This window comes from Pieris napi, chromosome 18 (assembly GCF_905475465.1).
Source record: "Pieris napi chromosome 18, ilPieNapi1.2, whole genome shotgun sequence".
NCBI classification, from domain to species: domain Eukaryota; kingdom Metazoa; phylum Arthropoda; class Insecta; order Lepidoptera; family Pieridae; genus Pieris; species Pieris napi.
The window spans coordinates 4,679,632-4,733,310 of NC_062251.1; the positions used below are offsets into that span (position 1 = coordinate 4,679,632).

Here is a 53,679-nt window from a genome sequence, read left to right on the forward strand (position 1 = left end):
CAAATAAAAAAAACCGCAAAAGAGATGGACTGAAAATTTATTTGGGTCAAACATTGCAAGATACTGGCTAGAAGAATATATATATTTCTGTATTGTGCGTCTGTCTATCTATTGTTGAAATTTTCACAGATCATTTCTGCGGAAAACGATGCCAGGAAACTAAATATATTACTACAAATATCCCAAACAATCAGATGTTCCAGGTACCGTCGCCTGTCGAGACCTGTATCGATGCATTTACAAAATCTTTAAAACCATTATCTGTTCATAAAGCAAAACAGCTAGATGAGCAGATTGTCAAATTTATTGTCAAAGGATTTCACGCATTTTCCATTGTAGAATACGAATTTAAAATAATACTGCCAACTTATTCAATACCCACTCTCAAAACTACCGCCCGTTGCCTTATAACTTTTGTAACATGTTTTTTTTTTGTATTTTTGTTATGTGTATGTTTGTGTATAAGGTAATAAAGCATAAGTAAATAATTAAATAAAATTAAATCCAATAGTCTAATACCAAAATTCTATCAAACAACAAAACGTTTTACTCCAATTATCATCTGCCGAAGCTATCTGCTTAGCAACGAACGGCTGGACATCAATGAGTAATGTGAGTTTCATGTCACTTACAGCACATTTCAACGATGAAAGAACTTAAATCCCTTTGATTGGGATGTACCGAATTCCATGAGCGGAAAACAAAAGAAAACCTACTGAATTTTCTAAGAAGTGTTGAAATGGGGGCTTAGTAATAAAATTACTGCTGTCATTACAGACAATGCAGCTAATATACTAGCAGTCGTACTGTTACAACTCCTCAATGCATTCTATATTGGTGACATACCCTGTGTTATATCCTTGTCATCATTTCTTCCCATGCATCAACAACCTCACATCCAGTCAGTCGATCTCCTAACTCTTATCCGAGCAGACGTGCTCATATTTTATACTACTTTCTTTGTATTCTAAGTCAATATACCTATATAGAAATCATTAAATCTTTTTTTTTAAAAGATCCCATTATTGTTCCACGTAACAGTACGCTCAACGACGAGGCGTCACTTTGTGTTTTACCCACGATATTCTGGTAATTTTTCATAGTCTGGCCACCATTCAGGACGAGTTAGGAAAAAGTTGTACAGTACTTCAAACATAGCTCATACGCTGATCATAAACTGAAAGCAACGAAAGCCCAATTGGAACTTCCCCCTAAAATTAAAACAAAGTGCAGTCACAAGATGGAACGACCTACGATGCTCGAACGCATTTTAAATATTAATGACGCCGTTGTGAGTACACTAGCATTAGAACAACTAAAGCTAAATACAACGAAGACTGGAAAATGCTAGGGGAAACTTGCAACATTTTAAAAGTGAATGATATTACCACCGAACTAAACACTGAACAGATAGTGTTCACGCCATCCAGATTAATCCTCTCTGGTCACATTTTCTGTCCTTACCGCACCCATTAACTTAACACCACTCTGTCTCTTTTGCTGTATTCAAGTTTAGGAGGAGGGGACCTTTCTACATGCTCCCGCGCTTCAGAAAAGGCTTAACCGCCGACGCGAGGTCACGCGTGTGCTTACGCTTGCGCTTCGTGTGCTTACGCTTCTTCGCTTCTTGTGCGTTCAGTTTTATTCTTCTCCCACGGACACAGGTGAAGAGACGGAGAACTATAGGTGAGTGGTGTTTCCATATTGTTACGCCGCATTCCACTTGCCCCTCGGCCTACTTTTCTTTGCCTTTGCCGCTACAGATAGTATCTATATCAAACCCTATTATTTTTGTTAGATTAATGATAAACCACGTAATAAATTCCCTTACTTATGAATCCCGCATGCTGACAATTTTTATTAGAAACACTCAGCTCAACGAAAGCTTAATCTAACGTATTAAGCTTTGAAGCTTCAATCCTGGGCACACTTAAAAAACATGCATTTTCTAACAAGGAACGTTATGAAGTTTGTTTGCATTTGATAAATACTAAACTTCGTAATTTGATCTCGCATGAGCAAACCCAGCTACAACAACCAGTCCAAGCGCAGAAACGACCAAATCTAGCATTTGGGCAGAATTTAACAGACAAGTGGAAGAAGATATAGTAAAAAATCTGACAGCTGCCTCCATAGTGGAGCTGGATAAATACGGACAGCCGTTATTACAACGATGAGACGATCAGCTAAAGGTGGGAACTGACCAAAATTACGAGATGTAATGTAGCATTCGCATCGAGCGTATTACGCATCGAGCTGTGTTTTAAAATCGGCGTAACATGCTCGTCAAAACTCTGTACTCCGCTTTCGCCGCCAGTGTTCACGAGATGGCCGACAGCAAGGATGCGTTGGTATCTTTGATTCTACTTAATTATTGTTTCATCCAAATTAAGAAGAAGAAAAAACGTTACTGGACATCAAACTTATTTAATAACAGAGGCGTATGTGATGGTTTGTCATTGATAGCAATTTAAAAAAATTGGATCGTATATATGCCGACGACCTTTCAACAAGACGGAGCAACGGCTCACACATCTCACCAAACAATCGCCTTATTACACGAGAAATTTCCAGACCGCATAATTTCAAGGAATTCCGATGTGAATTGCCCCCGTGATCGTGCGTTTTAACACCTCTTAACTATTTTCTTTAGGGATTTTTGACTGGAAAAGTGTATGTGAATGCTGCAACGGACAATTCTAGACCTTAAGCGCAATATTCGGACTGAAATTGCGGCTGCCGTTGATTCTGGAAAATGTCATTGAAAATTTTGATGTTCGGATGTTGACCTATAAACGAAGCCGCGGTGTTCACATAAGCGATGTTTTTGTTTTTCAAACATAAATGGCATAAACTTTAATTTATCAATAAAAACATTCGATTTTACCTCATAAAAAGCGTGTTGATTTTTCAAATAGAAAAAAGTAATAGATGGCACATGAATTGGGTATTCCTTTGATTATGAAGACAATGTCGCTAAATTATTTTTAAAAAATCTGCATTCATACATATCAACGATAACACCACGCATCAGGTAATCCAGAGCAAGATCGCTTGCATAAAATCTGGCCTATATTTAAAACATTAAAAAAATGTCAAAGCGTGTCTAAAAGAAAGCACTATTAAATCTAGCAAATCTTTTACGACAATACTTTCCTAATAAGTCATACAAATGGGGCTAAATGGGGGATCGAGTCTTACTTAGCTCTCTCTCAAAAATCCTAGTACGCTTAGCAAAGTAAATCACAAATAACAAATAATTATTCTAGTTAATTATACGACGCCAAAGCTGAAAGCTCTTTTAGCCAAAGCGGAAAACTAGACGCTGGGAACGGTAAGGTCGTTTAGAAAAAGGCCTCAAAATACCTTCCATAAAAGACTTAAAGGTACAGAGAGGTTATTCAGAGTGTTAGATATTTTGTAGACCAAGTTGGCAACACTGAGCAGCTGTCTTTCAATAAACGTTTTGCGAAGTACACCATCTTTAATTTATCAGTGGCGAACGTGGAAAAAATTCACATAAATGTAAATATTAATAAAACAGTGTTGAGAAAAATTATAATGATTGTACAAATTAGTGCATTCGACGTTAAAAACGGCAATTGGTCGGCGTATATTGAACGGGTTGAGATGTATATTATGGCGAATAAAATAGAAGATGGCGTCGTGATAATACAGATATTGTTAACGTTATGCGGTACGATAACAAACCAGACGTTTTATCTTCGTCTATTGTGGGTCAAGAGCCAATAGAAACAGCAAGAAGATATCAAGAAGATCATTCGTTCCTAGGGAAATATAAAATAAAAATTAGGACCAGAAAATGGTATTTGAGGCTATTCTATCATCTCCTTGATGTAGAGTAATGGCGATGAGAGTGAAATTTTACGATGCGCGCGCACCTGAGACACAAAGTTGTCAGTGTGATTATAGCGTGCGCGAGCGAGATGGGAATAAGACAATCTACAAGTAAAAAGAAATAGAATATGCGTGAAGTTAGCAGCTATGCCAAGAATTTTGAATGACCATAATGACATTTACCTTTTAAACAAATAAATGAGTTTTAATTATTTTTTCAAAGAAATTAAGCAATGCTTTTTCACAACGACATATTGTTTCTAAGTTAAAAGGTTATAAACATACCTAGTTATTAAATTGAATGAATAATATAATAAAATTATTATTATTATTAATATTAATTACTAATTGAATAATTATAATTAATATTAATTCAAAATGATGATATTGAATGCGTAAAAAATGGAAATAAACAAAAACAAAAAAAAATAAAATTACGTAAAGTCTAAGAAACGGACAATTTAATAGTGGTCAGACAAAATTTGCTTATGCCTAAACCTGAACCCTTTTTTCTCAGTGCTCTTGCTTGTGCTCTTTATGCTTTTGCTTGTGCTCCTGCTTCTTCTTGTGTTGTGCTCCTGCTGATGCCTGTGTGTTTATTTTATTTTCATATTTTATTTTCATCCTGTGACGAAACGACGAGTTACCAAAACCAGCAGCCTTCATTTTTATTTTTGATCTTGTCCTATTTTTTGTTATGTGTCCTTTTTAAGTTATTTTTTGTGTTTTTAAATTTGTTTTAAGTTATTGTTTTTTTTTTTATGTTAGTTTATTAACTGTTGTGAATGCAGGCCGTGACCCTATCTTGTGATGGCACGTCGATCGCGTCCCATACATTTACATTTTGTACTTGCTGGTTATTGTACAGAAGAGTCGAAGAGCAGCAGCTTTTGCCAAGTCCAATGAAACAGAAGGACTTCGAATTTCAAGTAGAAGTTTATGCTTGTTTGGGCTATTGATAAACAAAGAGAGGTAGACCAAGTTTATCTGATGAAGTTGAAAAAAAGGCTGAAGCCAAATACATCAATCCTACCGCCCTGTGATTTCAGACATGATGGGTTTGAGCATTTTCCTGTTTGGGGTAAAAAATGACAACGATGCAAATTTCCTGGTTGCAAAGGAAAGACATTCCTATCTTGCCGTCAAATTTCGCGTAGAACTTTGCCTAAATAAATATGTCGGCGCATTCCTAGCGCCATCTGTTAAGAAATACTGGAATTATTGGAACGAGATTTGACTATTGTCAGTCTGGCGGAGCGTCGTGTCGATAGTCAGCGCGGCAATGTTGAATTTCGTTTAGTTTTCGAACGTCAACGGCGAGCGCACCACGTCTGCGACGAATCGCTTTTGTTCCAAATAATCTTGTGTCTTTTTGTTACAAAACTAATTAAAAGTGATTAAGTGATTCCCTAATTACTAGTGAATAGATTTTAGTGAATTGCTGTAAGGGAGATACTTTTTGTGATTCTTTTGTTCCTACCCACATTACAACTTATTGAAGACATGGCTGATTCTTATGATAAAGGGGCATCCGCCCATAAATATAACAATTGCTTTAGATCCTTTCATCAATATAAATAACAAATTTCTTATATTAGTTATATAATGTTGGTTAATATAAATTGCAATATGTAATAAATAGTAATTTGAAGAGTTGGATGAAGATTTTGAAGAAGATTTATTTCCGATTTTGGGGAAATATTTTGTACAAAAACAGTTAAATAAAAAAAGACGTCGACGACGAAGACGATACTGGGTTCATGAAATAAATCAAGACAGAGCTATGCATGGTGAATATCATACCCTTTACAAAAAATTGCTGAAAGATAGTGATAGATATCATTTATATTTTCGGATGAATGAAACTCAATTTGAAGTTTTACATGACTATAAGCACAAAAGAAAGACTGGCAGTGGCTCTCAGGTTTAATTAATTTAATTAATTATTTATAATTAATATAATATTCTCTCAAACTTGTTTCGTCACTTTCGTTTTACACTTCTTCACGGCGCTACGGGAAATGAGGTTATTTAAAAAAAATATCAATATACTAACCTGAACTAGATAATCTATCTACAAAAAAATCGATGGATCATATTGGAAAGTTTACCCACCAGATTTTTGGAATTATAAAAGTGAAAATTCAATAGTGCTGCTGGCATTAGTGGATCCTAAATACAAGTTCTTGGTCATGTAGGCTCATATGGAAAAAACAGTGGCGGTGGAATATTCAATAAATCTGCACTTGGAGAGTCGTTAGAACAAGGCAAATTAAAAATGCCGGCTGATAAACACTTAGCTTCCAAATTGGAACCATTACCACGTGTAGTAGTGGCATATGAAGCTTTCACTTCAAGGTCATATTCATGCGGCCGTATAGTAAAAATGATGTTCGCCATAATAAGCCTAATAAAATATACACCTACCGGCTAGGCGTATCATTGAAAATTCTTTCGCCATTATAAGAGCAAGATGGCGCGTTTTCGCCAAACCTATGGAAGTACAATCTGATATGGTTGAAATTGAAATTCGTCCCGAAAAAGACGAAAGAACAAAATTCGACACCCCCAGACTCCATATGACCGAATCGATCAAAATTCTGGGACTAACCATAGATAAAAAACTCACATTCAACGCGCATGTAACAAACAACAAAAAAGACCATAGACCTATTTAAAAGAATAGACAAAGCCGCAAACGTGAGCTGGGGTATACACCCGGAAATAACGAGAACTGTATACATGGCAGTAGTTGAGCCGATAGTGCTCTACGCATCGGCGGCTTGGGCACCAGCCACAAAGAAATGCGTGCAACGTCAACTAAAAAACATCCAACGTAAGTTTGCCCAAAAAATAGTAGGAGGATACAAAACGGTATCATACGAAGCTGCATTGACGGTAACAGGCATACTACCACTCGATCTCAGGGTTCTTTACTTAAAAATATGAACTTACAAATTATTTGATAAAATAATTACTTATTTTAAATTATGGAAATATAAATTATATTTTTGTTCTGTTTCGCTGCAGATGTTGATAATTCGAAGTTGTTTGGATATCCTTATTTCCATTTTCTTAAGGATAAAAATGCAACTGGTGACACTCAGTAAACGATGCTGAATGTAAGAATTTTAACCTATGCATAATGATTTTGAAATGGTATTTATGTAATGGTAGTTATAAAATGTTCTGCCAAGTGCAACCGTATTTCTTCTGCGTTATTAGAACTACGCCTTGGAAAAGCTGCAATTGGTGCGAATGTAACTTCATTTATTTCATTTCTCTATGGGCCAGGAATCAGTGCGCCATCAAGTTCTCTGTCAAACAATTCCGGTGAAATAAGATTAGTTGAAGTATTTTTTCGGATGTAGTTGTACAAATATACAGCTGCTAAGACGACCTTTGTTGCTTTATTTGGCTCTAGTAAGATAGGTTTTCTTAAAACGCGAAATATGGCACTTAATATACCAAATGCATTCTCAACGAAACGTCGAGCTCGGCTAAGGCGATAATTAAATATTCCGAGATCAGGAGACACCGGAAATGTTAATCAACCCTCGAATTGGCAATATTTTTCTCAATTGAGGTTTTTGCAAGATGAAGTTGTACCAAATATTACTGAGGGTAATTTAAGCAGTACTGAAGTAAGTAATGATTCTTTTGATATAGAAGACATCTCTGGAGAAAACTCTCAAGAAAATACAACCGGTCATGATGAAGAATCTTCTATTTATCCACAACAAATTTCCACATCCTCACAAGAGGCTCCTGTTTTCACTCAAGAAGCTTCAGAACTGAATTTTTAGAATTGGAAAGGAAAAGGATAAGACTGCTGGAAAATGATTTATCAAATCAGAGTAGAAACGAGGCTGTTAGACATGAGAATAAGTCAAAACTACTACTTTTTTATGAGTTTGCTTCCACAAATGGAAAAATTCACGCCAGTACAAAAGTTTAGAGTAAGACAAAAATTAATCAAGCTCTTCTAGATGAGTCAAGTGTAAAGAAAAGCATTTACCCTTCTAATGAACCATATATGTATGGGTATAGTACTCAACACTAGGTATATCAATCATATAATGAAAATTCTGTCAATAAATAACAAAACTGTGATTCAAATAACACAGCTGTATAATAAACTCTACCCACAGTTATAAAAAATATTACTTCTATCAATTCATTCAAATCGAATCTATGTGAATATGTTAAACAAAATCACTTTTAAATTAATTTCTTATAATTACTTTTAATTCATATTTCTTTGGTTACTTTTATTTTTAAGATTATTGCATGTACGGCTATCTTTTATTGTGATTATTTTAAGGGGTTAAATATAATGATCACCATAAAATGCTTTGATACCCTTAGTTCTTTTACCAAAAATATATACTTAACACCAGATAAATAACGTCTAAAATTACAATAGTACTAGCTATTTTAGTCACGACTGCACTTCAAATTGTATTCGAACACCAAATGTAGTAAATGATCACCAAATCTTAGCGAGCAAATTAATGCGCTATTTCTGCCTAAATAAACCACTATGATTGACATAATACTGAGAGACGGTTCGCTCAACTGCCGACAGTATCTTTAAAGATGTGGACAGAAAGTTACCAATGGGCAAAACTGTCGAAGCAGGTGCCATTAAAGAATAGTACTGAGCTAGTTTGCTCATACAGAATTCCAGCTGGGTCGGATTTAGATTGCAAAAATTATGAAAAGCCATGGGAGACCTTTGACGAATACAAAGAGCAACATTTTAGAGAGTGGGAAGTTATAATGCCCCGAGAAAAGGAAAATTGGTTACACGGCACATGCAATTGCCCAAAGTTTCTCAAAGATTACATTTGCAAGCATCTCGTTGGATTGGCGATTCGGCTTAAGCACGTCCAGCCACCTTCAGAGGCCAGAGCTATTCCGATTGGCATGAAGCGCAAAAGAGGACGACCAGCCAAAGCTAAGAAAGCATTAATTGTGCAGTGAATTAATACAGAAGACTGATTCTTCTTAAGATTTTTTAAATGCTTATTATTAGTTTAGTTTTAAGATCTTTGAACTGTTTATTATTAGTTTTAAGAGGACTATCTTTTTAATGATTGTTTCAATAATTAAAAAAGGGATTATTGAAATTGTAAGAGTTTTATTTTTTATTTTAGGTATAGCATTTGGTTGTAAACGAAACGCTCAAGATAATTTTTTTTTGTAGTGGTTAATCAATTTGGAGACAAAAAGGTTAGGAGTAAATTTACTTTACTGTGTTTGGCAAAATATTTTTTTTGCCGAGGGTAATTTACTTTAATCGGATAACGAGATTTTATTTTTTTGCATTTCATTTTAAATTAAAATATGGTTAATAATTTGGTTTTCATTAACTATTTTTGGGCTAACAATGAGTTTTTTGGAGCCAGTTTGCTTAAATAGGATAGCAAGATGTAAAAACTTTGGTTATAATTTTACATTAAAATGCTGTTTTAATTTTGGCGATCATTTACTACTTTTGGGTTAACAATGATTTATTTGGAGTCATTTTGCTTAAATAGGATAGCGAGATGTTAAAACTTAGGTTGTAATTTTACATTAAAATGCGGGTTTAATTTTGGTAATCATTTACTATTTTTGTCTGTTATATGTTACTATACCTGGTGGTAAGTTAAACATAAGCCTTATTTTAAGAACGACTACAATGTTATGTTAATCTAGAGTATTGTTCTCATGTAAGTGACATTTTTTGTCTTTTTGAGAAATAAAGTCTTTAAACCTAAATAACTAATGAATCATATATAATCATTCAGGAGCCTAAGTAAGGGCGCTCAACCACGCCAGTCTATTGGTGCATGTTCACGCTGCCGGACGTATTGCCTGTTTTCTGTTGATTGAGTGCCGTCTACCTGCGTTCTCTTAAAATGGGTGATATTGACATGCAATTGTTAATAGGTTTGGTTGAAAATAGGCCTGTACTGTGGGACAAAACCCAAGAGTGCTATAAAAATGAAACAGTCGAGTTTTTCTGCTTGGAGAGAAATTTGTCTTGCGTTAAATGAAGGTCAGGAAGGAAACGATGTCCGAGAAAGAAAAAAATAGAAGAGAATAAAAGTCCAGAAATCAACATCCTCCAGGCCATGAGATTTGCAAGAAAAGCTTGGTTTTCTGTGAGCAAAACCACAATTAGTAATTGCTTCAAAAAAGCTGGATTCAAAGTGGCCAATGTATCTGAACCTGAGACGTTTCCAGAATGGGATAGAATATTTACCACATGTAGGAATAACTGAAATGAGCAGCAGGTGACTTTTCAGGATTTCGTTTCTATGGATGATAATGTTTCCATTTTAGAGGAGATCAATGATGATGACATAGTTGCTATGTATTCTTCTTTGGACACAGAAGAAGAAGAAGACTGTCTTTTATTGACATAACTTTCACACATTTGATAATATAACAATTTTTTACCGGATTGAAGTACCAGTCGATACCAACTCCGGGGAAACAAATACAGATAATGCAACTTTTTCTACAGCTGTGATCCTTTTTTGACATTCAACTCCTTTTGTCTTCAGACACCGTGACGACGCACGCTGTAAAGCACGCGAAACGTCGGTTAAATTTAAAATTATGAAAAATAATTGTAAACACAAACTTCAATCCAATGTTATGGCCGGTTCCCATTCGTGTGGTGTACTTGGTACCTGTAATAAAATAATTATGAAATTTTCAGGACAATACAGAATCTTAATCTAGAGAGCAGGCTCCGATCCCTCTGCTTCTGCACTCCAACCTCTTACACCAGAACCGGGACCACCAAAGAAGGATTCTAGATTAACAGTTATCTTCAACTGTCAAAAACATGAAGGAGATCAAAAATGACTTCTCTAAATCAGAAAGAGAAGAAGATGAATTTGATGCCTTTGGAAAATACATTGCAACACAATTACGAAAACTTTCCACAGGGCTATCCTGGGCCAAAAAGAAATACACAAAGTTGTGACAAAATGTAGACTGACCGATTTGAGATATAGATATACGAATGTTTTATTAAAAGTACACTTTGTAAACAAGCATATTACAAATTAGATGATTATATTCAAGATAAGAATGCTTGGAAACATGCTGGTCCTGCTCCATAGGACAATCATAGAGCCTGGACAAAATCAAATTGGTTGCTGATTTTTTGCTTTAACATATTGTTATTATTTTTTATTTTATTTTTAATTTATAATGCTACAAATGTATTTTTTTTTTTGTATCTCACACACTGTTTTGTTGTGTTTTTTTTAATATTTTTATTACTCTTTAATGTTAATATTCTACGGTTTCGATATTTGTAAATATGTGAGAAACATGTATACTAACTTTTTTAGTATAGTAGTTTATTCTAAGAGTACATTGTCTTCACATATAATTATTTAACAAATGTAACAAAATATTGTAAAAGAGTAAGTGTGGAGTTTCTTGCCCATTCTTCTCCACACGAAACTACCTTTTGGAAGGGGCAACTAAGGAAAGAGTGATTTCTAGTTTTATTTTTGCAGGTATGGCATCTCTGAATAATGTATCGCTACGTTGAAATTAATGATAACAACTAACCAAAAAATTTGTGGATGATGTTGACGAAGACCTAGAAGGAATACAAAAACCACCAAAACATTAAACAGTAAAACTAAGGTTTGTGAATCTTTTTAAAGTACGAAAATTCAATATGTAACTATTTTTATTTCCACTGATTTTGAGATATTGTGTACTCTGTCTTTCCTTGCAAGTGGTTCATACCAAAGAACAATGGCTGCTAATATTTTTACTTCTGTCTCCCAACCTACAATGTCTCGGTCTATTCATGATGTGGTAGATGCTTTGTCTCATCCAGACATTGTAAGAAAATTTAAAAGATTCCCTCAAAATTCTCAAGAAAGGTAATTGCTCAAAGAAAGGTACGTTTTATATACGTAATTTAGTTTGAGAATTTGGGGAAAAACTGTTAGGAAAATTCGATCTTTTGAGATATTGTGTACTCTGTCCTTTCTTGCAAGTGGTTCATACCAAAGAACAATGGCTGCTAATATTTTTACTTTTGTCTCCCAACCTACAATGTCTCGGTCTATTCATGATGTGGTAGATGCTTTGTCTCATCCAGACATTGTAAGAAAATTTAAAGATTCCCTCAAACTTCTCAAGAAAGGCAATTGCTCAAAGAAAGGTACGTTTTATTAAATACGTAATTTAGTTTGAGAATTTGGGGAAAATGGAAATGTTAGGCTGGGTTCCCACTATGCCGGACCGGCAGATATCCCGGTCCAGTAAAATTGCCGGAAGCCCTAGTGGCTGTACAAATTGTATGAAGCTATTCACATTATCCCGAGTCCGGCTTTTTCGCCGAGCCCGGAATTTTTACCGAGCGTTTTGTCACTACAAAATGCCGGTAAAATCACCGGACCGGAGTAATGTGAACCAGTTTCGGCGCGTGTTCCCTGCCCAGCCCGTGCTCGGTGCTACCCGCACTTTATTCGACTCGCATTTTCTGAGTACAGTAGACGTTTAGCATGATGAACGACATTCAAATAGAAACATTAATTAAATAATTGAAGAACTTTGCTCCATCACTTCTAAGTTCACCCATCAATGTTTCAAATGTCTCAAGTGAAAATCTTTCCCGTAAAATAGGATGTACCCAATAATTTCTTCTTTTATTTTGCCTTCTGTACCACCACCACCACAACACAACAATTTCGTCGTCCATTGTGGGCACTGGTCCAAATTCAACTGAGTTGCTTGTCCGATTTTCTTGTGGGGTCCGGTGTAATGTGAACACTCTGTCCGGTGTCCGGTTTCCGGCAGATCTGCCGGTCCGGCATAGTGGGAACCCGGCCTGAGAGCCCTTGTAGACGTCCGTTTTTTTCACCGGATAACGGACCGTGTTTTTTGCCGGATTCGCGGTGGTGTATGAATTATAATGAATGTGTGTAAATGCACCGGACATCGGTCCGGCGAACAATTTACGCCGGATGCACCACCGCTTCCCCTTGGCGCGACGGACACCGGTCCGGTGTTAGAAAGGGCGGTCATCCACGCCAGTGTATTGGTGCGTGTTGATGCTGCCGGACGTATTGCCTGATTTCTGCTAATTGAGTGCCGTCTACGTGCGTTCTTTTAAAAATGGGTGATATTGACATGGAATTGAAAATAAGTTTGGTTGAAAATAGGCCTGTACTGTGGGACAAAACCCAAGAGTGCTATAAAAATAGACAGTCGAGTTTTGCCGCTTGGAGAGAAATTTGTCTTGCGTTATTTTAGTTCATTCTAAAATAAACTTAATTTTATATTTTTTTCTTACAGATGGCTTATTCCTTTTTATTTTAACGCTAGTAAGAGAAGCAAAAGATTTAGATAATTTATTAAGCCGTAAGCAGGGAGAAAATGTTCGAAACACAACATTAAATATACGCGAAGACGACTACGTCCGCCTCTTTCGACTAACCAAAAAATTAGTGGATGATGTTGACGAAGACCTAGAAGGAATACTAAAAACCATCAAAACATTAAACAGTAAAACTAAGCTTTGTAAATCTTTCTCAAGTGGTTCATACCAAAGAACAATGGCTGCTAATATTTTTACTTTTGTCTCCCAACCTACAATGTCTCGGTCTATTCATGATGTGGTAGATGCTTTGTCTCATCCAGATATTGTAAGAAAATTTAAAGATTCCCTCAAACTTCTCAAGAAAAACAATTACTCAACGAAAGATACCTTTTATAATACGTAATTTAGTTTGAGAATTTGGGGTGTTGGCAACATAATGTAATATTTATAATCTATAATTCAATTGATACAGTTTTTGTTATCTGTAATTTTTCTTCCTATCTATGTCTATGGATTTAACTTCTTCCGCTTGCATCGTAATACATTGTAATGTGTGCTCAAATAAAGTGGTGCAAATAATTAATGGAAAATAGGTGTTTTTACTACGCCTGTCACCTCACCTGGAATCAATCAATCTACAGTCCACGCTCTGCAGCTAGGAATAACCGTGTGTTGGGTAACTAATCATACTAGTGCTCTACAGAGGAAAATAGAACTGTTAGGAAAATTCGATCTTTCAATGACGTCATACGACGTGTAACGATTGATTCGGATTTCAAAAATATGCCGACTTATCTTGGACATAAGATCCAAAATGAAATAATTTACATACTCGGTAATTCACCAAGTCACCATAGATTGGAATGCGGCAGTGAAAATGATCGATCTATTTCGCCACTTCACTCTGGAGAAAGTGACGTAGACCTCAGTGATGACGATCCCACTTATAATCAAGATCCTAATCTTCGTCAACGTTCACCGAGCCCAGCAGTTATAAGTTCTAACAAACCAAGGAAACGTAAAGCAGATAAGAATAAATGGATGCAAAACGCGCAAAAAATTAAACGAAACTTGGGTCAAAGTTATGTAGCTGTACATTCGAAGAAATTGGTCCCTGCACGTAGTATTAAACCACCTTGTGGCCAAAACTGTACACTAAAATGCGCTGATCGAATAAATGATGCTAGGAGGTTGGATATCTTTAATACATTCTGGGCATTAGGAGATAGACAGTTACAAATGATGTATATTTTGTCTAATTGTACAAAGATTACACCTAAGTACAAGTATACCAATGCTGAGAACCCACGTAATCCAAACCACGCCTTCTATTTTTCAGTGGACGATGAAAAAATTAGGGTATGTAAAACGTTATTTATTAATACTCTTGATATTTCATATAAGATGATTCGAACCGTGCATATTGAGAGCAGAAATACTGGAGGTTTCACAAAGGATGATAAACGCGGCAAACACAAAAATCATAAAACTGCAAGTGATGAGCTTATTAAGGACATCATCAACTTTATCAACTCCATACCTCGCATTGAATCGCACCACTTAAGAGCATCTACGTCTAGAGAGTACATCAGAAGTGGCAAAAGCATTGCAGAGCTCTTTAGAGATTTCGAAGTTTTGCAAAAGAACAGGTCTCGCCCTGCTGGACTCACACGTTTTATGAAATATTTAACACAAAATTTAATTTAGGCTTTTATCAGCCCTAAAAAGATCAATGCGATCTTTGTCTCCAGTTCCACAATTCTACTGAACCACAAAAGTAGCAACTGAGAGACAAATGTAATACCCATTTAGAAGAAAAGGAATTAAGCGGAGAAGAAAAAAAGAACGAAAGAAAGAACATTACTGAGTGCAATGTTTGTGTATGCTACGATGTACAAGCCATTATGCAAAGTCTAAATATTTGACTTTGCATAATGATGATAATTAAAGTTTTGACCGAATTTTCTAGGTGTGGGACAAGGACGGTATGGTACGCGAGAGAGAGGGAAGATCGGAACCTTCTCGAAGCTAGACCGAGCACTCTAGAACGCCATACGACAAGGACGGAGCAATGTGAGAAAGAGAAGAAAGAGTACGGACGCTCTAGAATTGTGCGATCGCTACTCAGTAGCGGTCCCGCCTAGGGAGTTCTCGAACATCGTTCAAGACCATTCCCAGGGATGTATAAGCGACCGAAACGCGACCGATTAGTTCTGCCGTGGAAGACCCCGGTCACATATTTAGGTGTGGTTTTACAGTGACGCTTTCGCCAGCGCAGTTGGTAAGCGTCGCGGGCCACGAGCTTTGCGTCTCATGGATCATTACATAGTCACGCGGATGGCCCGCGTTGACGGCAATTCAGCCGCGCTTTTCAACCGCGTGCGGGCGAGGAGTCATTGTGTTCAGTGTGCGTTGCACAGTCTCGCCGGTCGGACGCGCGCATGCGTACCGTCGTCGCCAAAATGAATGCGAATTATATCGATACGGGTCGATTGATTGAAGAAGTTCGCTTTCGACCGTTGCTGTGGGATCCATCGAACGAATTATACAAAAACAAAGACGCAAAAAATAAGGCTTGGGAAGAAGTTGGAGAAGCAATCTTTGGAGAAAATTACATAAAGAAAGACAAAGGTATGTTTATAAAATTTGTATTTTTATCAATTACATTTATAATATAAAATTTATATTATGTTGGTATAAAAGTCGTCGTTAAACATATGTAGGGTAAGATTTCAATCGATATGTAGGGTAAGATAAGGTAAATTGATCAATTTTACTTGTTGGAGCACTATCTTTATGGATTTAAAAATAAGATTGTGGATTTTTGATGATTTGAACACTCTTCAACGGTTTACTTGCAGAAAAAACACATTAGATTAGTCATAAATGACTATGAATCATCACTATAGTCTATACTTGAAAGGACGACAATGAATTCAATTCCACTAATAAGTTCTTTCAAATAGGTACTAGGTAGGTACCTCTAGAATATTTGTCTGTCTTGCCACGAAACACTGCCAGCAGGCGATATAAAGTAATCGGCAAACACTTCGCGTAGTGTGTTTCCTGTTCTAGAAACTGGCTGAAGATTCATGTCAATCAAACCACTAATGCTTAATAAGTCATTTCCATTGTAGCCGTCTCGCACTCTGATAAAATTGTGTAATACGCAACAAGCTTTAACTATAGTTTTTGCGTTGGAGAAGCTCACGTTCATTGGAGTGTGAAACACTCTAAACTTGTTTGATAATATTCCAAATGTACATTCTATGTACCTTCTGGCACGACTTAGACGGTAATTGAATATCTTCTGTTTGTGGCTCATATCATTTCGAAGATAAGGTTTCATCACATAGTTCGATATGCCAAATGCACCATCACCAATTATTATATGAGGTGCCACAATATTAGATCCTTGCAGGTACTTTGGAGCCGGTAACCTTAAATTATTTCTTTCTAACTGTTGAAATAGTACACTGTTTTGGAATATGGTGGAATCAGAGTTTTTCCCACAAGAACCAATGTTGACATAAGTAAAGCAATAGTTGGCATCGCACATTGCCAGAAGGACAATAGAATAAAAATGTTTGTAATTGTAAAACATTGACCCTCCACCTGCGGGATTAACTATGCGTATATGTTTACCATCTATTGCCCCACAACAGTTAGGAAAGTTTGCATACATCTCAAACTCTGCACTAATACGTTGCCACATTTGCGTTGTCGGTTGAGGAATGCATTCTTCGCGTAGTTTTTCCCATATCTCACAGCAAACTTCCTTGACGATTTTGCTTATAGTAGTAACGCCCATTCTGTATGTGACATGTAGATCGGAGTAAGTGTTCCCAGTAGCTAAGAATCTGAAAAAAATATATATAATTATTAGAACTAGTAGAAAGTTCCAAGTAGGAAAGGATTCATAAAAAGTACAAGTGAGAAGGCGTGATACACAAAATATTATTTTTGCCAATTTTTTTTTGTTTCAGATAAGCTTTTACGTCAAAGATGGAAATCTGCAAGAGATGGATATTTCAAAACCAAAGCTAATATGAAAAAAGCACCATCTGGTAGCGGGGCAAAAACCGTTACAAAATACATTTATTTCAAAGAATTAAACTTTCTTGATCGTATCACTGAAAACGAAGTTTCAGAATCTATGTACAACATTAATGAACAATCAAGTTCATCTGAAACAATAGCTCACGTAGTAAATAACGACGAAATTTCTGGCTCTTCTCAAAACAGTTCTACTCCGGTGGCTGACCAAGATAAACCAACATGGACTCGGAAGAGGAAACATGAACGGGTACAAGAGAACTCCGCGTTTGAGAAAAAGTTGGTAGATTTGTTAGACAAAAATATGCCAGACATAAGCTCTGACGATTTGTCATTTTTTAATTCTCTAGGTCCAATACTAAAATCTTTTAACAGTTATAAAAAACTATTATTTCGTGCCAAAGTATTGCAAATCGCCATGGATCTCTCCGCGCCAACTTCAAGTGGCACTACGTCGACGTCCAACATCTTGTCACCAGAACATAACTCAAATTCTACTACAACATCAACAACCAATCATTCTAATGATACTACTACGCAACGAGGTTATCAATCAGCAAGTCAATATTACACCGTCATGTCACCAGAAAATGATTCTAATTCTTCTGTAATGTGTGCAACCAATTCATCATATTTTTCAAACCAAACGCTACCAGTCAACGAATCAATGTCTAGTACCACCACTCAGCAAGGCTATCAAACAGCAAATCAATATGATCCTCATTCAACAGTCAATAATTCTGTTCAGCAAAGCTGTGAAGAAATACAGCACTTTCCAAATATTGCATCAGAAAACGACAATTTCTATTAATTACATTTCAACGAGTTTTGTTTTTTTGATTGTTTAAATTTGTAAATAAAGTAATTACTAAAAATTAAATAGTATTTTTCATGCCACTTACCTTAAGGTAATCGCCAACTTTTCAACTGGTTCTATAGGTGCTCGACGTAAACTTGATCTTTTTAAATTATGTTCTATCTTGCAGAGTAATTCATCAAATGTTGTTATAGACAGACGAAAATGTTTAAAGAACTTGTCACTATGTTCTCTTAAATCCGCAAACGATGTAGAGAACGCGCCTCTCAGCAATCTAGTGGCATTGTAAGGATGTACTTGTATACGTCGTCGTCGTTGCCTTTTTTTCCATAAGTAATATAGTATAATAAATACGAGAAGTCTCATCACGACTGTATGAGCCGGCAAACCGATCACGACTGTACGAGGCGGCTAACCGCGCGACTAGCTTTAAAACTAGTTTTATAGTTTCGAGCGGGTCATCCGCGCGCTTACCACCCGCGCGGACAGAAGCGTCACTGTAAAACCACACTAGGGGTCACCATAGACCGGCGACTCTCAATGCGGCACCACGTCAAGAGCAAGGGCAGTAGGGAGAGCCAAGGGTGCGATGAACGCACTCTACCCCCTACTCAGCGGCAACATACCTCTCCGGACCAAGCTCGCGCTGTATAAACTATACGTGCGCCCACACCTAACGTACGCGGCACCGGCGTGGTACTCCTATACAAAGGAGTGCAACCGCCAGAGACTGCGAGCCGTACAAAACATCAATCTACGACGCGCAGTGGGGGCCCCCCGCTACGTTAGGAACGCCACCATAGCGCGAGACCTGAGGATGGAGTCCATCGAGTTCGTCGCACGGCTCACCAAGGGGATGTTTGATCGAGCGGACGCCTCTCAACATCCCCACCTTAAGGACATTGCGCCGTGGCACTCCAGGCCACCTGACAAATACAAGTATCCGCGTGAACTATTCTCCGCGGATACATCAACCACCGGACAGGACACCAGGGCAGCAACCGCTGGTCGCCTCGCTGGGCCTCCCCCGGGGCCACCGGGGGTCTCACCCGGCGGAGCTTGACCGCGAGCCGCGTAGCTGCCCGACACCAACGATTATGACACCAGGGCCAAGTCGAGAATACTCCTTGGCTCCTAACCACCGGATATGGCACTCCGGACTAGACCCCATAGGCTGCGCGCAGCAAGTTGAGGCCAACGTCTCCTTGCGCGCTGCAGCCCCCATCAAGAACTACAAGTTCGACCCCGTACCGCCCTGTATCAGCAGGGCGCGAGCCAACATTCCACCCGAAGGGGGCATTGCCCCGAACGGGCCTAAACACACCCCTTTAGAGGAAGTGTGTAGTAATATCCACGACGACCGATTAGTTCAGTTTCAAATGCGATTTCAAGAGATAAAGACTGAAGAGATAAAGTGCGAATAAAGTGAAGACAAGTGATAAAGTACTGTGTGTCTAATTAAGTGTGTGTAATTAAGTAATTAGTGACAGAATTTGGGTTTGTGTAATAAGTGAATTTCTGTGCGTAATTTTACCGACTTTTAGTGTAACCAAATTCCTCTTTGATTAAATTAAAAATAAACCCTTGAAGAAATCTACGGCGTTTTCTATCCGATCCCCTAGCTCGTAAAAATATATAAGATGCACTAACGCTCAGTTTTGCGCCAAATATAATATTATACATTTATTTTTTGTTACTAGGCAAACGGCAAGCCTCTTACAAAAGAATGCAAGTTTTTGATAGACCTTATAGAAGCCAGCAAAGTAATTACGACCAAAACTACGAATGCCAGCAACAATAAATTGAAGAATGATGAGTGAGTTCATTTAACTGAGCGCTTTAATGCTTGGACTACGAGTGGTCGTAGGACTCCGCAGCAGCTGCGTTTAAAATGGGAAAATTAAAAAAAAATCTCGCAAACGCTGCAGTAAGGATGAACCTTATAAAGGTGATAGTAGTTAATACTTATTTTTAAGTTTAATCACATTATAGTACAACTTATATTCTTTTTACAAATCTCTTCAGACTGGTGGTGGTCCCGCTGAGTTTATACCCCCAGATGACATATTGGACCTAGTGACTGGTATGCTCGGGAGTACTGCCAGTGGGTTTACTGTGCCATTTGGGGGTGATAGAGAATTAAATGGGCTTGATGGCGGCGTGCTGTTGGGCGGTGATGGTAGAACAAGTGGAGATGGTGATGCGACAATAGCTGTCGAACTAACCGAGGTGGTAGATTATATGCCCATGTCCACTGATCATGGAATAAAGATTGTTATATGTGATGGTGAAGGTGGTGGTGTGGGTGTTGGTGTCGTCAAGGAGACTGCTTCTGCAAATGTAACACTAAAGAGATTCACACTTGGTACAACTAGGATAGGTACTAATAATTAATTGGCCCTATGCCAGTTACCGTAGCAGGCGCGGAAAGGTCCTTTTCTAAATTAAAACTTATAAAAAATTACCTGCGCTCAACAATGAGCCAGGAAAGACAAACAAATTTAGGAACAATATCCATAGAGAAGGCCATATTAGACCATATGGACATACACGAGATTATTAAGGATTTCGCAAACAGAAAGGAGAGAAGAGTGGAATACTTTAAGTACGTTTATATCCTTACATAATTGTTAAATCAGTGTTGTTTCACCTGAAGCAACAAATAATAAAGTACATGCTACTGCACGTAACTGTGTCGAAAGGGTTATCGGTATAAAAAATTACGACGATTTCGGTGCCTGTAAGTACATAGAGTACTACATTATGTACCAAATGTTACAGTTCCGTGAAAAAGGAAGAGAAAAGACACAGAATGTCAGTAGAATTATGTCGTTTTTCCGGAATCGCACCAACAATTGAAAAATTTTATGACGCTGATATCCTCGAATTTCAGTTTGAGGTTATAAAAGCGATGAGAAACATAAGTCAAAGAACTCGATCCCAAAATCGAATTATTCCCAAATTACTTATACTTCAGTTTACCCCGAAAATCAATATAGGGGATATCGTACTGCTACAGCTTCATCTACAAATTATAATGTAAATGAAAACGAAACACCTCAGAATACACAATCTTTTCATCAAATAGACGACACAGTATCTAAAAACAGCCATTTTGATTTTGATTTTTCGAAGTCAGTTGATTAATAATTACCTACACATTTCCACAATGACTTGTTATTTAAAAATCTGCTACAGGTGTCTCTTACCATAATCCTGTAGCGAATCGTAGATACGCACTAAAAATGTACATCCTCTTTTGTGTAGTATTTTCTATAAGATTTTGATGTATATGTTAACATAAAGATAGGACACTAAGAAAAGAAGAAAGCGGACATCACTCAGAACAGACTTTTAAGACGCGTGAATATTCATGTTTTTTTCCTTGAGCGTTTCTATGTTAATAAAAATTAATTACTGTTGTTTGTAAAGAATAAATCATTTCACAAAGATAAAAATAGGTTGTGATTTATTACACGATAGCACATCCCATAAATGGTGACCCCGACGTGATCAAATCCAAATCGGACGCCGCGTTAACCGATCTTTGGACTTGGCGACGAATTATGATATCGGTCGGGGCTGGTTGAACGCTACCTATGCGGCAAGTGGCATATATGAAGAACCTCTCTACAATGGAGTCACTAATTATCCCATTACGGAGCACCGCGAGCACCTTTACCTCCAGGAGGGATCATTCATCATATGGAATGTTGTTCTTGGTGTTATGAATGGTGTTCGACTGATGAGCAACGAAGCTTTGCCAACGTTCTTCTCTGCGTATCAAGATGCATATGTTACTTTTAAGATTGGGGACTTTTGTATATCGACATTATGAAATTGTAGGGTAGGGTGTTAAATTTCACCGCACTTTTTTGATGATACTAATTATTAGTCTCGGGGAACCTTCATTGAAACACCTCCAATGAATTGAAAATGAGACAGACAGTAGCTTAGACGTAGCTGGAGAAACCAATACCGATTCTACAAGTGATATTGCACCGGAGTCTCCACGTAATGTTCCTATCACCCGCAAAAGAACAATGCAAGCTGATGATTTCGAAAAGGAAGCATTAAAAGCCCTTAAGGAGTCATTTTTTAAGGGTATTTTGCCATCAATTCAAGATTTCACAGACCTTCAAACTCCAAAGCAAGGTGTTACAAATTATCACTGAAATGCGGTATGGCTCAATGTCCCAAAAATCGTCATAATTTAGGTTTGAACAAACGTCTCAACAGCCTTCATCACACGGGTATCATACAAGAAATTACAGAAGTACATACACTCCAGCAGACTTGAGCTCAGATTATAATTTATTGACATCTCCAGGTGAAACATCTCAAGACAGCGTAGAGTACGATTTTGCAAATTTGTAATTAAGATTTATCAAGATTACTATTAAGGAGATTAATAAGATTGATTATGATTATTAACATTTCCTTTTTTTTAAAAATTAAAAAGTATTATTATGATAATAAGTATTATTATGAAAATTAAAAAGTATGATATGCCTCAACTTGAGGCACGCCGCGCCATGAGGCAAATTGGTTGCCGCGAGCCGAGCCATATTTTGTCGGTTTTTTTGGCGCGCTCAAAGAAGCCTCAGTCCGAACCGTGCACTTGGTGGAGACGGGCGTGTCGCCTCAGGTCGCAATGGACAAAGCAACTGCAGTTAAATTAATAAAATTATACGAGTTCCATCGTGTTCTTTGGGATCCGTTAAATAATAACTATTACAACAAAAATGCTAAGCAAGATGCGTGGAACGATATTAGTTCAAAGTTGGGGATTCCAGTGGACGCTGTAAAAAAGAAGATTACTAGTCTCACAGGCTCATATGTAGATACCACTACATATATGAATTTTTAAATTATATTAAACTCAGTAAAAAGTTAAAGCAAGCATCGGGGCTAGTTCCACTTCACACGAAAAAACATATCAAACGAAATATGTACAAATAGAAAACAACGGTTCATAATGGGTATTTTATTTGGGCTCTATCTATCTATATACAAAATATATTGTTGATAATTCCCACACTCACTTGGAAATTTCATTTCCTCGTAGAATTTCAATTAATTCGAACACGTGCCGCGACTCGACTCCTAGATATAGTGCATCATAAGGGCAATAGCGCACTAGCGGCCAGGTCACGGCGGCCATCGAGATAGAAACCATAGTATGAAATCGCCATATAGCACGCGCACCTGCGGACACTGGGATCAATTGCATTGTAGTCAGCGCTTCCAGATTCACTGTAATTACAGTAGATTTACTGTATTTTAGACTTTTCTACTGTATACTGTAATGATAAAATACAGTGTATGAAAATACTGTATTTAATTTCCGTTCATATAAATTATCAAATTAATCAAATTTAATACGTTTTACGTATTAGAAAATACGAAATATAAATTTGCAAACCCAGAACCACTGACCTTTATCTATAGACAATGTAGAGTAGGATTGTTACCTACATATTATAGTTTACGTGCGGGGAATTCCCAATGAATCAGAACTAACGCTTAGCAAAAACTAACCGTCTAGTATTATCTTTGCCTCACTCAAACGCTGAGGTCGAACGCAAGTTTAGTGAAATTAATAATATAAAAACCAAGCAGAGGAACTGTCTGATCACAAATACATACTATTAAAGGAAATATGTTAGCTCAGCAAGCCATTCGTCGAAATTCTGAAAACTGCGTCAAATTTAATCCCACTAATGAAATGATTTTGAAGATGAATGCAAATATTTATCAAAATCATGAGGAAATTATTTTAGAATAACTAACAATGATATGTATTTACAAATAAATTAATACAGCATCTTATTTTTCTTTTAATATTTAAACAAACTTTTACTGTAATTTTACTGTAATCGAATTTGGAATCTGCTGTATTGTTTTAAGAAACTACTATATTTTTTAGCTAACAACACTGTAATTTTACTTTTGGGATCTGGAAGCACTGATTGTAGTTAAATGAGCAGTGTGCGCGCACTAGCCGCGGCGGCCGCACGTATTGTGGAACTACAGCGTGTTTTGTAATCATTGCGATGTCTTTCGACACGGAAAGATTTATAACCGAGATTGAGACAAGGAGGGCGTTGTGGGACATGTCCTGTGAAGACTATGCCAACCGTGACTTAAAGAGGATGATGTGGGAAGAGATTATAGAAATATTTAGTAATGAAAAATTAACAATAACTGAAAAAAACGAACTCGGTAAGTAATGTTTATTTTTTTGTGTTCTCAGAGCTGAGCTGAGACAAGCGGCGAGGTGTGCGGGGGTGGGCCCCAGGCATTTTTTGATAATTATTGAATAACTGCACGTTTTACAGTACATAATTACTTTTGTGTACCTTCTTGTTTCACTTATCTACCTGTATCCTTTTTCATAAAACAGACACAGGGACCGCAAATAAATAATTTGAATAAAAGTAGATAGGCATAGGCTTACCTTAAAGTTACAACAAGTTTTTCCTTGGCAGAAATGCAGGGGCGAAATTTAGTTACAGTGCCGGTGATTGATGGACTTAATTTTCTTAACAGTTCTTCAAACGAAGACTTGCTCATCCGCAAATAATTAAAGAACTTTTCATCATATTGCTGAAGGTCGGTGAAATAAGTATGAAATAATCCCTTTGTTCGCCTTTCACGTAGTAAGGGATGGACCCAATATTTTTTCCTTTTCTTTTTCTGCTTCTTACTAAGATACAAAAGCACTGCTATTTCCTCAACGTCCATTTTGAAGCGCGCTGTATAAGCAACTGACTATCGTAGCCGCAGTTTTGGCCGCGTTGCAAATCGCAACCCCTGCGGCCTGGCCGCTAGTGCGCTATTACCCTAAAACAAACTTTAAGCGGTCTACACACCAAAGCCGCTGACCCGGCGGCACGGATCGCCGGCCCAACCCGCCGGCCTTATTTTATACAATCATGCCGCCGGCTTGCCGATGCCGACGGCATCCCTCTCCACTCACTCAGTCAGTTTCCCGCCGGCTTTCATAGAGTAGTGACGTATCACTTATTCATTCTCTGTTGTTGTGAAGTGTCGGCACTTTTATTTTTTATCAACTAACCAATATGGAGTGGGACGATGCAACAGTTATAAAACTAATAGACCTCTATCATTTAAAAGAAATATTATGGCACCCAAAAAACCATGACTACAAAAGCCGGCCAAAGCGTTACGACGCATTTTATGAAATTGCCAGTGAATTTGCTACTGATGTTCCGGAAATCGAGAGAAAGATAAAAAATTTAACTAGTCATTATTACCGAGTGAAAAAAAAAATGAAGATAATTCAAATAAGTCTGGTGCGGGTACTGATGATATTTATCATAGTAAATGGTTTGCCTACAAATCACTAAATTTTCTGCAGAACAAAAATGTGCCTACTGGAACCACCGATACTGTAAGATTTAATTTTTTTTTATTTATAATCAGGCAACTAGGGCCCCATAGACATATAATTATATTAGTTTATTTATTAGTATATCTTGGTATTTACATTTTAACCCTTTCCCCGGCATTGGCAAAATAGTTGCCACTCAGGCAAAAATAATTGAAATGTTGAAGACTTATTCAGTGCCTTTAATAAAATCCATAATAAAAAAATACACAATAAATGTTGATTTTGACTAGATATACTTATTTATTTTTTATTAAATAAAAGTAAAACGGCTAAACGGTCAGTCTTTTTCGTATTTTTTCGCAGGACACACCGTCGAAGAGCCACGATTCACAACGAGATTCACAATCAAATCAAAATGATTTACCACAGATGTCGTCAGAAAATACAACTTGGCAACGAAATAAACGTCCTAAAATCAACCCTAATAAAGAGTTGATATCCGAAGCATTGAATATTATGAAGAATGTCTCCCAACGACCAAATGTGACAAAAGATGAGGATGGTTTATTTGGAGATTATATTGCGAGTCAGTTAAGACAAATGGATCGACAAATGAAAGCTATTGTGAGACATCGGATCAACAATATAATATTTGAAGCCGAAACTGGATATAGATCCGATACATTTACGGATTTTGCAAGACCAAGTAGTGTTTCAAAAAGTGCGAATATAGTGAAGACAAGCGATTAAGTATTGTGCGAAGTGTGTGTAATTACTGTAATTAGTGACAGTATTTTGTGTATGTATTTAGTGAATTTTTGTGCGTAATTTCCAACATAGTTAACAAATTCCTCGTAGATTTAATAAGAAATAAACCCTTGAAAAATCTACGGCGTTTCTATCCGATCCCCTAGCTCGTAACATTTTGGTGTCAGAAGTGGGATAGAAAAATGCCAATTACTCCAAGGGAGAATCAAGAGGAGTTGGTGGCGGACCCTCCAGCAGCGGAGGGAGTACAGACGAGAACACAATCAGCACGGGACGCCGCCAGACGACAAAGTTTCGATGCGAACCGCGGGATGGGTGAAAGCAACGATGGAAACATCCTCCTTGCTCTGCGACAAATGATGGAAGAACAGGCACAGGCACGCCGATTGATGGAGGAGCAGACACGCCGTCAGGAGGAACAGGCCCGTCATCAGGAAGAACAGGTTCGGCGATTGATGGAGGAACAGGCTCGCCGTCAGGAGGAACAGGCTCGCCGACAAGAGGAACAGGCACGCCAAATGATGGAAGAACAGGCACAGACACGTCGTTCGATGGAGGAACAGGCTTGCCGTATAGGAGAAAGATTAGGAGATCTGAAACAAGAAGTAGATAAACAAATCGAAAACTTGGAATCTGATATGGACTGCAAATTTTCGAAACAGGACAAACGTATTCTCGGATTAGAACAAGAGATGTAGTGCCTGAAGACCAAAGGTGTCGTAACGACTGTAGCACCATCTGGAAATCTGAAAGTACCTCCCTTTGACGGTACATCTTCCTGGGGCGCGTACAAAATACAGTTTGAGACTATGGCAGAGTCAAACGGGTGGAATGACGATCAGGCTGTCACCGCCCTTATTATGGGACTGCGAGATGAAGCCCTCACCATATTAGAAACCAAGACAGGCAAAGTGACGTTGAAGCAACTGCTGGATGCCCTGGAATCACGGTACGGAGACGCACATTTAGAGCACGTCTATAGGGCTCAATTAAAGGATAGAATACAGCAGACAAATGAAAGTTTGCAAAAATGGGGATTTGAAATAGAGAAGCTGGTTAGGAAAGCCTACGCATCCTCACCAGACGTTGCAGACAAGATGTTGGTTCAAGCCTTCGTCGACGGTATTCGAGACCGTGAAATTCGAATGGCTGTGAACCTAGGTCACTACAAGAACCTGAAGGATGCTCTAGCCTATGCGTTGGAGGTAGAGGCAATTCAGAAAGATCCTCGACCTTACCGTATTAGGGCTGTCACGGAAAAACCAAACTCGTGTCAACGTGGACCAACCTGTTACCTCTGCGGGGAAGTGGGGCACATGAGGTTATCGTGCCCAAAGAAAGACTTCCGAGGTGATGTGAAGGTTAGACGTGGGAATACCTTGGTTATCGACGGAGTTGTCAATGGAACTAAGTGTGACCTAACACTAGATACCGGAGCTTCACGAACCGTAATCAGATACCAACTTCTGAAGTCATTTTATGGAAGCCCTTCTCGAGGAATTGTACAGCTTGTTACAGCTACAGGTCAGCGTATAACCGATCGGGGAGAAGGTATCGCAACCTTCAAGATTGGTGGAAGATTTTACAGACACAAGGTTGTTCTTGTCGACATAGTAGATGACTGCATAATCGGGTTAGACTTTATGAAGCTGTACAATTGTAAAATAGAACTGGAAAAAGGAATCTTTAAGTGTGGAAGTCTGCTTAAAAGGCAACGTTATCTGCTCATGAAAGAGAGCTTAGAAGAAGTTCAGATGATTCTGTACGACTATGTGAAAAGGTTAACAAACAGGACGGAAAGGAGATTGGCCATGTGAGAACTTTTTATAAATTATCTCAGGACCACCTCGAAGTTTTTTTCAGTTCTGTTAGATCTCGTGGTGGATTTAATAATAACCCGACCCTTAGAAGTTATATGTCTGCATACAAGCGTTTGCTTTGTCACACTGAAATAAAAACTTCCGAAAGTGGCAACTGCCTGGCTTTAGAAGATATAACAATTCTATCGAACTCAAAATTGACTACTGACCAGCAAATTAATACATCTTTGACATATAATAAAATAACAAAGGAGTTTTCATTATCTCAAGAAACCGAAAAAGAAAATGATTTTGATGACTTATATATACCTCACAATGAAGACACACTATCAAAAACTATAAAAAATGTCGTAGAGTATATAGCAGGGTTTGTCGTAAAAAAAATAAAAATTAAAATTTCTTGCGAAGAGTGCTGCAATGCGTTACAGTCCTCCCGTCAATGTCGTAGCCAAGAATCCTTCATAAACAAAAGAGACTTTTCATCTAAGGCTGATCAAGGCTTTTTAACATACCCTTCAAAAGATGTGATACAACTTTGTCTAAAAATAGAAAAATTTATTCGTGAAAATAAAAAAATCACTCAAGCTATTGGGAAATCTACAATTTGCAAAGCGGTACTTCTTCAACGTGTTACTGTGTGGTGCACTATGTGGTCTGGAGGCGTGATTGGGCCGTTTTTTTTCGAAGATGAGGCTGGAAATGCGGTAACAGTCAATGGATCACGGTATCGCGAGATGTTAACCACTAAATTTTGGCATATTATTGATGACATGGATATCACTGAAATGTGGTTTCAACAGGACGGTGCCACATGTCACACAGCCAATGAAACGATCAATTTATTGCAAACCAAATTTCCCGAGCGCATAATTTCGCGAAATTCAGCTGTTAAGTGGCCAGCCAGATCGTGTGATTTAACACCACTGGATTATTTTTTGTGGGGCTATGTTAAAGACAGAGTCTATACGGAGCCAATCGAATCGATTGCAGCCTTAAAACTCAAAATCCGTGATGTCATTAACGAAATAGACCCTCCATTTTGCCAAAAAGTGATTAAAAATTTTGATGAAAGAATCAACATCTGTCAGCGTGGTCGTGGTGGACATTTGCCAGATATCATTTTTCATTCATAATTGCCAAACTTTTCTCTTTGTAATACAATAAAAATTTTATTCATTTTCCTCTAAATTCTTTGTTTTATTTTGTTTTAGAAAACAAAGTTCTTGTTGAAAAACCCTTTATTAGAAGATAATTCCGGCTTATTTTCGAGTTTGGAAAACCACAATTTGGACCGAGATATTTTAAGTGGTCATAGGTATTTAATAATGAAATACGTTATAGAAATTTACTTTGACATTCGACTTAAGTATGAATGTAAATTTAATAATTTAGGAAAGGAAACTGTAAGGAACCAGTTTAATAAGATTGTTCTGTTTAAAGGTCAATAAATTAAGAAGCAATGAAAAAAGATGTTTTTTTTATTAATGCATTTTTTTTTACATAATGTCATAATTATAATCTGGACAAAAACAGTGTATGGAACAACTTTCTCCAAGGGTCGAACATCTAACTTCAATAAATTATCGATAGTCCTCCAAAGTAAAAGGTACATCACTAGCTAATGCACACTGACAAATCAAAATTAGTCACGCTTTATCGAGCTGCCAGTTCGTCTATACGCCAGTATAAATACTAAGTCTATGGGTATGTACCTACATATATTAGGCTTATATTCTAAAAGGTTACGTGTCTAATCACGATGATTCTTTCATGTTATCGAATGACCCAGAAGTTAATATTACCCACCGAACAGAATCTGCTTCAACAAATATGTCAGGAAACTCTCATTTGTTTCCGCACATACCTAAAAGAAAGCGATTCAAAGGGACTCAAGAATGTACTCCAGCATCAGCTCAACTTTAACAATATTTACTTAAAGAAAAAGATACCAATAAGGATGATGAGATCGACATGTTTTTTTCGAGCATTGCAAAAACTGTAAAAAAATTAAATCGTTACAACAATCTGTTCTGAAGTCTAGAATATTCAACATGGTGTCTGAATTTGAATTACAAGAAATCAAGGAACAAACTAATTTCTATGCTGGTTCTTCACGACACAATACTGATAACACTCACAATACAGGACCTTCGAGTCATAACACCCACAATATAGGATTTTCGGATTATAACATCCGTAATGCAGGCATAATACACTATGTGAAAACATAGTTTAATGTAGTCTTGAGATGGTCAACGAAGCGGATTTTCCATATGTGGCATATATGTGGTATAGATAAATTATAGTTATTTTATTGTACTTATACTATTTAATTTTACAGTGGATGAACTTCAAAAGAAATGGAAGCACTTAAGAGATTATTACGTAAAAGAAAAAAAACAAGATAATACAAGAAGTGGAAGTGCTGCCCCTAAGAAACGTAAAAACTCGTACATTGCATTGCTGCGATTCTTGGATGTGGTGAAAGAGTCTCGGGTCTCATCGGGGAACATAAGCGCTCCGGCAGGCGATAATGACCAAAATGAAAATTCTTGTGATGAAATAAAATAAACACTCAACCAAGAAATGCAAACGCACAAGAAACTGTAACTGAGAATTTTATACCACCTCAAACTGAAGAAGTTTCAAGGACCTCTCAAAGGAAAAAAAGACCTAAAATGACAGCCTTTCAACAGAGTTTAATTACAGCAATGAACAAAAAGCAACAGTCACCTAAAGCAGCCGAAGAAGATGCCGACACGAAATTTTTACTTTCTTTACTTCCTCAAATTAAGAGCCTAAATGAAAGACAAAATTGTGAGTTCAGAATCGAAGTGATGAATTTGATTTACAAAATCAAATATTGTAACTCATTTAACATAGTCAAACGTATTCTTACAACCATCCTGGCTATAGTACATACGAACAATCACCTACAACATATAGCATACCTACAGGAGATGTGTCACCGCCGGTGTACCAAGGATATACTACGAATTCAAACAGTGCAAGCTCCTATCCGACCATACAGACAGCAGAATCTATTGAAACTCAAATACGTCCAATCCAATCAACTGAAACTGTAACAGCACACTCAATTGAGGAAATAGACAAAATATTTCAGAATAGGTTCAGTTAATTGAGATAACAGAGGAAATGTTGCAGCAATTTAATTCAATAAAAAATTAAAAATGATAATTTTATTCAATAAAAAGTTAATATACTTAAGTAATTAATCAATAATTTGTTTCATTTCATATACTTACTTAATATTTATCTTACCTTATTGTAACGGTCAGCCTTTCTTCGGGAGGTATAGCTGTTCTAAGTTTTGTATTTTGCTTGGTAATATAGATTTTAGTTAAATTCAGCAATTTTCGTGTAATGGCGTCTAAAAATAGTGGACATGGGTGTGGTACTGAACCTGAACCGTCTACAAGCACAACGCTTGCTAGACCGGCTTTTGAGGACGATCATCATCTTAGGTTAGTATATTAATATTTTTTTTAAATAACCTGTGTGAACAGTGATAAAGTGCAAAATATCCGTTAAAAAGCCGTTACTTTTTACGTTTACTTTTCGTGTAATGGCGTCTCAAAATAGTGGACATGGGTGTGGTACTGAACCTGAACCGTCTACAAGCACAACGCTTGCTAGACCGGCTTTTGAGGACGATCATCATCTTAGGTTAGTATATTAATATTTTTTTTAAATAACCTGTGTGAACAGTGATAAAGTGCAAAATATCCGTTAAAAAGCCGTTACTTTTTACGTTTACTTTTCGTGTAATGGCGTCTAAAAATAGTGGACATGGGTGTGGTACTGAACCTGAACCGTCTACAAGCACAACGCTTGCTAGACCGGCTTTTGAGGACGATCATCATCTTAGGTTAGTATATTAATATTTTTTTTAAATAACCTGTGTGAACAGTGATAACGTGCAAAATATCTTTACTACATGTTAACTGTTGCATTATTATTTATCTACATGTAAACTTGATTTTGGTTATGTTAGGTCCGCATTAATGACAACATTGATTGTGTTACAAGTTTTACCCAACTGATGTGTTACAAGTCTGTTTTACCCCTAGAGTGTTATTTTAATTCTTTAATTGTTGTGGGACGACATATTGAGGGCCATGGGGTCCTTGGTATGATTGAAGACAATTCAGAAGATCTGAGATTGGAAGTGTGCTCAGATAATATTCGCTCAGCGGAAGTATTAGCTCCTCTAATACAGAAACACATAGAAGTTGGCACGACCATCCACACTGTCTTCTGGCGAGCATATGATTGCCTGTCTGAGCATGGATACCTTCATAAGAAGGTCAACCACTCTGATCCAGACAACCCCTTTGTGGCTGAAGATGGAACACATACTCAAAGAATCGAGTCTCAATGGAGAGCAGTTAAGAGATTTTTTAAGAAAGACAATTATAATTATAATAATACAGAAAATTTCACTGATCATTTATACGAATACCTATGGCGGCGAAACAATAAGAAATACATATAAAAAAGACCCCTTTGAGGAGCTACTTATAGCAATTAAATATATCTATAAATTAAAATAACACTTTGCTATACTGCTTATTTTGCTTATACTGTTTATTATGCTATACTGCTTATTTTGCTATTTTGTTTTGCTTACATTTGTTTTTTTTTTTTTTTTTCATTTACTACTGCTGAAGAGCTGTTGAAGTGGATAGAGGCCTACTGGCTACTACCACGACCCGGCCCTACATGCATTATGGATTGGGCCCTGGTGGTATTAGTGGGTATGGGGTCATCGCATTTTACGACCTTTTTACCCCCACACTCCTCGCGCCATTCACACACTTGCCCAGGCGTGGGGGCCCGTAAGTGGGTTTCCCCAGGTAAAAAAAAAAAAATATTTTTGTTTCCAGCGCGCAAAATTTGTGGGGGGTGATTACTACACCACTTCCCCCCCCCCTCCTCACCCCCCGCAACCCCAAATTTGGGCGCATCGTTTTCGAATCGTTACCGACACTACGACTAATATTGAAGAACAGAATGAAAGGCAAAGTGAGGAGACAAGTCAACTAAGCGCCAATGTAACCGAAGCCACTGAAATACGTCCTCCTAAACGAAAGAAAACACGAGTGCCAGAAGAAAAAATAGCTGTTTTAATAGAAAAAAGCATCGAGTCACGAAAAAAATTCCAGGATGAATTTCAAGACAATAGTATTGCCAAACAAGATGACGACAAACTCTTTTGCTTATCGTTATTCAAAGAAATCAAAAAAGCGCCAGAAAATAGGCGTTTAGCGACAAAAATTGAATTACTTCAAGTAATACAAAAAGGACAAATCTTACCGCCCCCTGTACGCTACAATACTCAGCAGATCACACCTATGTATTGGCAAGGACATGGACAACAGTATACAAGCCAGCAAGGATATTTTACATCTGGATCATCTCCTCCTGTTATTCCGTCACCGTCACCATCGCAATTATGTTCTGGCTCTCAGTCGTCTACTATTATAGAGAATATTTATGCTGATTTTGAAGAACAAAATTAAACCTTAAAGTTATTACGAGTTTCTCTTCCGGTGACACGCTTGGCCTCAAATGCGTTTCAGAGCTTGAAATATCTTGCCTGATCAGTTCAATTAGTTCATCAAAAGATTTGATTCTCAAATAGTCAAACAATTTGTTATCATACATTCTGAAATTGGGATATAACGTTACGAACTGACCATGTACTAGTCGGTCACTTATGGCCTCCTACGCACTGGCGACCATGGTCGCCGCGACCTAGCCGCGGCGGCCAGTGAATTCTGGACTTTATATGGCAATCGCTATAGCCCCTACGCACTTAGCGGCCAGCGACCAGCGGCCACCGTTGGCCGCGGCGTCCAATTTGATGCCACGCGACCAGCGACCAATCGTGGCCGTCGAGAACATCACTTCTGTATTAAAATTCATCAGTGCTACCGCATCGGCCGCGGCGACCAGACGTGTAGCTAGCTACAGAGTGATTATTTTACAATGGCCAATTTCGACACGGAAAGGTTCATAATTGAAGTTGAAAATAGAAGAGGTTTATGGGATTTAGCATCAAATGATTACTCCAATAAAGATGTTAAGCGGCAGTTGTGGCTTGAAGTGGTCGATATATTTGGCGGTGAATCCATGGAAGATAAAGAAAAGGCAGAACTTGGTTAGTATTTTATTTTATTATGCCTAAGTAAATTAATAATGCGATGAACTACAATAAACGCAGCAGGTGCTGTAGTAGCATTCGACACGTATATGTGACATGAGTGATTTTTTTTTAAAGTTGTTCCGTTCATTCAAAATCTAAGAAATTTTAGCAAATAGGTAATTGTCAAAAGTATAACTATTTTATTTCTACTATTTTTCGCTTTGCACATGAGTTTTGACAATTATTTGCTAAAATTTCCCAGGTTTTCGTAATGATTGGAATAACTTTTTAAAAAGATTACTCATACCGCATGTGCGTTCGACGCCATTTTGTTTACGGCGCGCAATGGCGGCTCGCGGCGAGCACCCATATATTTACAAATTGTGCCAGGGCAAGCGACCATCGGTACTGAAGTAGTTTGCGAATATATCTCGATATTCGGTTGATGTTCTATTTGCTCTATTAGGTAAACATGCAGGTATTTCTAATAAAGCCTCTGGTACAGTTAACGTGTCCTTGAAATCATATCCGTCTCTTTCTCGCACAAAATTATGAAGCACACATAGAGCTTTTATAATCACAACTGCAAATTCTTTCTTGACGTTTAGGGGTCGGTGAAGAATCTGCCATTTATTGGCTAATATTCCAAATGTACATTCAATATAGCGGCGGGCACGGGATAGTCGATAATTAAAATTAGTCTTTACATTATTCAAGTTTCTCCCAGCATACGGTCGCATCATATGTTCCGATAGTGAAAACGCCTCATCACCCACTAAAACGAACGGCATTGATTGGCCATTTTCTTTGATGGGGTTATTGCTCGGAATATCGAGATCATTATTTAAAAGCCTATGATAAAATACAGAGTCTTTGTAAATTGACGAATCACTGCATTTGCCGTATGCTCCAATATCTACGTAAAGAAATTTATAATTTACATCACATATTGCAAGTAACACGATTGAAAAATAATTCTTGTAATTGTAATAAAGAGATCCCGAATGTTGTGGTTTGATAACTCTAATGTGCTTGCCGTCGATGGCTCCGATGCAATTAGGAAATTGGGCGTATTTTTGAAAACCTTCAGCCGTTTGAATCCACTTATCTCTGGTCAATTGTGGCATCACAATTGGTTTTAATATCTCCCATATTGCTTCACAAACATCAAATACTATTTCCGATACTGTAGGAAGCCCTATACGGTATTCATGACTTATATGAGATAAAGAACACCCAGTAGCCAAATACCTGAAAATAAAATTCACATTAATAAACATAATATTAGTTTTGTAATATGTACTACATTTATTTATTGATTTACAGGCATTACTCTCCAAAAAAGATGGAAAAACCTTAGAGACTGTTTCACAAGAGAGCTGCGCCGTCTTAAAGATGTCAAAAGTGGTTCTGCTGCAAAACGTAAATCACAATACACCTATTTCAACCAATTACTGTTTTTGAAATCAGTGCTGGACACAAACGCAACAGAAAATAGTCTCGAAGAGGCAAGTCAAGAAAATGAAAGTGCAAGATCTTCTGATCTTGAGACTCAACAGTCTGCATCAAAGTCGCTTAGAACAAAAAGGAAGAAAAAAATACCAAACGAAGAATCCGATACAGACCCTCTAATTTCAGTTCTGCATAAGACCATAGCGACTACACAGAATGATTCAAATTGTGACAGACTGTTTCTTTTATCCCTCCTCGAAAGATTTCAAACAATCCCTGCTGCAATGAAGACCAAAGCGAAAATGGAAATCATGGAAATTATAGAAAAATACCAACCGAACTGTACACCTACAAATCGACCGAGTTATTCAGGTTATTCTACTACCAACAGGATATCAGATGATTCAAATTACAGCGATACTCATACTCATTATTCTGATATTTCTCAAAATTCAGAAATGATAGACCTATTTCCCAATTTGAATGATTAATTGTTCACAATTGCCATTTTTTAAGTTATGAAAATACAAATAATTTGATTATCTACTTCAGTTTTTTAATATTTAAAAACATGTTATAAGCAAGCCCTTTTCCTCTCCTTTTCAAAGTCGTAAAGTAGAATACTACTGAACAATAGTTCATAAATTTTTTAAAGTGGCAAAACCTTGGTCAATGAATTATACAGGTTGTTGTGAAAAACGCAACAGTGGTGGTTTAGGGTGATTCAGAATCAAGTCTTGTATAATTCAAATTTACAAAAAAATCCGTTTAGCAGTTTAAGTAAAAAAAAGGCCCTATCACATTATTTTTATTTTTCCTGTACACAATACTCCATTCCGAAACATCCTTTAAAATATATCACGTATTTTTTAAACATTCTGTATTTAAAAAAGAAAAAGCTTACCTTATTGTTATTACTAATTTTTCTTCTGCTGGAATGCATTTCCGATAGTTGTTACCAGTTCCAGTAATTTTTGGTTTTATTGTATCCAGTAACAGGTTAAAAGTATTCGTTGACATTCTCATGTAATTAAAGAATCTCTTCTCATACATTTTTAAATCCAAAAAATAAGTATAATATAATCCTTTAGTCTTTCTCTCGCAAAGTAATGGATGCACCCAAAACTGTCTTTTACGTGAAATCTTCCGTTTTCGTTTTCGTAGTAAATACACAAGCACAGTTAGCGTGATTATCTTCTGCACGTCCATCTTGACACATCCTTGGAAGTCGACTGCAAATTTTTCGGCCGTCCACATGTCGCGCTTGCCTACGCACCGGCGACCATGGCCGCGGCGGCCTGGCCGCGTCTATGGTCGCCAGTGCGTAGGCAGCCTATACTGGATGCACCCAATACCGCCTTTTTCTTTTTTTTAAGGAGCAACCACAGTAACACACACACTTCTTCGTCGATCTCCATTTTGAAACTGACGCTATACCCGCACGAAAATCGCATACCAACTGCGGTGTCTGATTAGCATCACAATTTTGCGGTTTCAAACAGCGCGATTCTTAAACGCGCGATTCCCGCATGTCCGAACCAGCGCTTACTCCTAGAGTGTAATTTAAAAACCAGAGCTGTCCAATAACCCTATTATTATCACATCTACAAAATTTATTTAACTCATTAAGCTTATTAACTTATTCTTTAATTGTTGTAGGACGACATTGAGGGCTATTGGGTCCTTGGTATGATAGAAGACAAATCTGAAGATTTGAGATTGGAATTGTGCCCAGATAATATTCGGTCAGCTGATGTATTACTTCCTCTTATTCAAAAACATGTTGAAGTCGGTACTACCATTCAAACTGACTTCTGGAAAGCATGTGATTGTCTGCCAGACCATGGGTACAAACATCAAAAAGTTAATCATTCAGATCCTGACACCCCGTTTGAAGCTGAAGATGGGACCAATACTCAAAGAATTGAGTCATAGAGGAGGGCAGTAAAAAGATTTTTTTAAAAAGATAATTATAATAACACTGAAATTTTTTTCAGATCATGTCTATGAATATTTGTGGCGGCGAAACAATACAAAATATAAAAAAGACCCAATACTTAGACTACTTAGAGCTATCAAATATGTCTATAAATTAAACACTGACTGAGCAATTTTTTATTTTGCTATATTGCTAATTTTGCTTTCATTTCATTTGTTAATTTCTTTTTCTTTTTTACTGCTCTACACGTGCTATGGCTATGTATTGAGCCCTGGTGGTTTTAGTCGTTTAATGGCGTCTAAAAATAGTGGACATGGGTGTGGTACTGAACCTGAACCGTCTACAAGCACAACGCTTGCTAGACCGGCTTTTGAGGACGATCATCATCTTAGGTTAGTATATTAATATTTTTTTTAAATAACCTGTGTGAACAGTGATAAAGTGCAAAATATCCGTTAAAAAGCCGTTACTTTTTACGTTTACTTTTCGTGTAATGGCGTCTCAAAATAGTGGACATGGGTGTGGTACTGAACCTGAACCGTCTACAAGCACAACGCTTGCTAGACCGGCTTTTGAGGACGATCATCATCTTAGGTTAGTATATTAATATTTTTTTTAAATAACCTGTGTGAACAGTGATAAAGTGCAAAATATCCGTTAAAAAGCCGTTACTTTTTACGTTTACTTTTCGTGTAATGGCGTCTTAAAATAGTGGACATGGGTGTGGTACTGAACCTGAACCGTCTACAAGCACAACGCTTGCTAGACCGGCTTCTGAGGACGATCATCATCTTAGGTTAGTATTTTAATATTTTTTTAAAATAACCTGTGTGAACAGTGATAAAGTGCAAAATATCCGTTAAAAAGCCGTTACTTTTTACGTGAATGTGCGTTATTTTATTAGCATTTTTTTAAAACTTGGCTTTATATACAGATTTCTTGCGATCATTTTCAAATTCCGTGTAATGGCGTCTAAAAATAGTGGACATGGGTGTGGTACTGAACCTGAACCGTCTACAAGCACAACGCTTGCTAGACCGGCTTTTGAGGACGATCATCATCTTAGGGTAGTATATTAATTTTTTTTTTAAATAACCTGTGTGAACAGTGATAAAGTGCAAAATATCTTTACTACATGTTAACTGTTACATTAATTATTATTTATCTACATGTAAACTAGATTTTGGTTATGTTAGGTCCGCATTAATGACAACATTGATTGTGTTACAAGTCTGTTTTACCCCTAGAGTGTTATTTTAATTCTTTAATTGTTGTAGGACGACATATTGAGGGCCATTGGGTCCTTGGTATGATTGAAGACAATTCAGAAGATCTGAGATTGGAAGTGTGCTCAGATAATATTCGCTCAGCGGAAGTATTAGTTCCCCTAATACAGAAACACGTAGAAGTTGGCACGACCATCCACACTGACTTCTGGCGAGCATATGATTGCTTGTCTGAGCATGGATACCTTCATAAGAAGGTCAACCACTCTGATCCAGACAACCCCTTTGTGGCTGAAGATGGAACACATACTCAAAGAATCGAGTCTCAATGGAGAGCAGTTAAGAGATTTTTTAAGAAAGACAATTATAATTATAATAATACAGAAAATTTCACTGATCATTTATACGAATACCTATGGCGGCGAAACAATATAAAATATAAAAAAGACCCATTAATTAGAGCTATCAAATATGTCTATAAATTAAACACTGACTGACCAATTTTTTAAAGATGTATTTTTTGAAGATGTATTTTTTGAAGATGGAACACATACTCAAAGAATCGAGTCTCAATGGAGAGCAGTTAAGAGATTTTTTAAGAAAGACAATTATAATTATAATAGTACAGAAAATTTCACTGATCATTTATACGAATACCTATGGCGGCGAAACAATATAAAATATAAAAAAGACCCATTAATTAGAGCTATCAAATATGTCTATAAATTAAACACTGACTGACCAATTTTTTAAAGATGTATTTTTTGAAGATGGAACACATACTCAAAGAATCGAGTCTCAATGGAGAGCAGTTAAGAGATTTTTTAAGAAAGACAATTATAATTATAATAGTACAGAAAATTTCACTGATCATTTATACGAATACCTATGGCGGCGCAACAATATAAAAAAGACCCATTAATTAGAGCTATCAAATATGTCTATAAATTAAACACTGACTGACCAATTTTTTAAAGATGTATTTTTTGAAGATGGAACACATACTCAAAGAATCGAGTCTCAATGGAGAGCAGTTAAGAGATTTTTTAAGAAAGACAATTATAATTATAATAGTACAGAAAATTTCACTGATCATTTATACGAATACCTATGGCGGCGCAACAATATAAAAAAGACCCATTAATTAGAGCTATCAAATATGTCTATAAATTAAACACTGACTGACCAATTTTTTAAAGATGTATTTTTTGAAGATGGAACACATACTCAAAGAATCGAGTCTCAATGGAGAGCAGTTAAGAGATTTTTTAAGAAAGACAATTATAATTATAATAATACAGAAAATTTCACTGATCATTTATACGAATACCTATGGCGGCGAAACAATAAGAAATATAAAAAAGACCCCTTTGAGGAGCCACTTATAGCAATTAAATATACCTTCAGACTTTGAAGATGGTGGATTAGGGATGAAGCAGCTGGCGCTAGAAAGTGATTTCTCGCAGCAACTTTCAATATTACTTGAGCATATAATACAAGCTTCTTGTGACACGCCTGCATTATGAAGAAGTAGTGAGTATGCGCGATACGCTTCGTGCGGTATCTGAGAAGTCTTCAGGGGGTTTGACGAAAGTCATTAAGACGTGTAGTGAGCTAATAGTTACTTCTTTCTTTGACGGTTATGATAATATTATTCGAGTTGCTCATTTGACACCATATTCAAGAGCGTTGCGAGAGTTTTATGCTTCATTTCATTTGCATCCCGAGTGGTTTGGTGCTACGAATAAAGTGATGTATGATTTGCGTCCTTATGAGTTACCTTCTAGAGATCGCCTTATGCGAGCAGCAAGGGGAGTGACGCTCACTAATTCAGTAGTCGGACCCTCTCGTTCGTTAGGTTTTCAAGCGTGGCGTGTTCACTTGGCTCGTGGGGAACTCCTGCATACGTTATATTTAGCTAGAGATCTTTTCCCTTCACTCACTCTTGATTGGTTCATACCTTATCAATTACATGTGTCTCCTGTTATGTCAAAATTACCAGCCCCTTTCATCGTTACTCCCGGAGAAGTGAATTCAGCTCAGTCAACTATTAAGTTCGGTTCATTCACAGAGTTTCATGCTACTAATGTAAATGTCGAGGCTTTAATTGACACATGGTTAGTAAATGATATGGTTCATAAATTTATCATTGTACATCCCATAAATGGTACGGTTTTTGTCTCCGTAGGGGGGTGGTGTAGCGAAAGTTTCTAGGAATGGTCAATTTTTTTCGACGATTTCTTCCAAAAGCGGCTGATTTCCAAGCGCCTCTGGTTAACGTTTTGACAGAATCAAATTTAAAAGGCTCTAAACCAGTTCCATGGATGCCAGAATTAGAACTAGCTTTTGAACGATGCAAAGATCACCTTCCAACAGCTACTCTCTAGGCTCATCCTGCAGTTGACGCACCTTCAGGACGGTTCTCAAATGCATCTTCAAATCACTTAGATGCATGTCTAAAGCAGCTGGTTGGAGATAGTTGGCAGCCACTCGTTTTCTTTAGCAAGAAATTAACAACACGACAGTCAGTTTGGCCAGCATACCACCATGAACTGCTTGGTGTGTATGAAGCGATCCAACATTTTCGACATATTCTGGAAGCACAACATGCCACTATTTATATGGGTCATACGCCGTTGATTTATTCATTTTCCCAGCGCCGAGAAAACCTTTCCCCGGTACAACTTAACCAGCTTTCATTTATTTCTCAATTCACGACTGATATCAGACATGTAAATGGAAAAGAAAATGTAGTAGCTGACGCAATGTCACGCATAGAGGCAATATCGATTGAACAAGATTTTGAAGCTCTTTTAAAGTCCCAAGAGTCTGATCCAGAGCTCTCTACCATTTTAGTTTCAACTGACTCAGGTCTTCAACTATCTAAGGTTAATATTCCTGGAACAGATATTTCTATTATTTGTGACGTCTCAACTAGAAAAAGGCGTCCCTATTTAACACCTCCTTTTCGCCGTGCGGTTTTTGACAAGTTTCACCATTTGAGTCATGCCGGCGTTAGAGCAACCACTAGGCTAGTGACCGATCGATACGAATGGCCATCAGTTAGAAAGGACTGCAGAGAGTGGACTCGTTCATGTCTGGCTTGTCAGCGAAGTAAAATTACGCGACACGTTTCCGCGCCGACAGGAGAGTTTATGTTGCCATCGGGACGATTTTTACATGTGCACATTGACATCGTTGGTCCTCTCCCTTTCAGTAACGGGTACGTTACCTCCTCACAGCCATAGATACAGTGACCAGGTGGCCTGAAGCTTGGCCTATGTGTTCTATCACCGCTGAGGAAGTAGCTGAAACGTTCACCCGTGAATGGATTCCACGCTTCGGTGTCCCAGCTGTTTTGACAACCGACCAGGGCACGCAGTTCGAGTCAGATCTTTTCCATCGTCTGATGCTAAGGTTTGCCACAAGGCGTAAAAGAACCACTGCTTACCATCCTTGCGCAAACGGCATGATTGAGCGAGTTCACCGGCAACTTAAAGCCGCCCTAACATGCCACGATGATACGTGGACTAGAGCGTTGCCATTGGTAATGCTGGGTATGCGGTCGGCCCTGAAGGAAGACCTGAACTGCTCAGTTGCAGAAATGACATATGGAGAGCCATTACGTCTAAAAAATCCTCTCGTGTTGTTAAAAAGCGTGGAAAAATAGCAACTATCACGTCTTCCCCCTACAAACAAAAATTAGAAGTCATCGCCCAGAAAAAGAAAAACGCTGAACACTATGTTTCAATTGTTTCACTATGCATTTTTTTATATTATTGATCTTTAGAGCTTAAGTACCCCATCTTGCCACACTAACCCCTACCTTAGTCTGATACGAACTGGAGGTGGAGAGTCACCTTGGGTTGATTAGTATTAGTTTGTTTAATATTTGATTAGTAATATTAATATAAAATGTTATGAAAAAAGAAGATTCTTTGGCAATAATACACGGACTGCAGTATCTTTAGGCGCGTACATATTTCGTACATGGAGGGAGTCTTACCCGGTCAGCATGCTCCGAGAGCAGACAGATGGTCTGGTGCTGCGATTTAAAAATGACGATGAAGTGCTGATAGAATTAAGATTGGATCCTGAATTAGTCAACGCCAAATATCCCGTAATCTCGGGATTCCAAGATCGACGGTGCAACATATGATTAAAAGAAACAAATATCTTGCCTATCACGTGCAGAGAGTGCAAGCTTTGCTGCCCGGTGACTATGAACCTAGAGCAAGAGATTGCAGAGAGATGTTACGATAACACAGAGGATCCGCAATTTATCAACAAGGTATCAATTTATCAACAGGTAGATGAGTCAAATTTTAGAAGAATGGTAGTATTCAATATCCAAAACCTAAATCTTTACTCCAGATGGAACCGCCATATCATAAGAAATTATTGGTTCGACTATCTGTTTGGATTACGCATGTGGGCTGGTATAATTGGCCAGCAGTTGGTGCTGCATGAATGGTGCTATATATTTAATTTTTTTACGAAATAATTTAAACCATATTCTTAACGAAGTTGGAGTTCCAGAAGCAATAATAGCAGAAATGTGGCTGCAACACGACGGCGCCCATCGTCACTACGCTCGAGTAGACGAGAGAGAGAGAGATCATTTGTACGAGCACTCCCCAACCGGTGGATTGGTCGAGACGGACCTATTGCGATTTAAATCCATTAGATTTTTTTCTTTGAGGCTATTAAAGGAAATAGTTTATCAAAAAGAGAACAATAGCGAACAAGAACTACGACAAAAACTCGAATTTGCTAGAGTACAAGTTACTTACAACAGTGGTGCATTCTGTAGGTTATGTGGGAATTTTATTAGACGGTGCAGATTTTGTATTAATACTGCTCGAGCAGAGAGAGAGATCATTTGTACGAGCACTCCCCAACCGGTGGATTGGTCGAGACGGACCTATTGTGATTAAAATCCATTAGATTTTTTTCGTTGAGGCTATTAACCTGTTACTAATTTACAGTTCCGAACTATGCTAGGGAGAAACTTGGTAGACAATTACACAAGCAGGAAGAGGACGATCAACAGCCTACCTACTTTTGTCACAAAAAGACCAACCCCTGACAGCAGGCAAAAGACTGTTTATGGTGTACCTGAAACTTTGAGGCTAGCAGATGTTGGTACCCATCTCCCTGGTGAACTGCCAAAGTATAGAAGATGCCGCTACTGCAGCAGCAAAGGCAACAGCAAAAAATCTAAAATAGAGTGTGTCAGATGCAGAGTTGCTCTGTGTGCAGTACCATGTTTTGCTGATTTTCATCAAACCTAGGAAGGTGCTGTCCATATAATGGACACCATAATTTTTTTTGACTTTTCAAATTTTTTTTTGTAAAATATTAAAACTGATACTAACATTTCCATATCGCAAATTTTTATTTTATCATGTCCTGTCGTTTCTTCTGCCTTATAAAGGGTTAAAGGAAATAGTATATCAAAAAGAGAACAATAGCGAACAAGAACTACGAAAAAAACTCGAATTTGCTAGAGTACAAGTTACTTAGAACAGAGGTGCATTCTGTAGGTTATGTGGGAATTTTATTAGACGGTGCAGATTTTGTATTAATACTGCTCGAGCAGAGAGAGAGAGTTCATTTGTACGAGCACTCCCCAACCGATGGATTGGTCGAGACGGACCTATTGCGATTTAAATCCATTAGATTTTTTTCTTTGAGGCTATTAAAGGAAATAGTTTATCAAAAAGAGAACAATAGCGAACAAGAAAACTACGACAAAAACTCGAATTTGCTAGAGTACAAGTTACTTACAACAGATGTGCATTCTGTAGGTTATGTGGGAATTTTATTAGACGGTGCAGATTTTGTATTAATACTGCTCGAGCAGAGAGAGAGAGATCATTTGTACGAGCACTCCCCAACCGGTGGATTGGTCGAGGCGGACCTATTGCGATTGAAATCCATTAGATTTTTTTCGTTGAGGCTATTAAAGGAAATAGTTTATCAAAGAGAGAACAATAGCGAACAAGAACTACGAAAAAAACTCGAATTTGCTAGAGTACAAGTTACTAACAACAGAGGTGCATTCCGTAGGTTACTTGGGAATTTTATTAGACGGTACAGATTATGTATTATGGTCAGAGCCAGGCATTTTGAGCATTTATTGTAAATGTTTTGTTTTGATTTATTAAAGATTATATGCAGCAATTAAACAAGAAAGCGGTGTAAGACCAGCAGATGGTTTGAGATTGCCAGGAGAGTTTTTAAACAGTCATCAAGATACTTCTAGAGAAGATAAGAGACTCCCAACAACAAGTTTAAGCCAAAGTCAAGGACACAACGTAGCTCACTACCAATGTTCATCCTGATCTCAGGTGCAAATATGTGAATTGAATTATATTTTGACAATTTATTAACAAAACAATTAACAATATTTAATAATTGGTAATTGTAAATTCGACAAAATTAGGCAAGGCGACAGTAAGTATCAAATTATCTTTTAGTTGCATTTTATTTACTATAAAATTTAAGTAGTAGTCACAAGTTTCTTAATCAATAAGCGAAGTATAAAGTAATCAAGACAAAAGACTGGAATAGCAAGATCTAAACAAAGAACATCACCATCGCCCAAGGACAAGTTCAACAGATGCTCTAGAGCAGGAAACATCCTCAGCATTGTTCTTATGGTAGTAGCCACTCTTCACACTGGCTTTTCGCTATGCATTACAACACTTCTGTTGCAGGAAAGTGATTTTTCTTTTATCCCTTCGGATCAGGTTACAAAAGATCTACCTACTCTTAACTTAAAAGTGAGAGAGCAGTGTATTGTTCATACTTTTAATGAATCCATAGATGTCTTTGAACACAGGTTTTAGAAAAAAAAAAAGTATTGTTAAGACTGTTGTGCAAAACAGAAGTTGTTTTGTTTCATTATTTATGTTCTATTGATAGTAAATTTATGTTTGTTTTGATGGAAAGGAAAAGTAAGAACCATCTCAAAGATAACCCTGTTTTTGTACATATTTATCTTCCCCATTCATACAGTATTCCCCCTGCACATCTTACCTCTCCCCTGTTCTGAGTATTTCCCTTGGTCACTTACAAAGCAAGATAAAACCATTATATTGACTGGCCGCTTTGTAAACATTTTCAACTTCAAAAATGTATACTTAAGTAAAGAATGCTGTGCCGTCACATCATACAACATGTTATCTAATAACCAAGATTGACCCTAAAATGCTTATCAAATGAAATTCCATACCAAACATATTTCATTCCAGATTACTGTGCTTCCAAAAACCAAGGACGAAGAAGTACAAAAGATACGACGAAGACGCAAAACATAAGCTGTTTGAGATTGTCAAACTTCCAATTGTTCACTACGAGAAATTTGTGCAAATCACACGGGAACCTTGGAATGAAAAATAATCCTAATAAAAGTGTGTGAACAACTTAGTTCTTAGATTTACTCAACCTAACTTAAAACACCACCAGCAAGAAAAAATGTGAACAAAACACAACACAAAACGTCGAGAGTACAATTTTGGTTTGAAATATTGAAAATTGAAATAAAAATAACTTTTGATAAAGAATTAATAAGAAAACAAAGATGAAGGTCGAAACTCGAAAATCGTAATGGCGTCAGGTACTCAGGAGTGAGGCGTGTATAAACCAAACGAACAGTGTTGCCAACTCGATTAAATCAAATGTTGCTAGACCGAAGGTTAAAAAGTCGCTAGAAGTCGCTAGATGATAAAAGTTTGTTTGGTATGAAGAAAAACCTAAAAAAATTAGGTATTATATTCTTTATTCGCATAAACGAGTTCCCCCTTTTGGGCTATCCCGATAAGTATCTCGTTAGGTAATGATAGGACGATGACTTTCAGTGACTACATTTCTTATAAAGCAATGTCAAACATTATATTATTAATAATACATATGTACATTTTATGTAATAAAAAATTTTTATTCAAAACTTAAATAAGTTAACCCTAACCTAACTCCGCGTCTTCGTCACAATATTATAAATTTGAGACATCATGGTATTATCAGGAAGTTGCCCGGATGTTGAGGTTGAGGTTTGTGAATTACTGTTACTCTTAAATGAGTATGATTTGTTGGTTCCAATAAGTCTTAGTACATCTGATGGTAATACGTAGTCAAAACATTTTTGGTTCATTCGTTTTAAGGAACATTTGACCATTATAATAGAATTCAGTATTGTTAGCCCCATGCGATTGCATAGTTTTAGTAAAATTGTATGAAAAATCGACTTTTACTGAGTTAATATAAGGTTTATGTTATTGGCAATAACATCGGGGTTATGGAACATACAAGAGACCACAAAGTAGTAGCGCGTTTACAAAGCCTGTTAGGCTAAAATCATCTCGAATATTATTATGCATATTAAAAAAAAACAAGTCTGAAAAGGCGCCAGAAATGTCGTTAAATTATTTTAGTCGCTAAATTGAAATAAAATCTCGCTTTTCATGTTAAAATGTCGCTTAATCTAGCGACAAACTCGCTAAATTGGCAACACTGAAACCAACAACTAACCTCACACCTGCCGGCTGCCGAGTGCCGTCTGTCACCAACCACAGATCACATACTACATACATAATATCTATGAATAAGCAAGAAGCCGCGCTAAAATAGCCAAGGAAAAAACATTTTTGGCTTTATTTCCTAAGGCGTAAATGAAATAAAACAATCTTTGTCATGTTTTTTACGTAGATTAGTAGTAGGTTTCACCTGGGCTGGTATCGTCCCTTAGCGAAATCTTTTATCGATATTATCTATTTCGTTTACAAAACTCAACTACTATATAATATTACTACTTAAATACACTAATAGTATAGCAATAAGTAGGAAAACGGTCATAGCATAACTAAAACACATGTAAGTTTCATAAATAACTAGCACAGAACCAAAAAATAAGCATTAATCCGTTATTACTCAACAAAGTCTTATTAAACCGTTTCAATCATAGATTAAATACAAATTGACGCAGAGTACTTTAGTTTAAAGCCAGTGATTCCCAAAGTGGTCTATATCGACCCCTAGGGGTCTATGACAACCTGAAAGGGGTCTACGTCAGCGAAAAAAAAATTGGGGGTCCATGAAATGAAAATGGGGGTCCACGATAGTGGATCTCAACACATACACTGATAGTACCTATTTACTTACATCATACTATCTTATAAATTCAAAACAAATACATTATATTGACTTAATATTTCTTACGTTATTTTATTTATAGTTTATTTAATGCTACGTATATTTTACAATTTTTTTATTTTGAGTAGTTTTATTTTAAATTCAATTAATAAATGTATAAATTAACATGTGTTTTTACTTGAAGTTTTTAACACTAAACTTCACTACAGTTAGAAATTTACAGGAAATCAATATCAGGTAAGTAGGGGGTCTACCCAACACGGAAAAACATGGCAAGGGGTCTACGACACAAAAAAGTTTGGGAACTCTGGTTTAAACGGTCCAATAAGACTAATTGTGTTTTTGTCGTCAATGTAAAAGATTAAACCGTCTAGTTAAAGATTAAAGCCCTATGTATTTTGTATGAAACTACTAAAACTTTCAATATTTATTTTGTTCATAATCAGACCGTGAGCTTAAATACGACTGACAGTCGTAACTCGTATTCATAATGCTAGTTTGGGAATGTAACTCGAAGTTATATCTATTACGCATTTTTTTATCAGCTTTATAGAATAGAATATTTTTTTTTTTTAACATAATGAAGATAAAAATGCGGGAACTAAAAACCTCTACGAAAACCGACTGTTTCTACGTGAAATAGTACATATATATATTAGTCAGTAAACAATCATCGCACACTTGAAGCCCTTTAGTTTTTCACACACTCATAATTTGTAATTTTACATTCTCGTTTCCGATAATGTCCATTAAGGTACGAATGCCTGGGAACTTTTGACGACTCATTGGTCTAGTGGTTAGTACCCCTGACTGCGAATCCATGGGGCCCGGGTTCGATCCCCGGCTGAGACGAACATCGATGTGATGAGCATTTGGTGTTGTGCTTAGGTCTTAGTGTTTAAATATGTATTTATATGTCTATCTATATATAATATGTATGTATATCCGTTGCCTAGTACCCATAACACAAGCTTCACCAGCTTAGCATGGGACTAGTTCAATTGGTGTGAATTGTCTTTAAAAAAAAAAAATTGTGTTGGTGGCGGTAACGAACGAACTATAAAATATAAAAAAAGATCCCGTCCTGTACGGATCGGTCTAAATCTTATTTTTGTAGAACAAAGTTAGTAATTAAATATAATTTTCAGGTGAAAAGAAACTATCAAAATTAACAAGGCCACTACACGAGAATGACAAACATAAGAAAAATCTGGCAACACTTTTAAAATATTCAAATATACTGGTGTTTAAGGACAGAGCACCGGCTGGGATCATTTGTGGATACTGTGATGAAGCTTTTGAAGATCCGTTGGAACTCAGATCCCATACGGACTCAGAACATGCAAGTGAACGACTCTTCACTAGGGTGGAGCGTGCTGGTATGGAGGTTTTTTTTTTTTTGAATTTCAAAAAGGCGGTGTACGGAATCGGTGCTCCGGTAGAAACATATTAAGCACAGAAAATTTGGATTCAATATCTTAACTGCAAATTGTGCCCCAAAGCCCTTGAAATATACACAAATTTTCGAAAAAGAGGGTAGTGCAACAACTTGTCTCGTATCAATTCTAAACGTAAAATATGCATTTTCTCACTTAGTTTTGATTAACGATGAACACAACCACAGAATAATTGTGAAAGAAACATAAAAGAACATTTATTTACCCACGAAATATCGTTGACAATTAAATAAAATATCGCGAAATTTTGTAATTTTTTGTTTCTGCTACGCGCCGAGGTAGACTTCGCGATGACCTGCTGTGACCAATGAAAATGCATTAGTGACCTATTTCAGTTGAAGGCGAGAGCACGGAGGAGCTGCTATTGTGTCTGCTGCATTACAAGATATCGGCTTAGTGACTGAAGATGATTGCAAGAATGTTGTCGATCGTAGTAAGATCCGCCGAGCCCGTACCCAAACTAGGAACTCACAGATTTCCACTCAGCTCGACCTAGGACAGTCCATTTGTATCTCGTTTGACGGATGAAAGGATAAAACGTTAGTCATGGAGGGCAATCGCAGAAGATTTGTAGTAGAGGAACACATCACTCTGTTAAAAGAAACTGGGTCGCAATACATTGGCCACATTATTTGCAAGGTTAGCGGTGCTAAAACTATTGCCAACAAACTGTTAGCTTATTTTGTAGCGAAATCGATCGATTTAACTACAATCACAGCCATCGGATGCGACGGTACTGCCGTTGATACTGGGATTCATTCAGGTATCATACGGCTTTTAGAAAAAATATTTAAACGACCGCTGCAGTGGCTAGTGTGCCAGTTACAAGCAAATCAATTAAGCTTGTGTCACCTGCAAAAATCAACTACTGGGAGGCATCCCAGTAGTTGATTTTGTACCAATAAACTGTTACCTGCCTGATATCACAAGAACTCGTCGTCACCTATATTTGTTGGAAATATGTCAGGCTATTAATGCAAGAAATTGTGATGAAAACTTGGCTATGAGGTCTCCAGGAAAAATCTGTCATTCGCGTTGGATGACGACAGCCAACTCAATTCTCAGGCTGTACATTTCCACCAAGATTCCGACTGAAAAACAGATGACTGTGACTGAATTCGTCTTGAAGGTTTACGCCCCAATGTGGTTCCATATAAAAACGAAACCTTTGTGTGTTTACGGGGCAAAACACCTACACGAGACAATTAAATTGACTCGGTATCTTCCAACGCACTTAAAGAAAATTGTCGACCCCGTGATACAAAGGAATGGCTATTTCGGTCACTGCGAAAGAGTAGCCACATCCGAGAACTAGCTCTCAGGCGGATCGTGAAGATCAGGGAAAAAACGTCGATCTTCGCTCCTATCAGAGTCTTCAAGGTGCCAAGCTTGAACTTCAACGCAGAGCATATTATGACCTGATTGAATGGGACAAAGTTTCTGAACCGGCAGTCCTGAAACAAATTAGCACCGACTTATTGAAGGACGCTATCGCCAACCCAGATATAGTAGAAACTCAAATTTTGACACTCTATCGTCAAATGCCGTGTCACAAGTTCAAGCAAGTGAAAGGTGCATCAAAATTGTGACTGAAGCGTGCTCTGCTGTATGTGGGCCCGAAAGACGGGAAGGATGGATAAAAAATACGTTGAAATCCTGTAAAATCATGCTGATTTTCAATACCAAGGCAGAGTACAGAACTAAGTAATTTTTAGGAAATTTACCCCATTTGCAGTATTTTTTCCTAACTTTTCCTTGTCTTAATTGTATAAACTATTTGATTTTATGCCTTTATTGGTATTCATATATTAATATTAATAAATAAAATATATAAGAATACTTACAGTTATTTTTTTATTGATTTTAATTTGAACCCCTGTTTTTGGACTTTCATGTTTTTTTCAGTGGCTTTGGGGCACAATTTCTACTGAAAATATCAAAATCCTGTCATAGTATCTTTCGTTCGTATCGCTATGGAGCACCGATTCCCAACCCAGCCCAAATCAAAAGCTCAAAAAAAAATTCACGCTCCACCCTACTCTTCACTCCATTGGACTACAAGAAGTACCCGATCAAACTAGAGATCTCAAACCTAAAATGCACTATATGTGACGAAGACATTGACAATTTACAAACCCTCAAAGAACATTTAGTGAATAGACATGACAAATTCATCTATTATGACATAAAGGACTATTTAATGTCATTCAAATTCACAAGTGACAGCTTCAATTGCACTATGTGCACTTCGAAGTATAAAACATTCAAAATGCTAAAACAACATATGAACATACACTATATGAACCATATATGCCACTGTGGGTCTACGTTCATAACGAAGCGATCACTTAGCGCACACAAAACTACCCACATTGAGGGTAGTTACAAATGTGATTTCTGTGAGAGGGTATTCTCAAATAACACAAAGAAAATCTACCACCAGAGACATTCACATTTAGGCCGTAGAACTATCAGGAATTGTCCATACTGCGAGGAGTCATTCCCGACTCATTACCAACAGTACCAACATATGGTGAAAGTGCATAAAACAGAAGAGCTTTATAAGTGTAATATTTGTAAAAGAGGGTATATTCGAAAAACTCTCTTAATGAAACATATTAAAAAATATCATATGATGGAGAGGAATCATCGGTGTGTGGAATGTGGTTGTAAATTTTTCAATAGCCGTTCGCTTCGATTACACATGGTGAAGCATACCGGGCAGAAAAAGTATGAATGTAAGATTTGTAAAAAGACATATGGGAGAAATACCACGCTGACAGCGCATATGCGGATACACAATAATGATAGACGGTTTAAATGTGATATGTGTGATAGTGCATTTGTGCAAAAGTGTAGTTTAAAAAATCATTTGTTGTCCCACCACGGTGTAATTAAATCGTCTAGTGAGATCTTTGCGAAAATATAAATTTGTTTATTTTGTGTTTTATTTATATCAATTATCAATAAAGTATCGAAACTTTTAATTGTTTAATTCTGCTCAGTCAAATTGTCACTTGACTTTAACCTTTAGTCCTCGTTCAGACACACGATTGTCAGATCGTGCGGTTTGAACCGCAAAAATGTCGACTGTTCAAACATTGGCGGTTAGTTAGCGAACAGTTTCAAGATGGAAGTCGAAGAGTATCTAACGTGTCTGTGGTTGATACAGAAAATAAAGAAAAGGCAGATTGAGAGAGGATCGACTGACACATGGTAAATTTGTAACACTATATCCCACACTGCACTTAGCAATTAATAATTTAATTGTTTAATTCTGCTCTGTCAAATTGTCACTTTTGACTTTAACCTTAAGATGAATATCGTGCCAGAGCCATAAAGGAAAAAAAAAAAAAAAAGATGAATATCGCCTCGGCGCGGGAAGAACGTTCGAGAAAGGTACGTTTGCTGTCATAAGTTTAACATCAGACGACGATGGTATTTAACTAGCTTAGAATTACAGCTTTATAATAAAAAGGGTGCGTGTACTTATGTACGCGCGTAAGAAGTTATACTTCTTTGGCATTATTAAAAATAGTTTTTGATTGCATGCAAATAACTAATTACAATTAAATGATCAAAGACTGGAAAAGGAGTCATTATAGTCAATAAAGTTGAGTTTACATTTGAAAAATTAGATAAATAAATATTATTATTCTCTTACATTAAGTGTAACATAAATTCTATTATTATTCGAATGTTGTTTTTAAATTATTTCCAGAAGTAGCATCTTCCGTGGGTTCATTCTGTTAATTTTGTGTCACGGTGCGCGCGCATCGTACAATTTCACTCTCATCAATTTTTCATAACGCCTCAAAGAAGTATATCTTTAAAAAAACAAATATTCTTGGAAATATTCAAATTTGGGTCACAGCACACATATCAACTCAGAAAGGGATCGTCACTAGTCGTGTAGAACGTTAAAATGTGGTTCAAAAATTGCTTCTCTACCTTTATTTATATAAATAAATTTATTTTTAAGAAAATAATTTTGCCTGTATATTTTTACCAGGCGCTTGGGAGAATTGTAATAACATTGTTTGATAACTTAATTCCATGATTGACAGCATCGAGGTTTGCATACCTAGGAAGAAGCAAAATATGAACTATGAATTAATCGATAATTCATTGTAGTGAGTACAATAGGATAGGTGACCAGCCATTCTGACGTCAGAATGGACGGTCACTTTAATTGTTATGGTTCTCCCAAGATACTAAGTAAGCAAATGTCTCATAGTAGGAATTAAATAGA

The 53,679-nt window shown here is 37.1% G+C and overlaps 6 protein-coding genes and 3 long non-coding RNA genes across 9 annotated transcripts; 5 read left to right on the forward strand and 4 right to left on the reverse strand.

Moving 5' to 3' along the window:
• The first annotated feature begins 13,993 nt into the window (after positions 1-13,993).
• On the forward strand, positions 13,994-15,053 carry LOC125058868. Its single transcript, XM_047663011.1, has one exon. The coding sequence runs from the start codon at positions 13,994-13,996 to the stop codon at positions 14,915-14,917; it is 924 nt and encodes a 307-aa protein (XP_047518967.1). The 3' UTR covers positions 14,918-15,053.
• A 406-nt stretch (positions 15,054-15,459) lies between these two features.
• Positions 15,460-18,146, forward strand: LOC125058370 (uncharacterized serine-rich protein C215.13-like). The gene is made up of 2 exons (XM_047662448.1): positions 15,460-15,841; positions 17,197-18,146. The coding sequence occupies exons 1-2, from the start codon at positions 15,652-15,654 to the stop codon at positions 18,075-18,077; spliced, it is 1,071 nt and encodes a 356-aa protein (XP_047518404.1). The 5' UTR covers positions 15,460-15,651; the 3' UTR covers positions 18,078-18,146.
• On the reverse strand, positions 15,843-18,598 carry LOC125058362 (protein ALP1-like). Its single transcript, XM_047662440.1, has 2 exons — positions 18,169-18,598; positions 15,843-17,070 (listed from the first exon to the last, which is right to left on the reverse strand). Exons 1-2 carry the CDS (start codon positions 18,447-18,449, stop codon positions 16,194-16,196), a joined length of 1,158 nt encoding a protein of 385 aa, XP_047518396.1. The 5' UTR covers positions 18,450-18,598; the 3' UTR covers positions 15,843-16,193.
• Positions 18,599-26,390: 7,792 nt separating this feature from the next.
• On the forward strand, positions 26,391-26,906 carry LOC125058870 (golgin subfamily A member 6-like protein 7). The gene has a single exon (XM_047663012.1). The coding sequence runs from the start codon at positions 26,391-26,393 to the stop codon at positions 26,904-26,906; it is 516 nt and encodes a 171-aa protein (XP_047518968.1).
• A 2,584-nt stretch (positions 26,907-29,490) lies between these two features.
• Positions 29,491-40,423, reverse strand: LOC125058413. Its single transcript, XR_007118391.1, has 3 exons — positions 40,145-40,423; positions 38,415-39,922; positions 29,491-31,947 (listed from the first exon to the last, which is right to left on the reverse strand). It is a non-coding gene; the product is annotated as an uncharacterized LOC125058413 (long non-coding RNA).
• On the forward strand, positions 33,794-36,556 carry LOC125058394. Its single transcript, XM_047662475.1, has 2 exons — positions 33,794-34,212; positions 35,524-36,556. Exons 1-2 carry the CDS (start codon positions 34,041-34,043, stop codon positions 36,138-36,140), a joined length of 789 nt encoding a protein of 262 aa, XP_047518431.1. The 5' UTR covers positions 33,794-34,040; the 3' UTR covers positions 36,141-36,556.
• On the reverse strand, positions 34,210-36,906 carry LOC125058351 (protein ALP1-like). Its single transcript, XM_047662427.1, has 2 exons — positions 36,554-36,906; positions 34,210-35,448 (listed from the first exon to the last, which is right to left on the reverse strand). The coding sequence occupies exons 1-2, from the start codon at positions 36,904-36,906 to the stop codon at positions 34,572-34,574; spliced, it is 1,230 nt and encodes a 409-aa protein (XP_047518383.1). The 3' UTR covers positions 34,210-34,571.
• Positions 40,424-42,501: 2,078 nt separating the features above from the next.
• Positions 42,502-44,995, reverse strand: LOC125058412. The gene is made up of 2 exons (XR_007118390.1): positions 44,474-44,995; positions 42,502-43,738 (listed from the first exon to the last, which is right to left on the reverse strand). It is a non-coding gene; the product is annotated as an uncharacterized LOC125058412 (long non-coding RNA).
• Positions 44,996-45,162: 167 nt separating this feature from the next.
• On the forward strand, positions 45,163-46,273 carry LOC125058418. Its single transcript, XR_007118395.1, has 2 exons — positions 45,163-45,273; positions 46,074-46,273. It is a non-coding gene; the product is annotated as an uncharacterized LOC125058418 (long non-coding RNA).
• The last annotated feature ends 7,406 nt before the right edge of the window (positions 46,274-53,679 follow it).

Bases quoted from the DNA above. Each gene is read 5' to 3' on its own strand.
- LOC125058868 (XM_047663011.1), top strand. From the start codon at position 13,994: ATGCCGACTTATCTTGGACATAAGATCCAAAATGAAATAATTTACATA.
- LOC125058370 (XM_047662448.1), top strand. From the start codon at position 15,652: ATGCGTACCGTCGTCGCCAAAATGAATGCGAATTATATCGATACGGGT. The intron at 15,842-17,196 runs GTATGTTTATAA...TTTTTGTTTCAG, and splicing joins TTACATAAAGAAAGACAAAG to ATAAGCTTTTACGTCAAAGA.
- LOC125058362 (XM_047662440.1), bottom strand. From the start codon at position 18,449: ATGAGACTTCTCGTATTTATTATACTATATTACTTATGGAAAAAAAGG. The intron at 17,071-18,168 runs GTAAGTGGCATG...TATTTTTTTCAG, and splicing joins AAGTTGGCGATTACCTTAAG to ATTCTTAGCTACTGGGAACA.
- LOC125058870 (XM_047663012.1), top strand. From the start codon at position 26,391: ATGCCAATTACTCCAAGGGAGAATCAAGAGGAGTTGGTGGCGGACCCT.
- LOC125058394 (XM_047662475.1), top strand. From the start codon at position 34,041: ATGGCCAATTTCGACACGGAAAGGTTCATAATTGAAGTTGAAAATAGA. The intron at 34,213-35,523 runs GTTAGTATTTTA...ATTGATTTACAG, and splicing joins TAAAGAAAAGGCAGAACTTG to GCATTACTCTCCAAAAAAGA.
- LOC125058351 (XM_047662427.1), bottom strand. From the start codon at position 36,906: ATGTGGACGGCCGAAAAATTTGCAGTCGACTTCCAAGGATGTGTCAAG. The intron at 35,449-36,553 runs GTAAGCTTTTTC...TTTTATTTTCAG, and splicing joins AAATTAGTAATAACAATAAG to GTATTTGGCTACTGGGTGTT.